The 69,887-nt window shown below is 56.4% G+C and overlaps 2 protein-coding genes across 6 annotated transcripts in view; both read right to left on the reverse strand.

Annotated features, from left to right (window-relative positions):
- Positions 1-1,519: 1,519 nt before the first annotated feature.
- TPPP (tubulin polymerization promoting protein) lies at positions 1,520-27,742 on the reverse strand. 2 transcript variants are annotated; one of them, XM_019951128.3, is made up of 4 exons: positions 27,641-27,742; positions 11,997-12,314; positions 5,703-5,856; positions 1,520-5,565 (listed from the first exon to the last, which is right to left on the reverse strand). In XM_019951128.3, exons 2-4 carry the CDS (start codon positions 12,311-12,313, stop codon positions 5,371-5,373), a joined length of 666 nt encoding a protein of 221 aa, XP_019806687.1. In that variant the 5' UTR covers position 12,314; positions 27,641-27,742; the 3' UTR covers positions 1,520-5,370. The 2 variants fall into 2 exon arrangements, with proteins under 2 accessions (XP_019806687.1, XP_019806686.2); XM_019951127.3 differs by having other exon boundaries at positions 11,997-12,317; positions 27,641-27,735.
- Positions 27,743-36,813: 9,071 nt separating this feature from the next.
- The window catches only part of LOC101325051 (uncharacterized), a 38,671-nt gene continuing 5,597 nt past the window's right edge, over positions 36,814-69,887 (reverse strand). The window contains exons 3-16 of one of the 4 annotated variants that reach the window (XR_012330601.1): positions 66,758-66,936; positions 66,267-66,368; positions 65,143-65,267; positions 64,173-64,328; positions 61,492-61,604; positions 60,582-60,613; positions 57,564-57,654; positions 51,389-51,423; positions 45,839-45,902; positions 43,893-43,927; positions 42,904-43,000; positions 39,693-39,765; positions 38,104-38,721; positions 37,561-37,698 (exon numbers count right to left, since the gene is read on the reverse strand). Coding sequence is in view for 3 of the 4 variants with exons in the window: in XM_073801980.1 (XP_073658081.1) it covers positions 37,259-37,698; positions 39,693-39,765; positions 42,904-43,000; positions 43,893-43,927; positions 45,839-45,902; positions 51,389-51,423; positions 57,564-57,654; positions 60,582-60,613; positions 61,492-61,604; positions 64,173-64,328; positions 65,143-65,267; positions 66,267-66,368; positions 66,758-66,936 (1,542 nt within the window). In the remaining variant the exon portion in view is untranslated. Of the gene's footprint in view, positions 37,699-38,103; positions 38,722-39,692; positions 39,766-42,903; positions 43,001-43,892; positions 43,928-45,838; positions 45,903-51,388; positions 51,424-57,563; positions 57,655-60,581; positions 60,614-61,491; positions 61,605-64,172; positions 64,329-65,142; positions 65,268-66,266; positions 66,369-66,757; positions 66,937-69,887 lie in introns of all 4 variants that reach the window. The other 3 variants (XM_073801982.1, XM_073801981.1, XM_073801980.1) reach the window with 3 other exon arrangements.

The following is a 69,887-nucleotide window of genomic DNA, read 5'->3' on the forward strand; positions in this document are numbered from 1 at the left end:
TATTCTCCATAGTGGCTGTACCAGTTCACATCTTGTGAGGAGATTTTTGACTTGATTCAGTTGAATTATGGTTCGGCAATGCAGCAGAGTGGGTTCTCAGGGGCCGTCCGTGTGCCTCCCCTATAGCTGGTTTGGGGCCTTGTGACCAACTCTGCAAGTGAAGGAGGCGTGTCTTCAGGGCCCAGCGGAGAAGAGCTGGTGGCCGCCCGAGTGGCACCCCTCCCCCCGGGCCCCAGCTGGCCTCCGTGTGAGTGAGATGCACACCTTGTTGCCCAGCCCCTGGACTTCCGGCTTCTCCATCGCCATTGGTACTCGCCTGGCCAGCACTGTGCGGGCTTCCCAGTTCTTAAGTTAGTTTTCATAAGTTACGTTATCTCTAGGAATTTGTTCTTATGGCCTAATTTTCAGGTTTTTTGGCATGACACTCAATCTTTTAATGACACTTTAATAGTTTCAGCATTTGAAGTTGTGTCCTTGTGGCAGAGATGTAGGGGCAGGTGTGTCCCTTCACGCAAGACCTTGCTGTTCAGGGGACGGGATGCAGCTGCCGTGGCGTCAGGCTCTGTCCCAACTCCTGAGCTCAGGACCCTCGTCCAGGCAGCCCCAGTCAGTGACCGAGTGACCCCAGCAGGGCCCGGGGATGCCTCCAACAGGCCGCTGACCGGGATCCTGGGCCAGCTTGGCGGTGGTCCGGAGGCCTCCGCTCCTGCGTCCTCCTGTGTGCCTCGGGGGTTGCACCCACCGTGGACTGCTGACCGCCTCCGAGCTGCTGCGCAGCCCCACTCATTCTCCTTGGTCATTCCTCATCCTGGCGGTTGAGCTGTTACCACTTCTGTGTTTCTCTTGCTTTATCGCCTAATGTAATTGATACATTTTAGTTTAAATCTGCCATCTCATTTTGTGCTATTTGTTCTACTTGGATGATTTCTTTTCCTGTCTAGTGTTGCCGTTTTTAGATAATTTTCTGTCATTCACATTTTCACCTCTACAAGTTTGGAGGCTGTGTGCCCTGTTCCTGGTGTGGTATCACAGCACATGTTTGTGTTTATTTGATCAGCACTCCTGACATCATACACGAGCCATGAGCACGCGACTCCCTGTGCACCCCTTCTGGCTTGCATGTCATGCTTTTCAGGTGCCTTAATGAAATATTTTGTTTAAATGAAACAGTCACTATTTACCTGTAGTTATTTATTGTTTGCCCACTTCTCTCTCACATCTCACTCTCTGTCTCTAATCACTCTCTGCGTTTACAATTTCCTTTCTCACCTGCTGGCACGAGTCTCCCCATCATGGTCTAAAAACGTCCTTATTTTATGTCAGTTTTGATGGCGTCATCCCCGTTTTCAGGGCTGATGTGGGCGTCCGTGATGTGGTTTGTGTCCAGATCCCACTCCCGGCCTCGCACCTGGAGGGCGGCTGGCGCTCCCGTAAGCTGCAGCCTCCCCTGGGTGTGTCCGTGTTACCGTAGTGCCCACGCGGCTGCCCGTGCACACAGCGCATTTAAGGACCACAGACCCACGATTCAACACCTTTATTTGTCACTTTACCAATCTGACACAGTGTTAACAACAGGGAACACACGAGGAGGTTTGCAGACAGACAGGGGCTGTTCCATCACAGGTTTGCAAGCCAGGCCTTGCCCCGCGACTGACAGGTGACACCACGCCTCGGCCCTACAGACGCCCCCAGAGTTCCTGGTGAGTGTGGTTCTGAGTCAGAGCACCCGTGACGCCCACACTGCTTGTCCCATCACACTGCAAAGTGATGCCCTCATCGCTCCCTAACAGTAAGAAAACAGTGCAAAAATAGATCGCATCTATATATACATTTATTTCCCTTTCCTGAAAAAAACTTAGTACAAACTAGTAGCATATGATCCCTTTCAAGTTTGAGTTATGTGCATCTCCTTTGTTGTTTGGCTTGGTTTGGGGAAGAAAGTTAACTAAAGCATCTCAAAGTGCAGGGCGACCACCTCCCAGGAGTGCCCGGGGCCACCACCGGCCACACTCTCCACTCCCACGGACAAAGGCCACACCCGAGCCACGGGATTTCACAGAGGGCTCAGTAGTCAGTCAGCGGAGGGAAGCTACTGAGGGTCCGAGTTCCAAGGACGTTCTAGCCTTGTGGCGACTTCACAGTACAGCTGAATTGTCAACCTGAGTGGACGGAACAGGTGACAGTGGTGTCCCCACCTGCGTGCACTGTGGGACGGGGTGTGCCAGCTCGCGCGGGAACACTCCCAGAGGAGGGAGCCTGCTGGGTCCTCAGGGGTGGGGACAGCAGCAGCAGCCTCCCCTAAAGGTCCAGGCAGTGGCTGTTGCAGGGTTCGTGGGCCGTGGCGTCTGTGACCGATCTCCCTGCCGCCGGCGTAGCCGCAGAAGCAGCCACGGGCGGTGCGCGGTGCGCGGCAGGGCCGTGTGCCCTTGAGGCTTGATCCGCGGCAGCCGGTGGCTGAGCAGGCCCAGGCTTCGGGTGTGTGAGCCTCTGTCCGCTGGGCGCTTCAGAGGGACGCCTCGGCCTGCCCTGAGCTCTCGGCCACTGGGGCGTGGACGTAGCGCAGCTTAGGCAATGCCGCTGGAGCTCCCCGTGCCTCTTCCTGACTGTAACTTTCATTGGCCTCAAACCTTAAGACTGAGGATACTCGAGGTGTAAAAATACTCCAGTATAAATATAGATCTCTTCCTATATTTTAAACGTACGTAATTTGAACTTCAATTCTGGTGAACTGACCACCGCCTAGGTGCTCATCCTACAGCATTAAATAGAAATAAATAAGTACTGTGGCACGATGTCCTCCAACGCTCGCTCTGCTGTCCCGGCACTCGGCGCTGTCAGCGTGGTGCACCCTGACCATGGGCCCCTGCTTCCTGCTGGGCTTGCTGTGCAGTTTCCTTCGTTCACAGAGAGACACGTAGTTTCTAGTTAACCACAGTTAGTAGAAGCGAATGGGTGTTGCATAGAACATGCAGCGAAGGCGCACACCTGCCTGTTTGTCCACAGCACTCAGAGCCTGAGGGAGGCACGTGTGTCTGTGCAGAGCTTGGAGCCCGAGCGCCGTGCTGTGTTTGGGCTACACACAGATGCCGTGACGGAGCCGACGGGGAGGGGGCCACCGCTTCCTCCTGCCCTGAGCGGGGAGATGTGTTTCCAGGGCTACCCTTTGGGAAGGAGGCCTCAGGCGGGCTGGGGACACCTGAGACCCAGCCAGACGCCTCGGCCTCCGCAGCTCGGGAGCCCGCGAGCGCGGGGCCGGCCACGGGGGCAGCTGTGTGCGCTAGACTTTCCTTAACCCAAGGGGGAGGTGCCGCCGTAGCCATCGGGAAGATGGGTTTCCTGCTGCGGGTAGTGTCGGCCCCGCAGCCCGGCCCCAGGGCGAGGAGGGCAGCGTGAGGAAGCGTCCCAGGACGCCACTGGTGTGGTTTCTTCTGCTCAGTCCGCCTCCCGTCTGCTCCTGGGCAGTCTGCTCCTGGGCAGGCCAGCCCCTGACTGGCTGGGAGGGCTGGACCCCAGAGTCCTGCCGCGGGACGGCTGTGCGGGGCGCTGGGCTGTCAGGCAGGCGGAGACCCGCGGCAGCTGGGCAGAGGATGGGTCTGGGGAGGAGTCCTGTCCCGAGTCCACGGAGAGGAACCGGCTGGCACTGGAACACGGGCTTTGCCATCTGTGATCAGCTTAGTGCCCACAAACACTCTGCACGTTCAGAGTTCTCTGCAGACGCAATTCCCCAGGTGACTCTTGCCTCTGGAGGGAGGAGAGGAGCCCGGGGCGGGGCCGGCCTCCTGCCTGCCTTCCCTCAGCCCTCGGGCCTGTTTCCTGGTGGCGGATTGGGGGCCTGGCCGGGCAGCTTCGGATCCCCAAGTTTTAGAAACTTCCTAGACGGCAGCGATTCACATCTTCGCAGTGAGCCCCGGATGCCTGTGCTCCGTCACTTCCTGGGTGATCGCGCGGTGAGGTGCCTCAAGACGGAGCTGCCCGCAGAGGCCACCGCCATCCCGGGGGAGCCCCCCGTGCGAGGGGCCGTGTCGGCTGGGAGCGCTGGCCTGAGCCCCTCTGTGTGGGTGGGCAGGTGTCCCAGGTCCAGCTGTGACCAACGTGCCTGCCGTGGCAGTGCTGGCCTTTCTCACGGCCACCTGTGCCGTGGGCCAGGCCGTGTGTCCATGGAGGGGTGCCCCTCACCGGCCTGCTGCGCTGGACACAGGACAGATAGTGGCAGGGCGGTTGGGTTCCCGGGAAGCAATCCCTGGGGGCTGCCATGGGCTTTCCCCGGGACCGAAACCAGGACCACAGGGTCCAGAGGGTTACACGCCGGGCTGTGGCCATGTCCATGCAAAGGGACACACCGCCAAAGGCCCACTGTGACAGCAGGAGCCCCACCCCCACCCCGGCGTCTCAGAGAAACCAAACCCCGCAGATGCTACCGGCCTCGGGCCCTCCCCTGGCCTGGTCCTGCCCTGCGGTTTCTGCACTCCTGAGCGGGGAGGACAGGGCAGGCCGCTCACGGAGGCTCCAGAGAGGCCAGAGGAACAAGGAGAGAGCCGTCGCACTACCCGCAGCCTCTAGCCCAGGGCCCCCGGGGTCTTCCCGGGTCGGGGCGGGGACACAGGGGCCGCTGGGAGGGAGTCACAGAGACGGGATATTCTAAGTCTTCCCTGAGCCGTTCTGAGAATAAACATGCATCACTGTTTCCTATTTCTTCTCAGAGAAGTGAAATGAACTGCCCTTAGTTTCCATTTTAAAATCTTGTGACGTCACACTTGGAGTCACTTTGGTCGACAGAGGCTTCTTCCTTTGCACGGCAGCCCTCAGCTCGGCGCCCGCCCTCAACGCAGACCTGGCGGTCGGTTTGTGCGTCTGAGCGCATGTGCGTGCGTGCGTGTGCGGTGTGTGCGCGCATGCGTGGGTGTGTTTGTGTGCTGGGTGTGCAAGTGTGCACTGCGATGCCCGCCTCCCACACCTCCGTGGCGCTCTCCGGGCCCCACGGTGCCCTGGCTGGGGCTCCCTCTGCTTTATCGGTGCTGCTGGTGGGTGCCTTGGCGCTTGCGGGTCAACACTGCCCCGACAGGGTCTGCCCACCAGCTCCTTTAAAACGCCCCCTTTGCTGCAAACCAGTGGCCAGTGTGGTCTGGCCCCGAGAGACACTTTGGAAAGGGCCATCTGCCCACTTCCTGGCGGGCACGAGGCAGGTGTGTTAGGAAAGGTGAGTCGGGGCCAAAGCTGGGGTGGAGGGGAGTGCGGGCCCGGGTGGGAGGGAGGCAGGCCTGGAGCCTCCGCGGCCGCCCAGCCCCGGGTCCGAGTCCTGCCTGCAAAGCACAGGAATGTAACGAAGTGTGAGGCGGTGGGGGACCGGACGACGGGAGAAGGCCCCGCCGGCTACTTGCCCCCCTGCACCTTCTGGTCGTAGGTGCCGGCGTGCTTGTAGCCCGGCACATAGCCCGACTCGTCCACCAGGTCCACGCGGCCCGCCCTGCCCTTGCCCCTGCCCGACGGGTCGAAGCGCTCCTTGTGGGAGCCCGTGAACTTGGTGGTGTCCGTGAGCCGCGACACGGTGGGCGAGGAGATGGCTTTCTGCAAGAGAGCGGGGAACGAGGTTAGGGAAGCCGCCAGGGCGAGTCCAGCCCAGGGGCCCAGACCGCGGACGGGGGCCGCCGGCGCCCGGGAACCACGCTTCTGCCTCCTTCCCGAGACCCGCCCGCCACACTCACCGTCACCCCCGAGATGATGGGGGCCTTGCCCTCGATGAGCCGGTGCACCTCTCGGACGGCCTCCTCGCTGCTCTTGTCTTTGAATCTCTTCTTGGCCAGCTCCTCCAGTGCCTCCTTGAACTGCTCGAATGAGATGGTCCTGCAGGACTTGCCCCTGCAGGGAGAGGGGGCTCAGGGGGCGCCCACCGGGCCCAGGCACGGGGAGGAGGCGCTGAGCAGTCACTGGGCTGGGACCCGCGCCCCACCCAGGGCCCCGCTGACATCGGGGGACCCCTCACCCCACCTCTTTGCCACAGCCCAGAGCGAGTCTGCCATTAAAACACAGAACGTGCCCCTGCCCCGCCCTGGTCTGCAGCGTTGCACCCAATAGTCGGTTGCCATCGGCAATGGCAGCAAATATAAATCGTCTTGGAACAAAGTTGAAAGGAAGCACATCCTTTATGAACGACTGACATCAAAACACATCCTGGTCTGGTTCTAAAGCGGGCGAGCGTGTGGCCTCCGTCAGAGGGAAAGTCAGGGTGAAAAGCACGTCAGATCCCATGGCACAGAGGCAGCCGCAGTCCTGGCTGCGGCCACCGGCCTGCGCGGGGTCGCCAGGGGGTGGGGGGCACGGTCCCCACTCGGGGACAGGACTGGGGGCCGCCTCCCTGGGGCACAGCCGGGACCCGGGAGCAGCTCCTCCCCCGGAGGCATCCCACGGCTGCCCGGGACCTGGTAGGTCATTCTCGCAATCTCTTTCTCCTCCCTCCCTCCCTCCCTGTCTGGCTGCGTTGCTTCACGCGGGCTTTCTCTAGTTGCGGTGGTGAGCGGGGGCTTCTCATTGCAGTGGCCTCCCCCATTGTGGAGCACGGGCTCCAGGCGCGTGGACTCAGTAGTTGTGGCGCACAGGCTCAGCTGCTCCGCGGCATGTGGGATCTTCCCGGACCATGGCTCGAACCCATGTCCCCTGCGTTAGCAGGCGGATTCCCAACCACTGTGCCACCAGGGAAGTCCATTCTCACAATTTCAAAATGGCTCTAGACTGGCTCTTGCTCTCCACGAATTTTAACTGAAAAACACTTCTGCCACTTTGGATCTTCCCCAGCTAATCCATCCGGTGAGGCTGTCAATGTTCTACAGTAAGAGGAGGTGGGGGGAGGTGCCCGGGGACCAACAGAAAGGCTGCCTGCAGAAGCCAAGGGGTCGAGACAGTGCAGCCGACGGCACCCAGGGGACCGGCTGGAGAGGCGAGGGCAGAGTGGGAGGGGGCTGCCCCCACGTCAGCACCGGCCGCAAAGCCACAGGGACGGCCGCAGAGCGGCCACAGGACAGTCAGAAACAGGCCACGTGTAAGGGTTTTTGACAAGGTTGCATAAGCCAATGAGTGCAGGTGGAACTGTCCTTTCAGCGGCCGGAGGCTCTGCACAGAGGAAAGGGCCTGGCCTGTGCCCCACGCCGTCTACGAGGTTAACTCAACTGGCCCACAGTCCTGCATTTCTCATAGACCCCGAACCATCCAACTTCTGGATCAGTATCCCAGTGAAACTCTTCGTGACCCTGGCTTAGGCAAAGATTTTCTCAGGAACGACCCCCCAGAAACAGCCAATAAAAGAAAAACAATGAACTGGACTTGACCAAAAATTTTAAAACCATGCTCTTCAAAAGATACTGTTAAGAGAAGTAAAAGGCAAGTCACAGATGGAGAAATCTGATAAAGGACTTGTATCGGAAATACACAAAGAACTCATACCTCAACAACAAGAAAAAAACCCAATGTAAAAAGTTGGGCAAGGGCTTCCCTGGTGGCGCAGTGGTTGAGAGTCCACCTGCCGATGCAGGGGACACAGGTTCGTGCCCCGGTCCAGGAAGATCCCACATGCCGCGGAGCGGCTGGGCCTGTGAGCCATGGCCGCTGAGCCTGCGCGTCCTGAGCCTGTGCTCGGCAACGGGAGAGGCCACAGCAGTGAGAGGCCCGCGTACTCCAAAAAAAACCCACAAAAGTTGGGCAAAATATTTGAACCGGACACTTTGTCAAAGATCTACAAGTGCAAACCAGCCCGTGAAGGACGCTCCACGTCACTGGGCACCGGGGAAATCAGGTTAAACCGGGATGTGGCCCTGCCGCACACCCACTGGGACAGTGGAAGTAAGCCAGATAAAAGGACACCACGGTGTGGAAGGGTGCAGGCGGCAGCATCCCCCAGAGGTGGGCTGGCAGCCCACGCACAACCCCGCGACCCCTCCTGGGTCTCACTCGCACGTAAACCTGTGCGTGTGTATTGCTCTCCTATTCGTGGGTTCTGTTCAGTCACCAGGACTCCAACAGCCCAGCGGTAAGCGATAAACATGCCTCAGGACGTCCCCTGTGCATGCCGGGACTCACAGGCACTTGACACGTGAGCCTGCGGACACGGGACGTGCTGACCAGCCAGCCCAGGGTCGGGAGACAGCGGAGGGAGGACACAGCCGCAGGGGCCATGGGGAGGACGACCGAGTCGTGCACCAGCGAGGCCACGTGGCGGGTGGTGAGCGGAGCCCGAGAGGCCTGGACGGCTGTCGGGAGGGGCACCTGCACCGCAGGCCTCATCAGAGCCCCCGTGTCCGGCGGTGGGTTCCACCCCTCAAAGCCTGCCTGCGACGCCACGGCGGCTCTGAGGTCCGTGGGCTGGGCCGGGGGGATCCCTTGGCCCAGCTGTCCCGGGCAGCGTGGTCCTGGCCTTGTCGGGGCGGGGAGCCTGGCATCCCTGCTGGTTGCTGACCCGCGACGGCCGCGGGGCCCCGCTTGTTTGTCCTGGGTTGTCCAAGGCGCTCCTGTCTCTATTCACGGACGCCAGGCCTGACTGCCAGCCTGGTGACCGGCTGCTGGGCCACCAGGCACCACCAGTGTGAGTCACTCGGGCTGGGGGCGGGGGCGTGGCCGACGGGGCCTCCATCAGAGGCCGCATTCACATGGAGTGGGCGTGCGGGCCCAGGGCGCTGACCTGCCTGCTCCACCTGGCGGGGCCGGGTGTCCCCGCGTGTCCCCACCGTGACCGCCAGGCAGGGTCTCAGAGCCCGGGCTGGGCTGGCAGGGAGCTTTCCCCAGGGGGCCCCGTGGCCCCCGCTGGAAGCAGTCCCTGGGGAGTTCTCGAATGACACTGCCAGCTTCTTCCCTGGAGACACGTGATCACTTTACACGGCTCCCCACACACAGGGAGCCTGTTCTCCAGAGCGCACAGAACTGGAGGGGGTCCCCCTACCAGACCCCCCCTCCTCCTGGCTCAGCGCTGGGGCCAACCAGTGCCCTGCTCAGAAGGCTGTTGTTCTGCTAGAAAGCTGGCCCAGCAGTAATGGGGTCACTGGTCACACACGAGGCCCCGTGGCTTGTGCTTCCCAGGCCCTGTGTCCCCAGACCTCCAGGCCCAACACAGGGCAGGCAGAGGGCTGAGCCCGGCCACTCCCGAAGTTCACCAGGGGCACTCGATGCCAGGGATCTGGGCGGGGTGGGGGGTAGGGTGGGCAGCGCAGCCCTCCGAGGACAGAGGTCTGTGTCTCCAGGGCCAGCGTCATGAAGGCAGCTGGACTTTGGCTAACATGTCCTAGGACGGAGCAAGGGGCCCCCTCTGGACCACAGATAACATGCCACTTGGGGGCTGGAGAAAGCTGACTCCCAGGCTCCCCTGAGCAGCAGAAGCTGGGACCTGGGTGACCTGTCCAGAGAGCAGGAAGTGGGATCTGGAGGGGGAGACTCAGGCACCAACGAGGGTCAGAGGAGGGAGCCTCTGGGATATTCCCATCAGACCCTGGGCCAGCGGGGCTGTGCGGGTTGCCACGGGAGCGCTGTCTGGAGGACCTGGATGCCGTGTGAGGATGCAGTGTGCTGTGGCAGCTGCCCACACGTCTGGTACCAGGCCTTGGGAGCGGGCAGACGCCAGCCCCCTGCTCCTGGGCCCCAGGGACCACGCTGCTGGCAACCTGGAAGGAGGCTGCTGACACCCATGTCTGGAGGCCTCCAGGCCGGCCGCCTGAAGGGCAGCTGTGACCCCAACAGTCAGCTACTCCCCAAGCAGGAAAGAGCGTCCTAAGTTCCTCCTGACTTCGCGAGGGCCTAACGCAGGCTGGAGGCTCAGGGATGGGTTCTGGGGACAGATGCACTTGAGGTCATTGAAACCACTTCTGGGTGTTTGGGGAAGGTCATCAAAAGGCCTGTGTGCACTGGCGTCCAACACCGATATCAGCGGTTTGAGGAGCCAGCATGGGCGGAATTGCCCGATTCCTGCCCCCCAAGCCTTGGCCCTCTGTAGACACGCCAGGCAGGCCCCAAGGAGGCCAGGGCAGAAGCCGCTGGATGCCCTGCACAGCTTCGGGTGGCCGGGAGAGGCCCCCACGGAGGACACTGTGAGACCCCCAACGCCACAGCTGGAAGCACGTGCTGGGACCAGGGCCCCGAATGCCGCAGCCTCACCCACCAGGCTGCGGGGAGGGGCAGGGCAGGGGCGGGCGTCAGGCCCTGAGCGGGCGCTGGGCCCCGCTGGCGTGCCCGGGACCGCACAGCGCACCCGGCTCTGCCCGCCGCTCCCGAGGCATCCCGCCCGGCCTGGGTCTCTGCACCGATGCGCCGAGCTCTGCGCTTCAGAAGGTTTCCTCCGCAGCCCGTGCGGCAAGAATGGGCCGCGTCCCCGCCCCGGCATGCGTGCTCCTAACCTGCAGCCCAGACAGGGCTCCAGAGTCACGGGAAACGCCACCATTGGCCAGGAAGCCGGCGAGTGGGGGCCAGGAAGGCCAGCAGAGCCCCCCTCCGCCTCTGGCCTTCCCGCCTGGGCACACACGCAGGGGACCCTGCGGCCCACAGACCCCCGGCGGGACTTATGGGAACGGGGTCCTGAGTTAATTCCTCCCGCCCTGGGGCCGGGGGCAGCCCTGGTCCCGGAGACAGCAGTCTTCAATCAAGGCCTGGGGAAGAGCTGCGAGAAGCCTGTTTAAAACTTAACACATAGTAACACGCAAACAAACAAGCGCTCCCATGACGACGGGCCTAAACAGAGGCTGCAGATACCGCGCTGGCGGCAGGGCTGCGGCGCCATGGCAACCGCCCCAAACAGAAACAGCCGTCGCCGTCGGCGACCCGTGCGCTTCCGCGCCCACGGCTCCCGGAGCTGAGGCGCTTCTGCCGCGGCTGCCACCTGCAGCGGCCGCGGTCCCACGGCCCGCGCGCCCCACGCTCCTCAGACCTGGTCCCCCAGCGGTGGCTCCCAGCCTGTCCTGCAGGACCCCACGACCCGACTCAGGGCACCACCCCCCCAGGCCCCTCCAGGGAGCACTGTCTCCCTCTCCGTTCCCAAGGGAAAGGTCCCCCGCTGCACAGCTGGGAGGTCCGGGGGACCCTCCCCCAGAACAGGCTCTCCCAAGTGGGACACAGGTCACAGGGACCCCACAGGGAGTTCAGGTCCAGGAGGGCAGAGGGGGAGTAGCCACAGGCTGGTCTTCACTCTGTCTTGACCACGACCCCTGGCCGGGCCGGGGCCGCAGCCGCCCACTTTCCGCGCCGGCCCGCGCCCAGCGAGCCGAGGCAGAGACCCTGGGGCCCAGAGCAGCCGGGCCCTGAGGTGGGGCCCCCGTAGTGCCTGGGCGCCAGGGGCCAAGCCTCCTCCCTGAGTGTCTGAGGAGCGTCCTGCCCTCCAGAGCGGGACCGGGACCGGGACCAGACGGGGCTCCCTCTCCCGGGGCGCAGGAGGGCCCGTGTGCCTCCACACACGGGGTCTCCAGGGCCTGTCCAGGGCGTCTGTCCTCCGGGTGAGCCGCGACCAGCAGAGTGGAGCCCTGAGTTCTACCTGTGTGTGCATGCACGTGCACGTGTGTGCGAGTCTGCGTGATGCCTCGGGGACGCTGTTGCTGTCCTCAAGGTGTGGTCACAGGGTGTGAAGGGCAGGAGAAGGGGGAGGGGGCGCGTCGATGCCCGGACCACACGCCCGAGCCCGTGTGCACACGCGTGCAGACACACACGGACAAGCACACGGTGCCCACCGTTCGTCACCCCCGCTCTTCACACGCGAACGTCCCCCAGAGCTGAGGGGAGCGGCGCCACAGACGCCCACCTCCCGGCCCGTGCCCTGCCCCCAGCAGCCCCCCACGGGCCAGGCCCTGCCACCTGAGACCCCTCAGGCTGCGGCAGCGTCCCTGACCTGGGCTCCCGGCCCCACTGGGGCGTGTTCTGGTTCAAACTCCCGGGCATCTTCTTCCGGGCGGGGACGGCGTCCTGAAGCGTCGCCTCCTGGCCGCCCGAGAGAACGCGGGGCCCCGCTCCCACCCCCCTGGTCCCAGGCGCACACGTACTTGATCTTGCTGAAGACGATGTCCACGTCGGTGATGGTCACGTTCCTGCCGTCGATCACCTGGCAGTCCCTGCACAGCTTGGACCAGTTCTTGCCATGCATCTCCTTCCCGGTGGCCCTGGTGTCCCCGTGCACCGCAAACCTCCGGAAGGCCTCCTCCAGGGCGCTGAGCTCTGGGCCCGCGGCGGCTGCCCCCTCACTGGCACCCTCCGACTCCAGTGACAGCCTCTTGGCTGCCTTGTCCTTCGCGGGGTCCCCTGGGGACTTGGGGGGCGTCTTGTTGGCGGGCTTGGGGGGCTTGGGCCTGCTGTCAGCCATGCTACTGGGAGGAAGCAGCGAGAGGTCACCTGCTTTTGCGGGCGGCTGCCCAAGGCCCCCGCTGCCCGCGGACAGGGGCTGTGGCCTGCCAGGGACAAAGCGTCCATCTGCTGCAGGACACGGCGAGGCCCCTCCAGCCCCGGCGCCCTGGCCGCCAAGTCCCCGACAGTCAAAGCCTCCAGCACAGGGAGGCATGAGCCAGCCTCCTGGGGGCTCCCCGAGTGACACATTCCCGGGCATCGGTGGGGTGACACCATCCTCGGGGAAGGGATCCAGAACGGTCACACTGCTGCGCCCACCTCAGGGCCCGGCCTGCTGACCAGGGTGCCCCCCACCCAGGGGGCCGAACAGACGTCTAGTAGGAGAGGGAAGCCCCAGGCGAGAGCAGGGGTCTGCAGAGACTCCGAGGGCCGGGGGGCTGCGGCCCGGGCCCAGGGTAGGGGGGCTCATGGTGGGGGGGTGGCTGATGGCGTCAGGAGCCCAGTGAATGCCCAAAGCTGGGCCCGGGTCCCCACGGGGCTGAGAAGACCCCTCCACCTCCAGCAGCTCTGGGGAGCCGGGAGCTGAGCACCAACACCCACCCCCAGAGTCATGGCTAGTGGTCAGCGGGGGGAAGTGGGCAACCTGGCATTGTGGGGGTCCCGAGCAGGGCCCTGCTGAACTCAGGACCTACAAGTTCCCCAAACAGAAAAGGCAGTGCAGCTCAAGAGGCTCAGTGGCTGGTGAGGACGGTCCAGGACCCCGGGGCTCAGGGCAGGGGGACACGACTGGGGATGTGGTGATGAGCTCCAGGAGCCAGCTCTCCATCCTGGGCTCCACGTTTGTAGCTTAATAAAGTAACTTGAAAATTACTTTAACAAAAACAACAGGAGTGAGACCCTACACGCAGATGGGAAGCTCTCCAAGGTGACTTCCTGTTGTGGGGAGAAGCAGGACGGTGGGGGGAGCAGCCGATGTTGGAGCCATCGAGGACGAACAGTACCCACGTGTGGGCCTGCACCTCGTGACCAGGCGTCGCTGTGGCTGGCTGTGGACGCGGCAAGCCGGAGGCCCCGCGGGATCCGGCCCTGCTCCCTCCACGTGACGCTTGTCAGCAGCTGGTCCCCGGGGTGGGACCTGGGCCAGGGGTAGGAGGAACAGGTGGGTGGGCAGGTGAGGTGGAGGAACAGTGTGAGTGTCACCTGGCCAGGCCCTGCTGAGGCACGGCTGACCCCGCGGGCTCCGGAGTTGGGAACTGATGAGGGATTCACGGCGGGTGTGGGGATGGACTGCATTACCGATTTGCATTTTCAAATGAGGGTTTGGAGAGAGCAGGGCAGCTGCAAGGTGGGCTCACAGACCAGAGTGGAAGGAGATGCAGGACGGGCGGACCTGGGGATGCCTGCCCCAGAGTGTCCACCAGGCTCCAGGGACCATCCCACCACGGGGGCCCAGCTATCTTCAGACACCACGTGATCCCCTGGCCCACCAGCCCCTCACAGGCTGTCCGCACCCCAAAAAGGCGCCACGAGGCCTGTGTCTCCAGAATGATTCTCCCTGGCAAGGCCCTTAAGACGCGACTGTCTGAAGAAAAGCCTATAGAAAAGGTGACCCAGGACAGACCCTATCTGCCACAGTCACAGCTTCTGCGTGCCATCAGCACACAGTGCCCCCAGCCAGGAGAGCTGGGAATCCATGTTAGCAATGTGCCTGCAACAGGGCCAGGTGTGCCTGTGAGCTGGGCCAGGTGTGCCTGTGAGCAGGGCCAGGTGTGCATGTGAGCTGGGCCGGGTGTGCCTGTGAGCTGGGCCGGGTGTGCCTGTGAGCTGGGCCGGGTGTGCCTGTGAGCTGGGTAAGGTGTGCATGTGAGCAGGGCGAGGTGTGCATGTGAGCTGAGCCAGGCGTGCATGTGTGCTGGGCCGGGTGTATCTGTGAGCTGGGCCCGGTGTGCCTGCAACAGGGCCAGGTGTGCCTGTGAGCTGGGCCAGGTGTGCCTGTGAGATGGGCCGGGTGTGCCTGTGAGCAGGGCCAGGTGTGCCTGCAACAGGGCCAGGTGTGCCTGTGAGCTGGGCCAGGTGTGCCTGTGAGATGGGCCGGGTGTGCCTGTGAGATGGGCCAGGTGTGCCTGCAACAGGGCCAGGTGTGCCTGTGAGCTGGGCCGGGTGTGCCTGTGAGCTGGGCCGGGTGTGCCTGTGAGATGGGCCAGGTGTGCCTGTGAGATGGCCTGGGTGTGTCTGTGAGCTGGGCCGGGTGTGCCTGTGAGATGGCCTGGGTGTGCCCGTGAGCTGGGCCGGGTGTGCCTGTGAGCTGGGCCAGGTGTATCTGTGAGCTGGGCCAGGTGTGCCTGTGAGCTGGGCCGGGTGTGTCTGTGAGCTGGGCCGGGTGTGCCTGTGAGATGGCCTGGGTGTGCCCGTGAGCTGGGCCGGGTGTGCCTGTGAGCTGGGCCGGGTGTATCTGTGAGCTGGGCCAGGTGTGCCCGTGAGCTGGGCCGGGTGTGCCTGTGAGCTGGGCCAGGTGTATCTGTGAGCTGGGCCAGGTGTGCCTGTGAGCTGGGCCGGGTGTGACTGTGAGCTGGGCCGGGTGTGCCTGTGAGATGGCCTGGGTGTGCCCGTGAGCTGGGCCGGGTGTGCCTGTGAGCTGGGCCGGGTGTATCTGTGAGCTGGGCCAGGTGTGCCCGTGAGCTGGGCCGGGTGTGCCTGTGAGCTGAGCCAGGCGTGCATGTGTGCTGGGCCGGGTGTGCCTGTGAGATGGGCCCGGTGTGCCTGTGAGATGGGCCAGGTGTGCCTGCAACAGGGCCAGGTGTGCCTGTGAGCTGGGCCGGGTGTGCCTGTGAGCTGGGCCGGGTGTGCCTGTGAGATGGGCCAGGTGTGCCTGTGAGATGGCCTGGGTGTGCCTGTGAGCTGGGCCGGGTGTATCTGTGAGCTGGGCCGGGTGTGCCCGTGAGATGGCCTGGGTGTGCCCGTGAGCTGGGCCGGGTGTGCCCGTGAGCTGGGCCGGGTGTGCCCGTGAGCTGGGCCGGGTGTGCCCGTGAGCTGGCCCGAGTGTGCCTGTGAGCTGGGCCGGGTGTATCTGTGAGCTGGGCCGGGTGTGCCCGTGAGCTGGGCCGGGTGTGCCTGTGAGCTGGCCCGAGTGTGCCTGTGAGCTGGGCCGGGTGTATCTGTGAGCTGGGCCGGGTGTGCCTGTGAGCTGGGCCGGGTGTGTCTGTGAGATGGGCCAGGTGGGTCTGTGAGCTGGGCCAGGTGTGCCTGTGAGCTGGGCCGGGTGTGCCTGTGAGCTGGGCCGGGTGGGTCTGTGAGCTGGGCCAGGTGTGCCTGTGAGCTGGGCCGGGTGTGCCTGTGAGATGGGCCGGGTGTGCCTGTGAGATGGCCCGGGTGTGCCTGTGAGATGGCCCGGGTGTGTCTGTGAGCTGGGCCGGGTGTGCCTGTGAGCTGGCCCGGGTGTGCCTGTGAGCTGGGCCGGGTGTGCCTGTGAGATGGGCCCGGTGTACCTGTGAGATGGGCCCGGTGTATCTGTGAGCTGGGCCGGGAGTATCTGTGAGCTGGGCCAGGTGTGCCTGTGAGCTGGGCCAGGTGTGCCTGTGAGCTGGGCCGGGTGTGCCTGTGAGCTAGGCCGGGTGTGCCTGTGAGCTGGGCCAGGTGTGCCTGTGAGCTGGGCCGGGTGGGCCTGTGAGCTAGGCCGGGTGTGCCTGTGAGATGGGCCCGGTGTATCTGTGAGCTGGGCTGGGAGTATCTGTGAGCTGGGCCAGGTGTGCATGTGAGCTGGGCCAGGTGTGCCCGTGAGATGGCCAGGTGTGCCTGTGAGCTGGGCCGGGTGTGCCTGTGAGATGGGCCCGGTGTATCTGTGAGCTGGGCCGGGTGTGCCTGTGAGCTGGGCCGGGTGTGCCTGTGAGCTGGGCCGGGTGGGTCTGTGAGCTGGGCCAGGTGTGCCTGTGAGCTGGGCCGGGTGTGCCTGTGAGATGGGCCAGGTGGGTCTGTGAGCTGGGCCAGGTGTGCCTGTGAGCTGGGCCAGGTGTGCCTGCAACAGGGCCAAGTGCCTGTGAGCTGGGCCAGGTGTGCCTGTGAGCTGGGCCAGGTGTGCCTGTGAGCTGGGCCGGGTGGGTCTGTGAGCTGGGCCAGGTGTGCCTGTGAGCTGGGCCGGGTGTGCCTGTGAGATGGGCCAGGTGGGTCTGTGAGCTGGGCCAGGTGTGCCTGTGAGCTGGGCCAGGTGTGCCTGTGAGCTGGGCCGGGTGTGCCTGTGAGATGGCCTGGGTGTGCCTGTGAGCTGGGCCAGGTGTGCCTGTGAGCTGGGCCGGGTGGGTCTGTGAGCTGGGCCGGGTGTGCCTGTGAGCTGGGCCAGGTGTGCCTGTGAGCTGGGCCGGGTGTGCCTGTGAGCTGGGCCAGGTGTGCCTGTGTGCTGGGCCAGGTGTGCCTGTGTGCTGGGCCTGGGTGTGCCTGTGAGCTGGGCCAGGTGTGCCTGTGTGCTGGGCCTGGGTGTGCCTGTGTGCTGGGCCGGGTGTGCCTGCAACAGGGCCAGGTGGGTCTGTGAGCTGGGCCGGGTGTGCCTGTGAGCTGGGCCAGGTGTGCCTGTGAGATGGTCCGGGTGTGCCTGTGAGATGGCCCGGGTGTGCCTGTGTGCTGGGCCTGGGTGTGCCTGTGAGCTGGGCCAGGTGTGCCTGTGAGATGGCCAGGTGTGCCTGTGAGATGGCCAGGTGTGTCTGTGAGCTGGGCCGGGTGTGCATGTGGGCAGGGCCAGGTGTGTATGTGCGCTGAGCCAGGTGTGCATGTGAGCTGGCCCACGTGTGCATGTGAGCTGGGCCAGGTGTAAATGTAAGCTGGGCCCGGTGTTGTTTTAAAGGCAACAGCAAGTCTGCCTCTCCTGGTTCCCCTTCCTTGAGCAGAACACAGGTCTGCACTGAGACTAGAGGTGGAGTGTGTGTTCCTGCTTCCGTAGGTGTGAACGCACCTCCAACCCCTGCTCCCCCAAACCAGCTCTCAGCCCCTCGTTCCCAATGCCCCTCCTCATACTGCCCATAATCTACACCCTACCTGCAGACACTTCCTGCGATCGGACCAGGCCTCAAGCATCTTGCCCCTTGGGATCCAGGTGCCTTCCAGCCCCCGGGGCCCCTTCCACCTCCTGGGTCCTCTGGGCCCGAAGCCCCGGGCGGGTGTTGAGTGCACCAGGATGGCCAAGGCTCGCTGGAGGGCGGCCTGGGGTGGGGGCTCGGGGGTGGCGTGCTTCTGGGGGGCAGGATGTGGGCCACAGGATGCGCATGTCGGGGAGCTGGGACCCGCACAGGGGACTCCCCACCTCCCAGGCCCTGAGGGGGCGCTGCTCAGGCCTCAGGCCCCATCCTGCCGGCCTCCTTGACGCCAAACCTCCCGGAACTCAGAACCCTGCTCCACCTCACGCCGAGCGAGCTGGGCCGGCGGCACGGGGGAAACGCGGGACACGGCCCGGCCACGGCGCCCGGACCCCACCACGGGCTCTGCCGGGTCACCGGGCATCGCACCCCAAGTCTGGGACCTCCCCGCAACACAGCCGCCCCACTGGCGAGCCCCCTACTTGAAGGGTCGGGGAGCCAGGGGGTCCAGAGGCCTCAGCGCGCTGTGGCTGCCGGGGCGCCCTGGGGGTGTCGCTGATGATGCGCTAGAGCTCGACTGGGGTTCTTGTCACCGACCTCGTCCTAGAGGCTGCTCAGGACCAGGAGACCGGCCCGCAGGTGGGAAACGGCTCCCGGGACAGCGGACGCCGCAAGGAATCTTCTGGAGCCGCGAGCCGCGGTGGGAGCCCTGGGCTCTCGAGCTCCTCAGGCGTCCCTGGCCCTCGGCCCCGTCGGCCCGCCCCACGTGCCGCCCTCCTGCGCTCTCAGGGCCGGCGTGATGCCAGCGCCCTCCAGATGTCTACACCAAGCTGGGCCCAGGGGCGGCACCCTCCACCAGGGCCGAGAGCCCAAGTCCCTGAGCCGTGGCTGCGCCCGCTGATGTGATACCGAGGCCTGGGGTCCAGCTGAGACCCTGCTTCCGCGCAAGAACCACACGGGCCCTGGAAATGCCAGGTTCCCGAGCATCTGACAAACTAGCCCTCCTTGGACCTCGACGGAGCGCCTGACGCTGACCGGGCTGACAGTCTGCTGAGCGCACCTGACCTCGGCTGTGCAGGGGCCTGGCCACAGAACGCCGCTCGCCTGATGCCGCCGGACGCGCGGAGGCAGCCCAGAGGCTCTGCGCCAAGTGCGGGAAGGAGAGGAGGAGAGAGTGCAGGGGAAGCAGGTGCCTCCCAGGGCAGCCCAGCCCCTTCGGACGGCTCAGCCCACCAGGCCCGGTCCCAGGACTGATGCGGACGGAAGGGGCGAGGGCATAACTGCAGCAGCCCCCAGCTAAGTCCCAGGCACAGCTGCTCCGGGGCCGCACAGGAGGCCAGGGCGCCTGGTCAGCCGGTCCCGGGGAGAACCTCCTTGACCCCTGCCGGGTGGGCGCGCTGTACCCGCGCAACCAAGATGAGGTGGGCGGGTGAGGGTTAGGACAGAAGATGCAAAAGACCAAGCGGCCAGAAGCCGGGGGGGGATGGATGCCGTCGCCTCCCCCTCCTCCCCTCCGTCCACCAGGGCTCAGGCCCCCAGGTCGGGGTCCAGCTTCGCCCTCGGTGCAGCCCCTGGAAGAGGCACAGCCGCCGAGTGAAGAGCGCGAGCGGGAACAGAGGCGTCGGGCCTGCACACCCCTGGGCCGCCGGCCCGCAGCTCTGCCTCTTTATTCCAGAGTCCCTTCGAACACAACACAGCCCTTTGGCAACTGTTCACATTTTAATCATAATACGGCCACCGCTCCTCGGCTGCCCAGCACTCGATGTGAATGACCACTCGTCCCAGGCAGCGGGAGCCTCCCAGGCGGGCACAAAGCGGTCTCTGAGTGCCTGCCCCGCAGAGCAGACGGCCCAGGAGTCTCAGGCGTGGATGCAGCCCTGCCGCCTCGGCGCTGCCTTTCACGGTCCCTGCAGGGGCCCCGACAGGACGGGACGAGCGGCCACACCGTCCAAGCAGGATGCCACTCAGGTCCCGGGTCACACGCTTCAGGCCGTAGGCCCGGAAAGGCCCGCGGGGTTGGGACCTCCTGCACTGAGGCTAGGCCATCCCTCGGGGCAGCCTGGGAACCACAGTCACAGCCACACTGTCCCCTGCGCCCAAGTCAAACGCGGTTTCTCTGGGACGAGAGGGAAGAAGGTGGGTAGCTGAGCGGGTGCCTTCCTGGGGGCCGTGGCCATCCTGTGTCCCGCACCGTCCTGCAGTGAGATCACCGTGGGAGCCGCACCCTCGGGCCTGGGGGCTCCTGCTGGTCGGGCTGGCGGGGGAGGGGACGGGGATGGGGGGAGTAAGGGGCCAGGACAGGTTTGCCACCCCAGCCCCTCAGAAGAACCGATGCGGACAGCAGGAACTTCTCTGGGTCACCACGAAGCTGGGGCTTCTCGGGGGACTCACTCCGTTGGGGCCCTTGGCCTCCCAGGAACCATATCATGGGCCCCCCGGTCCCCCGGTCCCAGGGCCGGTCTCTACTGTTGGTCAGAATGTTTCTCACAAAATCCAAGAACACGGCATCTGCAGCCAACCTGGGGTCAGGCGGGCCCTGTGCAGGGCACGTGTAGTGGGTGAATGGTGGCCCCGAGCCAGGTGTGTCCACGTCCTCGCAAGGTGGAGGAACTTGTTTGGAAGAAGGGTCTCTGCAGACACCATCAAACTAAGGATCTCGAGATGGGTCCACTCTGGACCAGGGTGGCCCTAAGTCCATTGACAGGTGTCCTTACAAGGGAAGGAAGAGGAGACACACAGACACAGAGAAGCCACGTGAAGACGGAGGCCAAGACGGGAGGGGCGTCGCCACAAGCCCAGGGATGCCCGGAGCCCCGGGAGCTGGAAGAGGCAGGAGGGACCCTCCCTGGTGCCTCTGGAGGGAGCGCGGCCCCGCGACACCTCAATCTCGGACTGGGAGTCTGGACTCAGAACTGGAAGAGGACACATTTCTGTAGTTTTCATTGAAAAGTCTGTGGTCCTTTGTCACAGCAGCCCCAGGACCCGCACACAGCAGGGACACCAGAAGGGGGTCCCTGCCCCGGAGAAAAACGCCTGCAAAGGCCCAGAGGCGCGAAGCCTGGGCGGCGGCACAGAACCCAGAGGCGAGAGCGGGCAGAGGGCCCTCCCCTTAGACAGGGTCTGGCCTCGAGCTGGCGTGCACGTGAGAAGTCTGTTAGCTCCAGGAACGTGGAGCTGCCCGCGGATGGCCTGGCCTCTCCCCGACGGCAGGCGCCCTGCGGTCACCACGTGCCCGCACGGCAGGTCCTGGCGCCAGGCCTCTCAGGAGCCCACAGCGTGGAGGGCAGGCCGGGGCCCGGGGAAGCCAACCGCAGGGCCAGGAAGAGCAGAGGGGCCTGCGGGGAAGGGCCGCTGCCTGGGTCTGACGGCTGGCAGGTGGGGGACAGCGTCGCCTGCGGGCCGCGAAGCCTCTCCTACCCCCAAGCAGCCGAAGAGGACAGCAGCCGGCACAGGTGTGAGGCGCAAAGCCAGAGGCAGCCCGAGGGTCTCCGAAGTGGTCTGCAGCCCAGCCCTCACTCCCCGCCCCCGCCAGACAGCTGGGAGGCTTCCCACCAACCACGGGGACTGAAAAGCCCCAGGCCCCCCACCCAGGAGGGCAGGGTACCCTGAACAGACCAGCCCTGCCCTGGGGGTGGACGGACGGGCGCCCGGGAGTCAGGGGCGGTCAGGCCGGCTCCTCTCAAGCCCCAGCGTGGATGCGGGGATCTGGATCGCTGGTGCCCCAAACACCGGCAGGACACACACAAGCACTCCTGAGGAGGAGACGGCCACTGGAGACGGAAAAACACAATACACACATGATAAAAAAAAACACCAGGCCCAAGAGGGGGAACAAGTGCCAAGAACTTGCAGAAACAACAGGAAGCAGAAACAACGAGAGGTTCCAGTTACTGGAGCTCGATCAGACATTGAGCCCAAAGTAACTACGTGCACCGTGTGCAAAGAAGAAGTGGGCAGTGCGCGCCGTGTGCAAAGAAGAAAAGGACAAGATGAGGAATTCCCGCAAAGAACGGGAGCTGTAAGGATGCAGGAGGCAGATCTGAAAAAAGAACACCTTAGAAATTCTAGCCCTAGAAAGCACAGTAACTAGAATTCAGAACTCAGTGGAGGGGTTTCACAGCAGAGCAGATGAAAGAACTCGTGGATCAGAAGTACCCAAAAGAAAACAGCCAGACGTGGTGGAAATGTGTGTGTGCGCACAGGTACATACCTACGTGCGTGTGCACGGTGTACACACGGGAAAATCGTATGTGGGTTACACCATCACATGTGAGGTAAGCTGACATCTAAGAAGTTAGGAAAAAACCTCAGCAAATCAGGGACAAAGGCGTTAGAAACAATGAAGATAAGAGTAAAAATTAATAAAAAAGAAAACGAATCTATAATACAGAGGACCAACGACATCGAAAGTTAATGCCTTGCAAACACTGATAAAATTGATAAATACTGGGGACGTTAATCAAGTAAAAAAAAAGGGAAAGTCAAAAGTATCCAATATCAGAATGGAAAATGAGGACATCCCTACAAGCTCTACAGATATTAAGGGATTAAAATATAATAAGAGAATATTATAAACAATTTTAGACCAACATGTTTGATAATTTAAATGAAACAAATTCCTAAAAAGAAAACAAAAGCCATTTTACCAAACAGTAACAAGAAGAAATATGTTCTTATCATTGCTCTTGTATTTATTACTAATTCTTATAATTATTGAGGGTTTGAATTCTTATTTAAAACCCTTCTCACAAAGAAAACCCCAGGCCTGGATGACTTCACCAGCAGATTCTTCCTTACATTGAAAGAAGAAACAGTGTCAGTCTTACACGAATTCTTCCAGAGAAGAGTAAAGATGAAACACACCACCCCGACTCATTCTGGCTAAAATAATCCTGGTACCAAAACCTGACAAGGGCGTTACGAGAAAAGAAAAATCTATGCCAATCTCACTTACAAACACAGATACAAAAACCCTAAACAACATATCAACAAACTGAATCCAGTAATAGATAAAAAGGATCAATACCTTATAATCAGGTTTGGTTTACGCCAGGAGTGCAAGGTTCGTTTAACAGTAACTTAATAGAATTCATCACATAACACAATACAAAGCGAAAATCATATTATCCGCTTAATAAATGCAGCCAAAGCATCTGATGGATTTCAGCATTTATTCACCGTAAAAATTCTTAGCAAGTTAGAAAAGGAAATAAATGCCTTAATTTGATAATGGGCACCTACGGAAAGCTACAGAGTCATCACACTTTGAATATTGAAAAGTTTTCTTTTCAAACTGGAGTAAGAGAGAGACGCTTGCCTGCTATCACCACTTCTACTCACTGCGTCAGTGTGGTAAGATAAGGAAAGGAAATAAATATGATATAAACATAGGAAGGAAGAAACAAACTGGCATTATTTGCATTGCTATGACTGCGTACATACGAAATCCAAAGGGATCCCAGGAAAACTATTAGAATCAACACGAGTTTAGCAAGGGTTCTGGATACGTGGTCAACATGCAAAAATGTAGCAGCAAAACCAGACGATAAAAGGTATTTAGAAATATACCATTTAAAAAAAAGTGAGGAAGTATGAATTACCTAGGAATAAATTTAACAAAAGATGTGCAAGACCGTTGACACAGAGACCATGAAGCGTTATTCAAAGAACAGTGATATTATGAACATGGATTAAGTCTGAAATACAAAGATGTCCATTACCCCTAAATTCATGCACAGTTTTAATTTAATCCAAATAAAAATTCTAACACTGTTCATGTCTGGGTAGCGAGACAAGCTGAATGTAAAATACACACGAAAAGGCGAAGAACCATGAATTAACCAGCGATCTTGAAGGGAGAACAGGTGGAGGATTTGCCCAGCGGTTTCGAGACTCGATGGAAAGTTCTGGAAAGGAAGCCAGTGTGGCGTGTGGTCCTGGTACAAGGACAGAAAATAAACCACCGGGCAGAAGAGAGCCTCCAGTCCACCCGCACAGGTGCAGAGACAGTGTGGACAACATAGGTGGTCCTGCAGCAAAAGCGGGGAAGAAAACTTTTTCAACAAAAGAAGACGGGCTGACTGAACAGACACACGGAGAAAAATGGAAATTAATTCAGGTACAGATTGAAGCAGGAATGGCAAAATCATGAAGCCTCAGGAAGGGGATGCTTGAGAGCATCTGATGTCCTGGGTGGGAAAGACTCTCTACACAGGACACAAAACCCACTACCCCTAAAGGAAAAGACTCTTAAATGGTACCAGATTAAAACTCAGAACTTCCATTCATCAGAAGATACAGCACTAAGGAGTGAAAAGACAGCTGTGGGCAGAGAAGGTGTCTCTTACATTGCCGTCTCCAGAGTCTAGAAGGAGCCCTGCGGATCCACCAGAAAGAGACAGCTCTAGAGAAACGGGCGAGGGACTCGAGCAGGCCCGGCACATCCAGACACCCAGTCACCGGCGGGGACGCCCGGCTTCGTTACCTTGGCCTGAAACGCAGGCGCTGGCACGCACCCTCCAGACGGCCACCCACCAGGAGGCCACTGCGCCCTGCCCGCTGCCGGCGGCTGTGGAGCGCGGCCGCCAAGGGGCTTCAACTCCGGGGAGCCGCCGGTCCCATCGGCTAAGACGGGGCGCCGAGGGCCCAGCAGAAACATTCGCGCGTGTTCTCCGAGGAACACGCAGGGGGGCTCCAGGCAGCCACGCCAGAGGATGGAAATAACCCCAAGGCCCGTGGCCCACACAAGAGATCAGCGGACGGTGACGGGTTCACGGAACGGAGCGTGCGCCGGCTCCACGCGGTACTGCCCGAAACGCGCCAGCATGGCAGATCACGTGCTCTGAGGTAGGAAGACTAAACACCAAACCGGAGGCGGGGGGAACAGGGTCAGGTAGGAAACCACAGCAAAAGCAGAGCCCCTCCCCAGGAACGGGCGGGGGGGCAGCCACAACCCCTGGCAGGAGGAAGAAGGCGCGGCCTCGGGACCTCCGGAGGCCTGGGGGCCGAGCAGCCAGCAGGGCCAGGGCGGGGGAGGCGAGGCCCAGATGAGCTGCGGCAACCGCCTTCCCAGGCTCCGAGGCCCACGGCCCCCCGCACCCAGAGGCAGTGGGAGTGTGAGGCCTGAACGAGGCCCCCGGAGGATGCTGGCTTTTGTGACATTCCCGCTGGAGCGAGAGCTTCCTGGGGCTGACCTGGCCGGGCTCACCTGGCACCTGATGCCTGTTGAACAAATGGGTGCAACAGGGTTACAGGATGAGACCTTGGGAATGTGGCCCAAAGAGGGGAGACGGTGCTGGGACAACTGGACACGGCACATGCTGGGGACACAGGGGGACACTGTGCCGTGGGACACAAGGCGATGGGCAGGAAAGGGGTCCAGGTGTTCTTAACTTTTAGGCTTGAGAAAAGGTAAGGACCAGTCCTTCCTTTTCACAAATCTGATTAAGAAAAGGAAAAGTGGGCACGAACGTGCTCTTCGGAGGGTGAGCTCACGCTCCCCCTGCTAATGGGGGGGTCGCAGGACACACTTGGGCTTGGTCCCGAAGTCAGAACACCATCATTTCCTCACACCCCGTGAAAGACTTTCTACATTTCTTCACCAAAGAAGGTCCTACCTTTGGACATTTAGACATTACATTACAATTGAGCTTCACTGCATGTCACTGCACGTCCCGTACAGTTAAAGGGGAAATCTGCAAGCTCAAAACAGCCTTGCTTCCCTGTCAGCAAACGAGATTTGGAGACAGCGTGCCCGTCCCTGTGGGGAGCTGCCCCTCCCCCATGTGCCCTTCTCGGGGGGCTGCAGATCACAGAAGCCGCACCCTCCCCTGTCACCCCAGCAGGGCCAATCAAAGCCGTTTCCAGGAGCTGCCATGTGGATGCGGCTGAGGACGCTCCCCCTCCGAAGAGGCTCTGCTGAGCTGGGGCTCGTGGTGGGTCGCTGTGGGCTCTGGGGGTGCCGGCTTTGGGGACTCCATGGGTTGTGACACCGTGGTTACCTCCCCACCCAGAGAGGAGGCTGGTCTCCCCAGGAGGGGCTGAAGAGTGCGGCAAGCCCACACGGGGCGCTGGAGACCACGTCTGAGCCCCAGATGCCGCTGGGCGCCCCCCAGGCAGCTCCCCACCTTCCTGCCCAGGAAACACCTGCTGCTGAAGCAGTAGGAGTTGGGCGCGTGTCAATTCTCCTGCCTAATCCCAGCATCTGTCTGGTCCAGGGTTTTGGGCTCAGGTGGCCTCTGCACGGTGCCCAGCACCCACGGTCTGGGGTGGTTTCCAGACGGTGCCAGGCTGGGCCCAGAACACGGACCTCCTGACCCAGGGAGGCCCTGATACTTCAAGGTGCAGTGGGGGCTGTGCCTCATGGCCCCAGTAGCCCCAGATGGCGTCTCCCGTACGTGCTCCTCTGGCCTCACAGCAACATCACCAGCTATAAATAGCCCTGGCGCTAAGCCAGCAGGCCTCTCCCTGAGGAAGCTTCTAATTCTCAGCCTCTTCTGCAGGGAGCGGCTCCACTGCCCACCAGGGAGGGAAGCCACGAGGACGCGGCCCCGGAGGACAGTTTGGCTGCTCAAAGGTTTTCTCTTAATCCTCAACCAGTGACGAGTGATTTTAATTTTCTTTACGAAATTCTCCTGTGATGTGCACATTCCCCACAATGAGCATCTATAACCTTGTATATCCTTAAGACAGCTTATTTATTGCAGCTTCAAAGGGTTCACGAAGATCTCAGCCAAACAACGCCGAGGAGATAAGAATTCGGCCAACACAGCTTCCTCTAATCTCCACCACTTCGTCATTCCAAAAAGATGGAGAAGAATTTTTTAATGTAGTACATACATTAGGGCGCCTTTCTGAGTCACAGATCCTTCCGGAAGTCGTGGAGGCCCTTTCCCCAGGAAAACGCACGAACCCTTGCGTGGCACACATTCTGCAGATGCCCCCAGGAAATTCACCAGCACCCCCTTCCCCCATCGCTCATCACTGAGCCCTGGGATTCCAACCATGTGGTGGGAACAGGGGCTGGTGCCAGAGGAGGCATCATGGAGTCCAGTTTAAGGCACTCGCAAGGCGCCTGTCCCAAGGCCCCGCCCCTCCCCCCTTTCCTGCCCGCTCCAAGCTCTCCCTCCCCAGCCCCATCGCTCCATCCCGGATGTGGTCCTAGTGCACTTGGAGCTCGGGTCAGGGTTTTCTGATCACCTCCTAGGCGGCAGGGGCTGGCCCAGGCCCTGGGGAGGCCACCCCCAGCACACCCTCCCTGAGAGACTGGCCACAGGGAGTCCTGGGAGGTGGTGGTGGGGGCCATGGGAGCTAGGTCTTTTATCGTTTATAAACGTCAGATGAATTAGCCAGTAAATACACAGACGGATGACAGCATAGCCAGCTTAGCCTAAAAAGTGTCCCATCATCAGAGAGCACAAAACGCCTATCAACACAGCAGTCACAGAGAAGGTTTTCTTCCCACCTCATTTCAAGGCTTCATTTACATAACTGAAACCGCAGAATAAAGGGCTTCTCTGGATCCTCCTTCAAGGGCGGGGCACTGGTCCCCAGGGGCGTGTGGAAAAAATACACTGGCAGCCAACCTCTTTATCTTGATTGCCGGGTTATGTGCCCACATGCGATAAGAAAACAGAACACCCCTCCGGGGATGCTTCTGGATTTGCAAAGTGTAGGCCTGACCCTCTCACCTGCACCGATATGGCGACGTTAATGCCGGACCGAGAGGGGCGGCCGAGTTCTCGCCAGAGGATCACGTACATTCTCGGCCCGTGGACACAAACGGCCCTTTCTGTGGCCCTGGGTCTCCTAAAATTCGTGCTGTATGACAGTGGCTTCATTTCAAACCCTCTAAGCCCTAATGTCCCGCCGTCTCGCTGGCAGCCGCCACCCCAGGCCTGGGCATGTGAACGGTGTTTATGTAGCAGGACACGGAGAGGGAAGGGGCTGCAAGGGGCTTCCACTGTCGCGTTACGCACCGACGCGAAGAAAGGCCAAAGCGCCTCATTTAGGGCCCAATTATAAACCTGTCCTTTTCATCTCCGGTCGCTCCAGCCCGCGCCCCCGCGTCCCCAAACCCGCGCCCGGACGCAACCACGGGGGCCCGAGCGCCGCGCGGATAGCCGGCAGCTCCGGGGCGCGGGGCGCACGGACGCACTGGGCCTCGGGGAAGGGGCGCGGGCGGGCGCCGGGAATGGGTAGCGCGCCCCGGCCTGCGGGCGCAGGTGGCAGGAGGAGCAGGGAGGCCTGCGCGCCGCGCCCCGGGACGGAGCCCCGCGGCCCCTTACCTCGGAGATGCGGCGACTGCAGCGGCGGCGCCTCCGCAACTCGCGCGCGAGCGACCCGGTACCCTGCCTGCGCTCGCGCCGCAGCTCCCAGCCCGCCGGCTCCGCCCCCGGCCTCAGACCCGCCCCCAGACCCGCCGGCGCGCCCCCTGGCTCCCAGTTTCCGCGCCCGGTCCGCCCCACGCCCTGCCCTCCCCGCGCTCCCATTGGAGAACCCGGCCCAGGACCCGCCCCCAAGCCCCCACTGGCCCCCTCTCGGACCCGCCCCCCCAGGCCCGCCCCGCACTCTCTTGGCGGCTCCGCCCCGCCCCCTCCCTCCCGGGCTGCCTGGCGCACTGAGGCCGTCAGAGAGCGGACCCTGCCTTACAAGGCGGGTCGGCGCTGGCCCCAGGGCCACACGGCTCCGCGGGGCGGGGTGTCGCCCGTGCGGTCCCACCTGGCCCTCCGGGACCCCGGACGCGGGTCGACGGATGGGCGCGAGGACGGGCCTCCCGGCTGGGGCGGCCGGGCGCTGGCCTCTCTGCGGAGACGCTCGGGCCAACGCTGGGGTCCGGGGTGGCCGGGCTCGGGCCCCACGGAGGGGAGCAGGGTGGGGCGGGGAGTGGGGCCGCCCCGCGAGAGTTTGGGGGACAGTGGGAGGGTGAGGCGAGCGCCTGGCTTGGGTGGGTCAGAGGCGGGGAGGCGGGTCCGTGCCGGGCCCTGGGCGCGGTGCGCAGCTGGGACGCCTTCCCGGGGGCAAGCGGCGGCGCCCCAACCCGGGCCCCCACTCCAGCTGGAGGCGGGCCATCTTCCTGCGTCCGACCGGGGCCTCCGCGGGTTACCTGGGTGAAAGCAGCAGACCTCAGAGCCTCTTCCAGGGTCTCTTCCTCTCTCTTCTCGGTACACCTGCTGCCTCCTCTCCACCAGGCAGGCTCTGCGACAGGAGGGGTGGGTTCGGAGACAGGGCGCGTCCCCGCCTTCACCAGGAGGTTGCTCAGCCGAAGGTTCTGGGGCCGGGGTGACAGGGAGGTTCTAGTACTGAGACTTGGGGTGCAGGGGCCTCCCTCTCTATCCTCCAGGACCCCCTCCAGTGGAGTGAGCTGCCCCAAGCTGTCCAGATGCCCGGGCTCCGGGGGGAAGTGTGGCCTCTAGCGTCACTGCTGTAGTACCTGGAGCTGGCCAAGGAGCCCACCGCAGGCCCTGTCCTCCCCTCTTGGCTGCAAAGTCCCCCACCCTGAGCCTTATACATACACACCTCCATGGCCCATCTGGCCACAGACCTCACTCCTCCCCCCCCACCCCAGGCTCTGTCCTCCGTCCTGGCTGCAGAGACCCCACACCTGACCCCAGGCTCTGCCCAGCTCTCAGGTCTCTTCTGAATCGGAATTGCGGGGAGCAGCTTCCAACTTCACCTGGGATTCCGGCCGGGCCAGGCAGCAGAGGAAGCCGGGGTGCTGAGCCAGAGAAGGGGTGACAGGTGCTGCTGTCCAACAGATCGCCCGCCCCTGGGAGAGAGGATGCGGTTTTCTCGACCCTTCGGGAACGAGGGACAGGCAGGCTGAGCCCGCCCGTCCCCACCGTGGTCCTGGGCTGAGGTGTCTTCCTCTCAACCCCTCTGGTTTCTGCTCCTGCTGAAAACCGGCCGAACATGGGCTTCTATTTCTCGTTTCTCTGAAAACTTTCACGCTCTGGACACCAGATAAGTCCAGAATCTTAGAGTCGGAAGAACAGGGAAAGCAGGACAGGGTGCCCCCGAGGCGCCCCCCGTGACCTGCGGTCCTGATCTTTAGGTTGAAGCTGGGCTGCACCTTCTCTGTCCCCCACAGCCCCGAGCACCGCTGAAGTTACTGTTAACGGTGCAAATGAAAGAACGAAAAGCACTCCTCATTATCATGTTCCCAGCGTCGCATCAGCCAAAAGGCGAGCATTCAGTCCACTTTTCAAAACCCGTGCGAGGGCTGTGGCATAAATGTGTGGGTTTGCCGGTGGCGGAGCTGCTCTGGGAGGCGAGCGCCAGACTCCGGGGGCAGAGATGTGTGAGGGACAGTCATCGCAGAGGCGGGCCTGGGGGACGGGGCGGGCGCCCAGCACTGCCGCCCCCACGAAGGGGTGGCTAGAGCCACGGCCCACGTAGGCACGCCCCACGGCGCGGGCGGCCAGAAGTCAGCCAGCGGGGTTGCCGGCGGTACCATTCCTGGAGGCTACCACTGGTCGTCTGTGAATGAGATTGTGTTTTGAGTTCACAGCATAGAGTCAGTCCTGGCCACACTCAAAAGATGGCCTGAAATAGTGACATGGGCTCTTACCAAGCTGGGGGAGTCCCCTTCGCGATAGGATGGGACGGCAGGTTCCATCCTGGTGTGGGAGTCGGAGGAGCCTTCTTCCAGCGCTGGCTGCTGGACCAGCGCACCCTTTGTGGGGGATGACGCTGCCCCTGGCCCTTGGTCCACTGACGGGACCTGGACAACCTCCGTCTACACTCCAGTTATCGAAACCCAACTCGGGTTGGCACATGCACGTCTGCACGGTGGCCACACGGAGGCTGCCCGTGAGCGGGATCGTCTGTACTTGTAAGACACTGTGCTGGTTTTTCAGGGCCACAGGGCAAAGGACCGCATGCTGGCGGCTTAACCCACAGAAGCCTTCACAGTCCAAGGTCAAGGTGTCGGCAGCCGTGCTCCCTGCAGGGGCCTGGGGACCCTCCCTGCCTCTCCAGCTTCGGGGCCCTCCAGGCATCCCTGGGCTTGTGGCCCCATCACCCTGACCTCGGCCTGTGTCTTCACGTGGCCTCCTCCCCCGTGTCTGTTTCCTCCCTGTGTCTCCTAAGGACAATCTCGTGGATTTAGGGCCCACGAGGGTAATCCGAGGTGCCCTCCTGTAGAGGCCCCTAGTTGTATCTACAGAGACCACCTTCTGTGCTCCCCCCAGGACGGTGCTCAGCTCACTGGCCTGGCTTCCTGGCGCGTTCTCTTTCCCATGCCTCGTCCACCCTAGCTCCCACTGGCTACCTCAGGCTCTAGTGTCTGGACCCCCGCCCCGAGGACCACCCAGACGGGAGGCAGAGGGCGTCTGTGGGCGGGAAGGGGCTGGAGCCCCAGGCTATACCTAACTCCACATACTAGGCACGAGAGCTTTCCTTATTTTACAGCCCGAAGTCCGTCCTCTTGGCTGTCCTCAGCCGTGCAGTGCCCCCCACGTGGGGAGCTGCTCGTGGGCCGCGGGCACGTGCAGGCTCTCACCAGGCGGCAGGGCGACACCGGCGGGCACAAGGCGGCCCGTCCATCTCACCGGGGGACAGAGCTGTGGCGACTCCCGCTGCGCGCTGCTCAACCAGGGAAGAGTCGCCCCTCGTTGAAGCCTAGACCCAATGGAGCCAAAATACCCGGGCAGCCAAGGAAGGAGGGACGGCCTCCAGCCAGCTCTGCCCGGGGTGGGGCGCCTCAGCCCGCTGGGGACCGCTCTGTCCGCTCGCTGCTGGTCGGTGCCCAGCAGGGCCCCCTCCTCGGGGTGAGGTGCATGGGGTGGACGGACAGACGGCTCCTGGGGAGGAATGTCCTCACCACCGCCCAGCGCGGTGACCGTGGACGCCCAGTGCCCGCTCTGTGGCCCACGCTGGCCCTGCCCTGCCGCGCATCCCGCCTGGAGTGGATGTCCGATCGGGGCCGCCGACGTCAGGTGCGGGATCCAGTCAAAATGAAAACGTGGGGCCCTCGTTCCAGATTGTGAAGAACCTCTCAGTGCTGGCGGCCGAGCCCTGGACCAGCATGGGATCCTCCTGGGGGTCCTAGGCGTGCACAGCCCTGATCGCTCTCCCGATTTTCAGGCGATGCCCCTGGGACTCAGAGAAGCTGACCCGGGACACACAGCAGGCTTGGGGCAGGGCTGGTGCCCACCACCAGCACGTGCTTGATACTCACCTTGGAAACCTGCTTTTGTGGCTCATAGACTTACCCTTGCTGTCATAAACCTGGGCATTTAAGAAAGCCGTATGAATTTCTGATGGTTTAAGGTGATTCCCTAATTTTTATTCTAATAAGACTTTCAGGACCTGGGGTCTGTTATTAACATTGCTTCTAAGACAGTCTCGAGAGGCATCAGCTCACCAGCTCGGGGTGGAGGCCTGGTGCTTCCCCTTGGCTCTGGGGACCCCTCCTGCCCACGCATCCTTCCCCACCTCTGGTCATGCCAAACCTGCGGTGCTAACCCTGGCAACATGGAGCGTGGGCTCTGAGCACAGCGACGGACTCTGAGTTCTTCCCCGGGGCTGTTGGTCATGGGTGCTGTGATCACAGTGGCCGAGGTGGTGCCCCTGTGTCCATCCGAGGCAGCCAACCTTGACTTTTCCTTTTTCCCAACGTTGCACGAGGCTGAGGGCATATGGTGCCGGCACAGGCGTGCACACGGTTTCCTGAATGTACCATCAAGTTCGTTTAACGCCTGTGCACTCCGGGCGCGAGGGCCAGAGGACGGTAGGACAGTCGGACACCCCAAAGTCACGGCAGACAGCGTTATAAACTGCAGGGCTTGAGGTGGGTGTGTGAACAAGGCGGCTTTCTGTGGTCCCTTCAAGAGGACGTGGACGTGCATCCACGTCGTAGAGGTTATAAAAATAGAAACAGTTTAACAGAAATCAAAGCCATTTTGATAAGCTTGTTCTTCCAGCGTCTGTGGAAATCCACCATAAGACGTCCACTGCAGGGGAGTTCCTGGCTCTGCCTGACACCGCGTCTCGTCGTCTGGAAAGGATCCCGGGACAGAGGCACCACGCCTCCCCGGAAACCACGCCGGGGTCAGCTGCCCCGTGGGAGCAGAATCTGCCCTTCAGCCCAGTGCTAGCCTTTGCCACTTATTTAAACTAATAATCTGTTCTTCTGTGCTGCCTTCTTAGCACGTGGAGATCTCAGCACGATTCCTAACCTGTTAAGGTAGTAGCTACCGGGTCAGCTACCCTCTCCCTGCGTTCTCTGAACACACGCCCTTGAGCAGCGCCGGCCCCATTTCCTGCTGTTCAGGGGGCGCGTCACTGCTGGGCGTTAGGGTCTGCGACCCCTCGGCCCTGGCGCGTCTTCACCAGTGACGACAGCAGCTGTCTGAGCCTGTGTGGGTTCAGTCGGCTCTGCTCCCGTGACTGCATTTCCTGAGTGTGCAGAGGAAAATGGGTGTGTGTGCAGCAGTAACCAATATGCAACAGATTATCACTGAACACACTTCTGCTTCCAGGCAAGATGGAGTAACAGGAACTAGATTTACCTTCTCACATGAAACAACCCCAAACTGGATGAAATATATGAAGCAATGGTTTGCAAGGCACTGGACAGCAGGTGACAAAGGACAGTGACCCCGAGTGACAGGAGCCCCAGCTGACGTCCTACATAGCGTCCAGGTGCAGGGAGAGGACCCAGGTGGAGCCGGCAGCCTCCCCAGGTGAGGGGACAAAGCAGAGAGACTGGGGGGTCCAAAGTGGACAGAGTAGCACAGAGAGAGCTGCACAGCCCCCTAGAGTGTGCAGCTGAGCGCTGATCCCCTCACATAGGTGAGGACACCGGCAGGGCTGGGAGTGGACCACTGCAAATGTCAGAGGGCGCAGAGCCTGACACCCACACAAGGTCATGAGTGACGCGTGTACCGGCCAACAAGAAGACTTCACAGTTCTCGGGCGTTTGGGGTGCCTGGAAAGAAGGAGATCGCTCTGGAGAGGGGATGGTAGACCATAGCCTGAGCTCTGCCCTGGTCTTGCCTACAAATCTTAGCAGCAAGGCAGAGAGACCAAACTGCATCTCAGACCAAACTTCAAGCAAATTTGCTGTATAAGAATACAGAAATATCTAGCCCCCAAAAGGTACACTTACCAACCTCTGGCATTCAATGAAAACGATTAGGTGTGCAAAGAAGCAAAAAAAAAAATAAGACCCATAATGAGAAGATAGATGAATCCATTGAAATGGACCTAGAACTGACACAGGGCAATAAAACAGTATTATAACTTATTCCATGTGTTCTAAGACTATAGCAACACTACCGATTAAATTCATGGAGGTAAAAACTACGATGCATGAGATAAAATACACAAGGGGTGTTACTGGCAGGTTAGACCATGGAGAAGTGTAGCGATGCCAACTACCCAAAATGAAACAGAGATAAAAGAAAATTAAAAAATAAACCATCCCAGGGACTTCCCTGGCCGTCTACTAGTTAGGACTCTGTGCGTCCGTTGCAGGGGGCACGGGTTTGATCCCTGGTTGGGGAGTTAAGATCCCACATGCTGCGTGGCACGGCCACCAAAAAATAAAAAATCATCAGTGGCCTGTGGGACAGCTTGACGCAGCCTCATGTATGTTTAGTTGAAGCTCTTGAAAAAGGGGAGAAAATATTGGGGTTGGAGTGCAGAAAAGATGTGAGAGAAAAAATGAATGCCAAAATGTTTCCAGATTTGATGTAAACTAAACCCAAAGGTGCAAGAAGCTCGATGAAGACCAAGAGGGAGGCTCGGCGTGTCCAGCGCTCCCACTGCTCAACTCCGTGGCCACGGGGAACCCTTAAGGCAGCAGGAGACGGCACTACACAGGGTGGGGGTGGGGACAGAGGCGAGGACGCTCGCCCACCCACGCCCGTGACCAGAGGGTTGCTCGGGCTTTGTTTTGGGAACTAATCCCTGTGTGCCTGAGCAGAACCCACATGTTCCAGAAAACGAGTCCAGGGTCCTGAAGATGCCCCCTAAATCGGGCTTGTTCATCATGTTGTCCTATCTGTATTTTTACTTCCTTTCCAGTGTGGTGGCCTGACACAGCCGAGAGGGGTGTGTTGGAAGCACTTCTCCATTTTTCCCGTGGCTTCTGCCAATGTTTGCATTACGTGTTTTTCTTTGATGGTGGTAAACTCAGCTTTTATTTATCTAAGAATGTGTTTTTGCTCTTTTTCCTAAGTACACATTGTTGGGTACATGCTTCTAGGTTGATGCCCATTTCTGTCACACTTTGTGGACATCACTTCCCTCCTTTTGTTGTTACTGTCCAGAAGTCTCCTGTTCTCTGTAGGTGATCCGTCCTCTTTCTGGTTGCTTTCAAGGTCAGAATGTCTGGTGTTCTGCCTTTCTCTCCAAGATGCCTACATGTGGGTTTCTTTTTTATTTATGCAGCTTGTTATACATTATGCCTCCTGTACCTGTACTTTCACGTCCTTTGTTAGTTCAGGGGAACCCTAATATCATTCCTTATAACACTTCCCTCCCTGAGTTCTTGTCTTCCTGTCCTCTAGCATCTGAGACCCCATCTTTCCTCTGTCTCTGCCAACCTTCTCTTCTTTCTGTCCATCTCTCATCCTCTCTGCTGCGTCTGCATTCTGAGTAATTTCTTCAGATGATTTTCCTGTTTAATAACTCTTTCTTCAACTATGTTTAATCTGATCTTTCATTTACCTGTTACGTTTATTTTAACATGTATATTTATTTCTAAAAAGTCTATTTGCATCTTTTACATATCTTCCTGATCATGAAGAAAATTTTCTTTTTGCTTATTTCTGTGATTTTCATATATTTAAATATTTCATGCACCCTACTGAATATTCCATCTTTCTAATTCCAAATCTCAAGTTTCTGGGGCCTAAATCCACTTTTACTGTTTCTGTTGACTTCCACTCACAATGGTGTGTTTTCTCTGATCTTTGATTGTGAGCTGATTTTGATTGATCTTAAACCCTGAAATCTAGAAATCTAAGAAATCTAGGATCTCAACTTCGGCCGCCTTATTTCAGTTTATTTCTGCTGGAGTCCCTGATTTAGTCCTGGAATCTTGCACCCAGCCCTGCTCTTGGTTCAAGGCCTAGTTTCAAAGAAGCCCACCCTTCTGTGTGCTCACTACTTATCTCCCAGCTCCCTTTCTCTAGTTTCTTGAGCGTTTTCTCACTTTCTTCAATGCAGGATGCAATAAAAATGCATTTTTAAGCAAGTGCTTACTGTTCTGTAGTAAAAACGTCCCCATACAGCCTGGGAGCCCTTTCTTCATGTCTCGTGTCCTAGGTCCTCAGTCCATATTCATGACTCAGAGGGCCACAGCCCTAACGCCTATCATGTAGTCCCTGCATGCTTCTGGTCAGTACTTTCTAGCCACCCAGCTTCTGAACCTGTTCTCTATTTGGGGGATCTTCTGGGTCTTCTTGGTGAGCTTGGGTGGGAGGCAGAGACCACCTCCCCTCTGGAAGCCAGAGGCTCATCTTTCCTTAAGGTTGAGGTCAGATGAGCGGCTGGATTCCCTCAGTCCCATGAGCCCATGTGGACTTGGAGAGCCCCGTGCCATGGGGCCAGGGCAGCTGCCACCTGGTGCTATAATCCAATTGCAAGTGATCGGGGTGACAGCAGTGCCACTAGCAGGTCCTGCAGACTTTGGGGGCTGGGGGCAGGAGCCCAGAGGGACACCCAAGCCCTGTGGAGGAGGGCAGAGAGGGCTGGAGGTGGCAGGGAAACAGGGACAGGGAGGGGCCGCTCCAGGTTTCCCGCAGGTGGGAGGGCGCAGCAGCCTTCAGCTTGGAGGCAGGGCCCCCTGACTGTGTTGATGGGGATGAGAAGTGTGTGCGGGCGGTGGGGGGGGCTGTAGGCCCACCCTGGAGAGGCCCGAGGGCGTGTGGGGGTCTTCTAGGTGGTCCCCAAGGGAGAACACGTTCCGTCAGGAGGAAGGGGCTGGAAACGGACTCTGTGGCTGAAGAACATGGGCATGTGAGCAGGTGAGGCCAAGGGGCTCCTTGCGTCACGTGCGACACACGCGTGTGCTCTCCTGATGGGGGACCACACAGGCGGCCTGGAGGCTATCCCTCTAGGAGGGGACCTCCTCACCGTGTGGCTCACGCAGAGGAAATGGGAGTTCAGTAGCCTGCCCAGGGCCTCTGGCCGTGTTGGCGGGGATGAGCACGGCCAGCACAGGTGTGACCACGGCCGTGCGGGTGAGGCAGGCTGTGCCCTGGACGGTCACCGCCTGCCGTGGGCCCGATTCAGGGGAGTGACAGAGACAAGGCTGGGGCGGCTGCCCCCGGGCCTGGGCTTGGGAGCCAGTTCTGGAGGCCCAGACCAGGCCTGGTTCACACCGGACTTCAGACCTCGGCACTAGTGTGGCAGGCAGGCCAGGGATCGGCTGCCAGCCCTCCACACAAGCAGCCACGTGAAACCCAGGGACTTGAAATTTACCAAGACTGATTTCAAGGTTGTTGCCATTAAAATTAACTTTTATTTTTTCTTATAAAACTTACTAAGGAATTCTGAAGAATTTTCTTAAAAGCTACTTAAATTCATACAGTTAAAAACATTAATAGTCAACAGAGTAAAAACGCGGGACCTGCGCCATCCTGAATCCTCTTCCTTCCTGGAGTAACACTTAGACGTGCTTAGAAGAGTATGCGAGTCTTCAGAATATGGCTTCTAGAGCGAGTGAAGGGCAGAGATCACAAAGCCCTGCCCACGCAGCCAGCAGCAGAGGGGCTCCTGTGCTCCCTCTTCCCTCCCGACTCTCACGGAGGGTGTGGGGTCTGACGGCGGACGGCGGGGTCTGACGGTGGACCACAGGGCCCAGGTCTCCTCCTAGAATTGGAAATGAGGCCAGGCTGTGTGAGCAGCTCTGGAGGGAGGGGCGTCCTGGGGCCCTGGGGGACACGCTTGCTCTATTCAGGCTGAGCAGCCCGGTCCTCGGGCTCCGGGTCCTCAGACACTATGATCATGGTGACCTTGGCGGAGCTGCCGGGCTCAGTGGCCTCCTCGGGGCTGCAGCCCTCCTCCACGCTGACGACAGGGGTCACCTTCATCCCATACTCTTCTTCCTCGATGACGGGCAGGCCCTTGGGCACCTGGGTGTACGGCGCCATTGCCCACACGTGGGGCATCTCCTGGCAACTCCCGGAGATGTTGATGACCGTGGACTCCAAGCTCCAGGGCTTCTGGCTACTGGGGAGGACGTCCCAGTGCTTCTGGAACCACGTGTCCTTCCTTTGGCCACGCAGAGAGGACAGGAGATCATGGGTTTCCGGGACCGACTCCACAGGCAGCCTACTGGCAGAGAAGGAGCCCTGCAAGGGGCTCTCAGTCGGCGCAGGTCCCTGGGCTCCTGCAGAAAAAGGAGACATTCCCGTGAGCACCTCGGAGGGGTGTGTGCAGGGGTGGGGGGCTCCGAGCCCAGGCACACGGCCCCGCACACGGCACACGGCGCCCCACACGGCGCAGAGCCGGCCGCTGCAGCAAAGACCAGGCTCGGCTCTGTGCACCTCCTGTCCTGCCCTTTTGCATTTCTGTAAGTTTTATTTCATTCTTCCTCAAATGTGTTTGGTAATTAAAGAACAGTTTTCTGTTCTCTTCAGATATTTTAAACTTTGCCTTTTATTTCTCTAAACAAAATAAATCCTCATAGTTATTTGGTGTTTTCGTCTGATGAGTCCCGAGGCCTCTCTTTCTGCTAGTTTCTGTGCATTCTCACGCCAGTGCTTTGTCCCCACGTGAAGTCGGTCACTCTTACCGAGAGCTGCTCACTTTCCCTGCAGTCCTCTTCGTGATTCTCTGATGAAGGAGCAGCAAGCAATGAAGGGCGAGCCTCAGAGGGTCTCCGCCTGGCGCCCAGGATGACCCTGACCCTCTATGTCACTTCTCAGCTTGGGGGTTCCGGGGACCAGCCCCCTTTTGCAAAGTTAGGGACAGCCTGGCGTTCCGAATAGTCAGCAATGATTTTTCTCTTTTCCTCACACCCCCAGGGTTTGAGGCTGATTATTCCTGTGTCCTTTGGGGCTAGAAAGTTGGGGTCCTCTGGCTCACCTCCACATTTTGGGGTCTCAGTTTTTTTTTGTTGTTGTTGTTTTTTTTGCGGTACGTGGGTCTCTCACTGTTGTGGCCTCTCCCGTTGAGGAGCACAGGCTCCGGATGCGCAGGCTCAGCGGCCACGGCTTACGGGCCCAGCTGCTCCGCGGAATGTGGGATCTTCCCGGACCGGGGCACGAACCCGTGTCCGTTGTATCGGCAGGCGGACTCTCAACCACTGCGCCACCAGGGAAGCCCATGGGGTCCCAGTTTTATGGGACAACTTAACCCATAAAGTGAAGTTGGCTCTGAACTTGGCCTTCTGTTTCTACCTCCTGTACGTCTGTGAAGACAAGGTCACCAGGGTTGGCAGGTGCCCTGGGCTTCTCTCTGGGGGTCTCCCTGCCTCAGTCCCAGCCGAGAGCCCCTCACCGCCCGGCTGGTTCATCACCACCTTTAGGAGGACCTCCACGCGTGGGCGCACCTCACACCTACGGTGCTTGCTGTGGGGAGCGCCGTCCTCAGAATCAACCTGCACACCCGGGCTCATGGAACAGCCTCTCTCTTCCCCCCTCCCTGCTTCACTGATGCCACGTTTGTGTTTGCGAGCCTTCAAATCCAGCTTACGTGGAATGACGTAACATCAGTTAACCCTCCAGCCTCCGTCTCCCCTCCAGGAGTCGGAGTCTCCGAGTCCTACATCGGGTGCTGAAGAGTTTACGGCTCAAGGAGGTGTCCCGTGTGCTCTACCGGGACGCACACTCATGAGACCACATCGTCATGAACGTTAGCTGGTGAAAGGCTGAGTGGTGAATATTTTTTTAAACTCTGGAAGGATGAAGACTCACAAACAGTGAAGACGCTGCGTGAAATCACTCGAGACCCCGGCGGGTGGGATGTGGCGGAGCACATTGGACCTTCTGTTCCCGTCGCCATCCAGACTCTCTGGTGGGACCTTGCCCCGTGTGGCCACCACAAGGTCGGCCACCAGCACCGTTCGGGGTGCACAGCTCGGATTGGTGGCCACAGACGGATGCCCAGAGCCAGGCCTCAGTCGGGGCAGACGTTCGCTGCTGGTGCTGCGGCCGGTGTCCAGCCCCACCCCTTGGACTACTCTTTGGCACAGAGGGGAGCAGGGCAAACACACGGGACGTCGGGGGCTGTCTGCGGACACGCCACAGAGACAAGCGTCCCAGCCCTGAGTTTCCATGCTGATTTCTCTCTCCTTTTTTTTTTTCCTTAGAAAATATTTAACTCTGTAGAAAATCACACTTGGGTAGAGCTCAGCATGACCCAAATTGCCCAATAGCTTACCTGAAGCTGAGCCTTGGTTTTCAGCCACGTCTCCCTCCATGTGCTGCCTTACGTCTCGTCGATCCTTTGCATCCTACAGAAAGAGAAGTAATACGGAATACACGACGCAGTATTTGTTAAACTGCCAAAGGGGACAAAATGTAGCGACAAGAGGATGTTTTAGAGACAGACAAGCCTGCCTCTCCCCTGGATGAGCTCTGAGACGTGGGCCGTCGGTCACCTCTAGAGCCTCAGAGCATTCATCTCTCTGTGTGGCTACAAGCACCACTGCTTCTGGTGGAGAATGTTGGCTTTTCCTCCGGCATGTACATCAGGATAAAGACAAGTGTGCTTTGCCTAATGTGTGTGAGGGTCTCATGGAAGCCAAGGAGACCTGTGTGGGCTCCCAGCACGACAAACGGGGGGGGGGGGCCTGGGGCACACACAGGTCACCGCAAACCTGGCAACTTCTCCATATAACTCGCTGCTCCGTGGTGCTGGGGCCTGGCTACCAGGGAGCCCCTAGTGTTTCACACCCACATCTGAATACAGGCATTTTTCCCTGGCCCGGTGCTAACCTGGCCCAGCAGACTGATGACTTTACTGTCCCACGTCTGCCAGCTAGCCAACAGGAAAGGTGACCACAGTTCTTGCCAGACTTGCTAAAGGGTCAGGGATGGTGATCATTTCAACTTTCAGCGCTGAATGCGGCATGAACCAGACACTGGGATTATGCAAAATTGTTCTTTGAAAATTTGGAAAGACTTACAAGTAAACATGTCACTAGGAGACTTCTAAACCAAAACAGCATATCTAAAATATGCTGGAGTCTCCCTTCCCTGATCCAATACTTTAAAATTACAGTCAATAGATAAACAGATACATAAAGGGGTAAAGACATAACTTCAGGGGAAAACAAGAAGGGAAACCCTTGCTGGGCCAGAAAAGACAACTCCCAAAGAGGTGGAAGCAAATGGACACAGAAGGACATGGTCAGAGGAGTGTGCTGTGGAAGGTGGGAGAGACCCTCATGGAACCCACCGTGAGGCGGGCAGGGCGCTGCTATGGTTGTGGGGGGACTACCCCCAAGGGATAACTTGCTGGGGCCACTGAAGGCCGAGCAGCCAGGCGAACGATCGCTGCTACAAACCTTCCTGAGTCCACAGGCAACAACGGGGTGTCTGCCCCCAGACGAAAGCACTGGAGCAGTGATCTTGGTAGAGACGGGGCAGCGTGAGAAAAAATACGCAGAGGAAGTGCTACCCAGGAAGCAAAGGTGAGGTGAGGTGTTGCCAAACTGTCTAAAAATTACTGGAACTAAGGGGAAACAGAATATTACTTTGGAATGAAAATAAAAACCGGACAAAGCAGGTAGGTGAGACAGTGGACGACCGTGGAACGGAGATTTGTGGGGAAGGATGTGGCTGATGACTGTGTTGAAGAAGGTTGTGTATCAAAAGTGCAGCAATGGTTTGCCAGGGAAAAGGGCTGCAGTCGCAAGTTTAGAGGTTCGTCCTCCACTGAGGTAACCCTCATGCTGAAAGGAGCTGTCAGTCGCCCATCTCACACTTGGAGACCGATCAGATGCTGTAACATCTGTGGGGGAGGGGGGACTGCCAGCCCCTGTCCTTTAGTCCTGCTGCGGCTTCGGGCAGAACAACCTTCATCCCAGAGCAGCTGGCTGATGCGCTCCACAAGTTTGGGGTTGTGTGCTCTGCTCGGTCTGGCCTTGCCCTGAGGGGCAAGCACAGGTGCCTGCCTTGGTTTTGGCCCCCTTGGCAGCAAGAGCTTCCGTCAGTGCCACCTTCTGGAAGACTTAAAGAGACAGAACCTTTCCCCTCTATTTGCAGCCAGACATTTAAGGAAGTCTTTGTCAGGTCACTAGCTGACCACAGAGATAACGCAAGAGAAATTTCAGTGACAAGAAGTACACACTTGGCAAAAATAGTTTGGAAAAGTCACAAACACATAGTTCCAGCCTTCAACAGGCAAAAATCTATAATCCCTGAGGAGCAAATCTGACTTCCAGAGTTACCACATTATAATACTCAGAATATCCAGTTCTCAACAAAAAATTATAAAACATACAAAGAAACAGGAAGCCTAGACTTTCAAATTAATAGTCAAGGATATTAAATCAGCTGTCTCAAAAATGCTCAGTGAGGCATAGGACATCGTGGACAAAGAATTAAAGGAGATCAGGAAAATGGTGTATGAACAGATAAGAATATCAATAGAGAGGTAGAAATTAGAAAAAGAAACTAAACGAATTCTGGAGATGAAAAATATGAAAACCGAAATAAAAAATTCACTGGAGGAGATCAGCATATTTGAGCAGGCAGGAAAAAGGATCAGAAAACTTGATGAAACTGAAATTATCCAGTCTGAGGACCATAAAGAAAAAAGAATGAAGGAAAGTGGACAGAGGCTGGTGGACCATCAAAGGTATCAACATACTGGGGAGTCCCAGGAGGAGGGGAGAAGGGAAGAGAACAGAAAAATACCTGAAGAAATAACGACTGAAAGCTTCCCAAAGATGAAAAACATGCATCTACAAATCCAAGAAGCTTAACAAACTTCAAGCAAGATAAGCCAAAACAATCCGCACTGAGACATTACAGCCAAATTCTCAGAAGCTAAAGAGAGAATTTTGAAAGCAGCAAGAGAGACGCAACTGACCACAGACAAGGGATCCTCAGGGTGATAAACAGTGATTTCTCATCAGAGTCCATGGAGGCCAGGAGTCATTGAGGTGACATAATGTCACGAAGGAAAAAAAACCCTGCCAACCAAGAATTCTATACACAACGGAAGCATCTTTTAAGAATGATGGAGAAATTAAGACATTTTCAGGTAAACAAATGCTGAGGGAATCTATCACCAATAGACTTAACACAGTTTACACAGCCGCTCCAAATTCTTCAGGCTAAAATGAAAAGATACTAGACAGTCTTTCAAAGCTGCTTGTGGACATCAGGACTCCCACAAGGGCTGCTGGTGGTGCCTCCGTTTTGGGGTCCGTCTGCTTCTATCACACACACACCGTCCCGCGGCCAGGAACAGCCTTGGTCCCCCTTTCTCTGCTGCTCTGCACTCAGCTGGGCTGCCCTGAGCAGCCGGCACTCCCGGGTCACAGGCAAAGCCGCCATCCTAACCTCAGTCTGGGGAGCCTGACTTCTACACAGAGCCTCACTCTGCACTTGGGGCTCAGAGGTCGGCCCCCCGGGCTCACCTCGAGTTTCAGGGAGCTCTCTGGGCGGATGGTCCTGAGGGAGGTCACACTTGGGCACCTGGACAGTGGCGGCAGGAACTTCCTCCACTTCACTCTGCTGGGGTCGTGGGAAACAGAATCAATGGGGAGGCGGGGGGTGGCATGTGGGGGACACGGAAGGCGGCCACATGCAGTGGCCTGGAGAGGGCTGGAGAGGTGCGTGAGCATGTGTGTGCGTGCGTGCGTGTGTGTGTGTGTTTGGTGGGTGAGATTCAAGTAAATGACTTGTTCCTTTTAATTTTTATTTTAAATGGTATTAAATGACACCAGATGAAAGTGATTGAGCTTGGAGGGTAAGGGTGCCATCTCCAAATGCTTACAACATAGGAAATGTTCTATAAAAGTCGCTTTTTACTTAAAGCTCTCCCTGTTGCTGAGGAAGTGAATGAGAGTGAGTAATTTACTTACCGTCAAGTTGTGAGTGTGTTCATTGTTACACGCTATTCTAAGATATAAGACTCTCGTGGCCACACACAGTTTTGCCAGGGGACAGAGCATACGCCTTAACACGTGTGCTTGAAACTGGGTCAGGGCCTTTGTAAAGGGCCACTTCCTGCCCTTGAGGCAGGAAGGTGGGCAGTGGGCTGGCCCGTGCTCCTGGAAGGCGAACAGACTCAGCGCCCACTGGACTCAGGCCTGCGTCAGGAGGACACTGTTGGAAACCATCGGAAGGGCGTCCTACGTGTTCACAGAGAGAGAAATCAAACGAGCGTGACTCGTATGTGTCCACTAGCTCAGGTGTCAGTTGTAAAGAAGGTGACAGGGAGAACTCAGGACTTTCCAGGCTGGGGGACAGCCGTGAGTGACAGTGTCAGAGAGTTACCTGAATAATTGTATTTTCTGTTATGTCTTCCCCCAAACACCCCATCACAGATGCACCACTCTCCTCAGGAATCTGCGTAACGAGGAGTGTACAGCCCTTTGACAGGTAGAAAAGCTCACGGACTCACCCCACTGTGGATGAACTCAGGTTGGCATCCAGTTCCTGTGGGGGGAAAGGAGTAAATGATGATTCCTCAAGTTAAGAAAGAAGCCCTCGACATGGAACTTATCTTACACAAAATCAAGCCCATCATAAGTGGACTTTGAGTAAGGCTACCTCAGGGGCTCCCAGGTCCAGGGAAGGATCCCTGGTGGGCGGTACCCTACCCCCAGTCCTCGGGTTCTGGCCTGAATTGCATCCCCTCCATTTCTATGTTGAAGTCCTAGCCCCTCGTGACTTTGTGACTGTATTTGGAAACAGGGCCTTTAGAGCGGCAATTAATGTGGCATGAGGTCATTGGGGTGCGTCGTATAGTCCACTGTGCCTGGTTTCCTCACGTGAGGAGGAGATTAGGAAGAAGGCCGTGTGATGGCCAAGGAGAGATGCTCAGAAGAGCCAACCTTGACTACGGCCTGACTGCAGACTTCTAGCCTCCAGAATTGTAAGAAAACAAACGTGTAGTTTGGGCTGCCTGGCCTCTGCAGCCAAAGCAGAGAAATACACTGTCCATGTGCATGTGTTTTCACTCCTGTTTGGTGAGGACAGGAGTGGGGCGGCTGGGTCACGTGAAAGCATGTATTTGACCCCAGGTGCTGCCGGCCTGGCCTGTCTTCCACATCTCACCCGCAGGGCACAGACCTCCACCTCCCCTGCCTCTTCACCACGCTTGGTATCGGTAAACTTTTTGCTTATAGCCACGCTGGCGGGTATGTGGTGATCCCTTACTGCAGTTCTAATTTGCATTTCCTCAGTGCCCAGTGATACTGAGCCTCTTTTCACGGGCTTATTTGCTGTCCATAGATCCCTTTTGGTAAAGAGTTTGTTCAAATCTAACCCTGACCCTAACCCTAAACTTTGGTGATGTCCAATGTATCATTTTTCTTCTTTTTGTTCCTTTTTTAACCTAAAAAAAATAAATATTTCATGTATTTTTACTCAAAAATCATGCAACCACAGATAACACTTTGGAAAATAGAAAAAGAAAACTAAAAGTTACCCAGAGTTCAATCATTCTAATGCATTTTCTGTCAATCTTTTCTTCCCCATTTATAGGATTTGGTTTTTGCTTTATACAGTCGCAAACATGCCACATATGTAATTTTATATGCTGCTTCCCCCACTTGTTACATCAGAAGCATTTAACTTCATTATTTCATCTTCAAAGCCAGAATTTTCAATTGGCCCATCATCTGTCAGGACTGGGTATCCAGCCCATTTTTCTTAATCATTCACCTGAATTTGGATTTTTAGATTATTTCAGATTTTTCATCATTATAAACAATGCTATGGTGAACATCTTTGCAATAGAGCTTTGTCCACGTTTATGATTGGATCTTCAAGTTAATGGTAAGAAACAGTTGCATGCTCCCACGTGCTGGGTGCTGTGCTAGTGGAGCATCTCTGCAATCATCACCAATAAACTTAGACGTTTGCACAGGAGTAGACATGCACAGGGCTCCCTGCCCAGGTAACCGGCAGAACTGGGTTGAACCCAGGAAGCCTTAGAGTCTATTTTCATTCTCAGGAGTGCAATTCCTGGGACCAAAAGTTTATTAATAGGTTTACCCAAAGGGAAGACCTTCTAAAATAAACCTTATGATCTAACGTGCATCCTGGTGACTGTACTTGGAATTTGCTGAGAGAGTAGATCTCAAGGTTCTCTCTCACACACACAAGGTGACGACATGAGATGGGATCATCTCACGATGTACACACATGCCATTGTTCTCTTTCATAGACAGTGATTTTGGCATCGTATAAAAGAAAACTTGGCCTAACACAAGATCTGGATGCCCGTCTGGATGTAAGAATGGACGTAGGAACATACCGTTAGAGTAGCAGCCCCGGAAACACTACAAATGTTTAAAACAATCGAGTCCCTGAGTCCGGTCCCTGGCCCCGCGCCGCGCTTACCTGCAGCCCCGAGGAGCTCTCGCCTGGGATGTTGATGGTGGAGTCCTGTTCTGTGAGCTTCACGCTGGCGGGACATACAGAAGGAAGAAAGGACACGTATCAGCAGATGTGGACTTCTGGGGGCTCAGAATGGGCTGTGAGAGGCTGCGCGATCATACAAGGCTCAGAGAGGGAGCAGCTCTGCTGAGCCCTGGAGTCTGGCCTCTGACACCGAGAGAGAACAAACGCCTCCTCTTTAAGCCCCTTAGTTTGTGAGGATTTGTTGCACTAGACCTAAAACGAACACAGAGGTATCGTGCTGAATTCTCCACGTGGGCCCAGGGTAATCATCTGAGCCTCTAAAACCGGAGAAGCCAGGAAGCATAATTCAGAGAGATTTGAACGTAAGAAGGACGTAAACTGCCGTTGCCGACTTGCTATTCGGGGGAGGAGAAAAGGTGAGAAGTGAATTCTGTCACTGTCCCCAGTGGGCTTGGAAGGGGCTTCTCCCCCAGGACCTCCAGGGATGAACGAAACCTGGGGACACACGGTTGCTGTCTGTGGGGTGCAGAGAAGAGACCCAGTTTCATTCGACCAGGTTTCTGCCCCAAGGAAACCATGAGATAGTAAGTGTCGATGCGTGTCTTCACGTGTAAGATCTGATTCCTTGCTCATATTCTCATCCCATCCATTTAACGTTCCAGAACAGATAAACAGTCCAGAAGAAATACTCTTTAGAAAATGGTACGATAACCACTGCTAGAGCAAGAGACACTGTAAGGTCCTCCGTGAGGTTTCCCGTTACAACTTGCCCACAGAACACCGTCACATCCACGGGCACGTATGGGGCGCACTTCTTCCTCTGGCAGGTGTCACATGACTTAGATATTTCCCCTGGTCTCTGTGAACCGAGGTCCGACCTGCTCTAACAGGGTCAGCCGCAGGAGTGAGGCTGGGAACGGCCATCACAAGTGCCGATTTCCTCAACTGGATCCAAACTACTGTTACCCTAGAAACATTTTCTGCCACAAAAAAGACTACTGGGAATGTATTTCCCATCGCATCTAGAGGATTTGTACCTTACATTGTACTTGTATTGCATTTTATCCATCATTAACCCTTTCATTAAATAATGCTAGCTCCTTTTCCAGTTGGAGGAGTAGAGGCTGGATTGGAAAAGAAAAGAATTCGGTAAAGACGGTAAAGACGAATATGATACATGCCCAAAAGGTAGAAGAAAATGTCTCGATTTTTTTCTTTTAACAGAAGAAACTTCACAATACGTGAGGCGCCTAAGGAATTATATATGATCATTATTTTATAAAATAAAACATTATGGATACAATGCACAGAAAAATTATTAGAAGGGAAGACTTAAAAGGTACAAACCGAAATTCCAGCAGGAGCTACTGGCGGGTGGGGGACTCTGAGTGTCTTTTGTTTTTATACTGGGGATTCTGTATTTCCAAATTTTCTATAATAAATATGCATTGATTTGGAAATCTGAAAAAAATTTTGTTTGAGGTGAAAGTTTACCATCCTGGCTCCAGTTAAGTTGCTATCATTCTTACCAGAAAAGGATAAAAGAGAAACGTTCTCCGATTTTACTTAAAGGGTCCTGGTTAGATGATGCTGTGAAGTGAAATTCATAATGACTTGGATTTACACGAGAGTCTCGCCAGTCAGATTTCTCAGGAAGTCAATTTAGAAGAAAACTTATTGGGTTGTTTGAAAGCGAACGATCTTTTTACACTAAATCATATTTACTGGCTGACTGTTAGACTAAGCAAAAATCTAAGTAACTCTCAGCATGTGAGAAACTGCCTAGTGGTGCATTTCTTCTAAGCTCCCCTTTCCTGGTCCAGGGAACCTCTCTGCCCTGCTGGATGCAGGATGGAGAGAGAGTCCCCGTCCGCAGCTCCCAGCACGTCCCTCCGGAAGGGCGGGGGCTGCACTTCTGGCCCCTTTTCCACTGAGGAGAGATGAATCTAGGCTTCCCTGCACTGCCACATGGAGCAGTGATGCTGGGAAGAAGCAATGGTCCCTCCCAAGTGAAGCCATATTGAAGGCAACACCAACCCCAAACCCAGGTGTCTTGGAACGGGACAAAATCCTTTCAAAGTTTACCTGGAAAAATAAATGTGTAAGAATTGTCAAAAATTTTGAAAAATGAAAACACCTTGATAGGAATTTGTCTAACCGGGAATAATGGGATGCTGCAGTAGAAGGAGATAAATGAGGCAGAAGCAGGCGTCCAGGATGAGTGCAGATGGGTCCAGACACTAAAGAGAGAGCTTCTCACTTCCACGGGGAAGGTGGACTACTTAATAAATGAGGTGGCAACCAACAGGTGTATCGTTGGGATAAAATGACTTTGTTACCTGTCTCACTGTTTCCAAAAATCAAGATGGCCTGAGAATCAAAATGTAAAGAAAGCAAATAAAAACTATGAAAATATTAGAAAGACTATTGGAGGATATCTGTAGAAACTGAGAGTAAGGAAGGCTTTTCAAAGCAAGACAAAAGAAAATTTTGACAAATTCAGCTTCAGAAAAATTTGTGACCTCTACATTGCAAAAGACACAATAAAGAAATTTTTTTAAATGACAGACTGGATGAAATATATTTGAAACACACAGAACAAAGAATTAATCAATATCTTCAGTAGGCAAAGAGCTCTTAAAATTGCTAAGAAATATACAAATACCCCAGTATAAAAATGGGGAAAATATGTGAAAACCTAACGCAATGCACACAAGAGAAATTATATAATGGTCAAAACAGATGAAATGATGTACATTCCCACTGGTAGTAAGAGGAATGCACTTAGAAACAATTACTTGTTTTATTTGGATAAAACTAAATATACTGTTAGTACCTGGTATTGAAACCTTCGAGGAAATTGATGCAAGTGTGAATTACTCTAACTTTGGGGAAAGTAATCATGAAGATCTATGAAGACTGAAAGTGCACAGCCAAGCCCTTTGCCCTACGGATGTCCTACAGAAATAAAACCGACTGTACCTAACAACACTGGCACAAAGAGGCTTCCGGTAAACTGTCCGAAAAAGCCAAGGCTGGACATAACCTCCGGGTCTGCCGGGGGGCAGCTGACGAACTCACGGTCTATCCATGGAAGAGGATGACTTTCCTGACGAGAAGGAATCACGTCCATGTGCAGCGTCACAGAAGCCATCCACGATCCACCACTGGGGGTGTAAAATAGGGGGCTGCAGACTGACAGGCATGGCGTGATCTGATCTTTCCCTGTAAGCTTTTGTGTACGGATAGAAAGCAAAGGTGGCGGCTGCTCAGATATCAGCCTTGAGGCGGTGCTGGGGGTTTTCCATGGTCCCTATGTTGATGCAAGAGCATGTGTTACAGATATAATAATGCAGAAGCAGTGAGGTATTAATCTCAACCGACTCTCAACTTTACATAGATAACAAGCCCAGCCCCCTGGCATGAAGCAGGGCGTGGTGGGCCGTCACCTGGTGGGCCTGGCGACAGCACAGATGACCAAGCCAAAGGGGATTTTTCTCAACACTTGAAATCTAAGGAATTTGCCCTGCTGGGTTTCAGATTTGCTCGGGACTGGTGACCCTTTTTTCCTTCTGATTTCTTCCTGCTGGAATGGGTATGTCTCGCCTATGCCTGTCCCGTCAATGTATTTTGGAAGCAAATAACTTGCCTGGTTTCACAGGTTCACAGATGGAGTGGAATTTTGTCCAGGGTGAATCAGTCATACCCTGAGTCTCAGCCGTCTCTGATTTGGATGATTTAGGTGGTGAGATTTGGGACTTAGAGCTGATGCTTGAACTGGGGGACGTTGTGATGTGGTGACAGAGGAGCGTGGATTTTGGAGGGCTAGAAGGCAGACTGTTGTGGGTTAAATTGTGTCCCTTCAAAAAAGATGAGCAGTTGACCCTTGAACAACATGGCTTTGCACAGTACGGGTTCACTTATACGTGCGTTTTCTCCAATATACAGTTGGCCCTCCGGATCTGTGGGTCTCACATCCGAGAATTCACCCCAACTTGGACTGAAATTTCTATCAGTGGTTTGTTGAATCCTCGGATCCAGAGCCCACAGATGTGGATGGCTACCTAGGGGACTTGAGCATCCACGGATTTTGGTAAACGGAGGGGTTCCTGGAGCAAATCCCGCACGGACACTGAGGGATGACTGCATTGGAGCCGTAATTCCCAGGACGTCAGAATGTGACCTTATTTGGAGACAGGGTGTTTCAGAAGCCATCAACTTAAAGTGAGGTCATGGGGGCTTCCCTGGTGGCACAGTGGTTAAGAATCCGCCTGCCAATGCAAGGAATACGGGTTCGAGCCCTGGTCCGGGAAGATCCCACCTGCCGCAGAGCAACTAAGCCCGTGTGCTGCAACCAGTGAGCCTGTGCTCTAGATCCTGTGAGCCACAACTACAGAAGCCCAAGTGCCACAACTACTGAAGCCTGAGCACCTAGAGCCCGTGCTCCACAACAAGAGAAGCCACCACAATGAGAAGCCCACGCACAGCAATGAAGAGTAGCCCCCGCTCACCACAACTAGAGAAAGCCAGTGCGCGGCAACAAAGACCCAACGCAGCCAAAAATAAATTAAAAAATAAAATAAAAAATTTTGGATTAGGGTGGGTACTAATCCAATACCCGTGGTGGCCTTGTAGAAAGGGGAAATTTGTGCACAGAGACAGGCACAGAGGGAAGATGATGTGAAGAGACACAGGGAGAAGATCACCACCTAAAGCCAAGGAGCCAGGCCTGGAACAGACCCCACCACCCTCAGATCCCAGCCCACCCTGCCAACACTTGATTTCAGACTTCCAGCCTCCAGAACGGCGAGACATGCTTCTAATTCTTAAGCCGCTTGTTCTGTGGTACTTTGCTGTGGCAGCCGTAGTAAGTGAAAACACCCACCATAACACTGCAAGTAAATTCCCCGTTTCTCCACCTTCAGTGAGAAGACGACTTTTCATGGCTGCATACAATTTCATCACGGAGACAGAGTGTACTCTTAAAGTGTGTTCTTACCCTGGGTGATGACCTGTATAATGGGCCATGTTCTGCTTTTGTGATTTTGAGGTGAAAATGTCATGTGCGTGTGTGCAGTGCTCCTGGGGCAGAGTGTCACCTACCTTAGCATCTAACTGACTCAACACCGACTCAACATGAGTCAGCCTGACTTTCGGGAGCTTAATTGAAACCTGATGTTAGGAGAGGCTGTCAAAAGGACATTCAGACTCAACGGAGCCCATGTGCTCCAGCTGGCACAGAAAATAAAGAGACTTGTCTTATTTTTGTGTATTAGTTCAGATGTTAGTTGTAAAGAAGGGCGAGAAGAATTATTGTAGTTTTTGCAAGTAAGATAAGTAAAAATGAGATACGTGAATGGCTATAATTGTTAGTAATCTTAAGTGAAACAATTTTAGTTTACATTGTGTTACACATTATTTAAAAATATTCCATCACAGATGAGTTATTTTTCAAAGTAATTTGAGTTAAGAAGAGAATACAGCTATTTTTCAGATAGATACAACAAGTCTAGTAAGCATCTAACCTACCTCTGTACAGATGAACTCAGGCTGGCAACTGGTTGCTGTGAGAATAAATAAAAATCAATAAAATTGTGAAGGAAGAAATTGTCGATGTTGAGGTTACTTGTTCAGAAAATTCAAGTCTGTCAGAGTTGATTTCAAGCAATGGTGTCTCAGGGGCTTCTGAGGCCTGGGAAAGGATCTCATTGGTGGGATAGTATCTTTCCTCCCAACCCATGTTACATGTACAGAGGTGGCTTCATTTCTCCTAGTCAGGAATGGGACTGCTGGGTCAAATGATAAGAATATATTTAAGTTTTAAAGAAACTTCCAAACTACTTTCCAAAGTGGTGTCACTTTAAATTCCCATGTATTAAGACATCCAACTCCTCTACAGGTTCACCAACACTTGGTATTGTCAGCCTTTTTAATTTTAGCCACTCTGATGCATGTGTAGTGGGGTCTTATTTTAATTTTCATTCCCCTAATGCCTAACGATGTTGACCATCTTTTCATGTGCATATTTGCCACCCATATATCTTCTTTTGGGCGGTTTGTTCAAGTCTTTTGCCCATTTAAAAAACTGGGTCATTTTTCTTATAATTGAGTTTGGAAAATTCTTTATATATTCTGGATACAAGTATATGGTTTGGAAGTATTTATTCCAGTCTGTGGCTTAGATCTTTATTTTTGTAGTAGTGACTTCTGAAGGGCAAATATTTTAAATTTTGATGATGTCCAATTTTTCATATTTTTCTTTAATAGTGCTTTGGTGTCATATTAAAGAAAACTTTGCCTAACTCAAGATCACAAAGATTTTATTCTGTTTGCTTCCTAAAGTGTTGTAGTTTAGCCCTGAAATTTAGGTCCAAGATTGATTTTCAGTTATTTTTTTGTATGCTGTGAAGTAGGACATTAAGTTCTTTTTTTTTTCCCTTGTGGTTATCCAACTGTTCCAGTATCATTTACTGAAAACACATTTCTCCCCATTGAATTGCCTTGGCACGTTTGCTTAAAATCCATCTACCATAAATGTAAAGGTTTTATTTCTGGAGTTTCTATTCTGTTTCATTGATCTCTGTGTCTATCCTTATGCTGGCAACCATACAGTAGCTTTGTGGTGAAATTTGAAGTCAGATTGTCTAAATCCTCCAATTTGGTTCTTCTTTTTCTAAATGATTTTGGCCACTCTAAGTCCTCCGAATTTCCACATACAGCGTGCTATTTCCTTAAAGAAAAAATCTTGCTGGGAATTCAATGGGGATCATGTATGTTTGTAGATCAATTGGGGGGAAATTTTCTATCATGACAATATTGAGTGTTCCAATCCATAAATATTGTAAATCTTTCCATTTATTTGGATTGTGTCTAATTTCTCTCAGCAATAGTTTGTAGCTTCACATATACAGATTTTTGTGCTTGTTTTGTTATTTTATTAGTTTTTGATTCTACCGTGAATGGAATAGTTTTCTTAAGACCATTTTCAGAATTTTCACTGCTAGTACACGGAAATGGAATTCAGTTTTTAACACTGATTTTATATCCTACCACCTTGCTAAGCTATCTTATTATTTCTACTAGCGTTTCTGCAGATTAGTTAACATCATGTTTCCGGCAAATAAACACCGTTTCATTTTCAAATCTATACGCCTTTAACTTATATTTCTTGCTTTACTGCACTGGCTGGAACCTCAGTAAGATGTCAAATAGAAGTTTGGAATGGACATTCTTGTCTTGGTCCCAGTCTTCAGGGGAAAGCCTTCAGTATATTAAGTATGAATTAGTTGTAAGTTTCACCAGTGTTCTTTATCAGATTTAGGGTGTTTTCCCCCCTCGGTTGGGAAATTGTTTTATCATAACTGGATGTGTTACTAGCAAATGCTTTTTCTGATTGATTGATGTGCTTGTATGTTTATTGTATTTTATTTTACTAATATGTTTACTACATTAATACGATTTCAGATGTTAAACCAACCTTGCATTCCTGGACTAAACCTCACTTAGTCACAGTTCTGTATATATGTGACTGCATTTGGTTTGCTAATATTTTGTTAATGATTTTTGCTCTGTATTCACGAGTGATATTGGCTTATGATACTCTTTTTTTTTAATGATACTCTTTTTTGATGACATTATCTGGCTTTAGTATTATGTACTAGCCTCACAGAAATGAGTTGGGAAGTATTTCTTCCTCCTCTATTTTCCGAAAGTTTGTGCATAATTGATTTGGGTTTTTTTTCCCCTTAAAATAACAGAATTCACCAATGAGGCTATTAGGACCTAGGATTTTCTTTGTGGAGAATTTAAAATTACTAGTTCAGTGTCTTTTTTGTCTTTCTTTCTTTCTTTTTTTTTAAACGTTGAGCCTTCTTTTAATTTATTTATTTTTATTTTTGGCTGTGTTGGGTCTTCGTTTCTGTGCAAGGGCTTTCTCTAGTTGTGGCAAGCGGGGGCCACTCTTCATCGCGGTGCGCGGGCCTCTCACTGTCGTGGCCTCTCTTGTTGTGGAGCACAGGCTCCAGATGCGCAGGCTCAGTAGTTGTGGCTCACGGGCCTAGTTGCTCCACGGCATGTGGGATCTTCCCGGATCAGGGCTTGAACCCATGTCCCCTGCATTGGCAGGCAGACTCTCAACCATTGCGCCACCAGGGAAGCCCCCTAGTTCAGTGTCTTTACTTGTTATATGACCATCTGAATGTTCCATTTCTTCTTGAATCGGTTTTGGTAATTTGTACCAACTAAGTAGAATGGTAAATCCCTTTCTTAAATAATAAAGCATATTTCAACCTTAGAACACTTACAATTAAGTATGGAAAAGTGTAAGAGACCCAAACCCATAATGTTATATTTCTGCATTAGAAAGTCACCTGTGCATTGGTAATTTGGTATTTCATGTTCTTAAATGCCAAAGATAATGTGTTCTCCAGTGCAGGGGAGAGAAAGGTTTCAAATCTCAGAGTCTTAGAAGATCTGCCTGCTCTTACGCGTTGAGCTTGGCCTCGTTCTCTCCTGTTGGCCACCAAATGGATATAATAATGTGTCCAGGAGACTCTTAGTGAGATTTAACATAACGATCAATGACAAGTGTCCGTCAGAGTGGTGACCACATGGTCAGGACTGGCAGCAGGTGTCAAATGGGACTGTCACAGGCAAACTGGAACATAGGGTCACCCTGGCTTCAATGACAGCAAAGAAAAACCCACGGACGCCTGCTCCTGGCTTGCAGTGAAGTTCACCTTTGGTGGTTGAGTCTGGGGAGGTGGGCAGGATGACAGTTTCCACGAAACGTGCTTCCGAACTTCTACAGAAGTTGCTAGCGCAAGTGCAAGCAAGGAAAAGGACTGATGACAACCTCACTGCTGCTAAAGGTGGGTGCTGACCCTCTTGCTATTTCTAAATTATTACAAGGATCCCCCATCTCTGACGCCCTTCAGAGTTTGTGGTGAGATGAAGCTCCTCCACAGAGAAAATAAAGTCACCAGCAACCTTCAGAAACTGGCAGAGTAGCAATGCCTGCTCACAAGTAGCCCACCAGACACCCCCAGAGCATCCGACCTCTGGGGGGGCCTACAATGAGCCAGCCCTGCAGGCTTGATCCCGTGAAGTTATGGAAATGATATAGCACACTCACACATCACACACACGTCACACACACGCATCACACATGCGTCACACTCACACATCACACACACACATCACACACACACCACACACATCACACACACACATAACACACACATCACACACACACATCACACATAACCCAAACACATCACACACACATCACACACACACATCACACTCACACACACACACATCACACACACGTCACACACACGCATCACACATGCGTCACACTCACATCACACACACACATCACACACACCACACACATCACACACACACATCACACACACATCACACACACATCACACACACACATCACACATAACCCAAACACATCACACACACATCACACACACACATCACACTCACACACACACACATCACACACACATCACACACACGCATCACACACGCATCACACACATCACACACACACATCACACACACACATCACACATGCATCACACTCACACATCACACACACATCACACACGCGTCACACACACACCACACACACACATCACACACACATCACACACATCACACTCACACATCACACACACACATCACACACACACACCACACACACACACACACACCACACACACACATCACACACACGCATCACACTCACACATCACACACATAACCCAAACACATCACACTCACACATCACACGCACACATCACACACACACATCACACACACACATCACACACACATAACCCAAACACATCACACACATCACACACACACATCATACACACACATAACACAAACATCACACACATCACACACACACACATCACACACATCACACATCACACACACATCACACACATCACACACACACATCATACACACACATAACACAAACATCACACACATCACACACACATCACACACACACACATCACACACACACATCACATCACACTCATCACACACACATCACACACATCACACATCATACACACACATAACACAAACATCACACACATCACACACACATCACACACACACACATCACACACATCACACGTGCATCATACTCACACATCACACACACACATCATACACACATAACACAAACACATCACACACACATCACACACATCACACTCACACACACACATCATACACACAATCATACACACACATCACACACACATCACACATGCATCATACTCACACATCACACACACACATCATACACACACATAACCCAAACATCACACACATCACACACACGCATCACACATGCGTCACACACACATCATACACACACATCACACATATCACACTCACATCACACACACACATCACACACACATCACACACACACATCATACACATAACACACACATCACACACACACATCACACACACATCACACACACACATCACACACATCACACTCACACACACACACATCATACACACAATCATACACACACATAACACACACATCACACATGCATCATACACATCACACACACACATCATACACACATAACACAAACACATCACACACACATCACACACATCACACTCACACACACACATCATACACACAATCATACACACACATCACACACACATCACACATGCATCATACTCACACATCACACACACACATCATACACACACATAACCCAAACATCACACACATCACACACACGTCACACACATGCATCACACATGCGTCACACACACATCACACACACATCACACACACACATCACACACACACATCATACACATCACACACACATCACACACACATCACACACACATCACACACACATCACACACACACATCATACACATCACACTCACACACATCACACTCACACACACACACATCATACACACAATCATACACACACATAACACACATCACACATGCATCATACTCACACATCACACACACACATCATACACACACATAACCCAAACATCACACACATCACACACACACATCACACGTGCATCATACTCACACATCACACACACATCACACACACACATCACACATGCATCACACACACATCACACATGCGTCATACTCACACATCACACACACATCATACACACACATAACCCAAACATCACACACATCACACACACACATCACACATGCATCACACTCACACATCACACACACATAACACAAACATCACACACATCACACGTGCATCATACTCACACATCACACACACACATCACACGTGCATCATACTCACACATCACACACACACATCATACACACACATAACCCAAACACATCACACTCACACATCACAAACACACATCACACACATCACACACGCATCACACACACAGACTCACACACACAATGCGAGCCCCACAGTTAGTCTGTCCCCCACTTTCTCTTCTATTCCTCACCTACCTTTGTCCCCATGTGAGGGGCACCCCTGGGAACCACATCAATGCTTCAATTCATCAAACAAGCAATTCCAAATACTGCTCTGCCCTCACTCTTGGAGGGCCTTAGACCCACCTTCGGCTCTGACCCCCGTGGTGAGTCTCACGCTGGTGGCCGTGGGCTTACCGTTGATGACGACGTGTCCTCTGGCTTTACGGTGGCGGAGCACAGACTCAGGTGCATGGAAGTTGGCAGGAACTCCTTGGGCTTCTTGCTGCTAGGATGGGGCAGGGGGAGGGAAGACGGAGGAGGTCAGCGAGGAGGGAGCTGGCTGGGGGCAGGAGCGCATGCGGGCGGGTAAGGCTGCAAAGCCTCACACCAGCGTCAACGCCGCCGTTTCCTCCTTAGAGCAGCAGCCCTGGGAGGCCGTGGGAACGCTCGATGTAAAACAGCCCGCAGGGGCTGTGCGTGTAAAGGAGCATGACTGCTTGCCGGTGGGATGCCAGGAAGGCGGGCTTCGCCCCACTGAGCCCCCCGGACAGCTACACTTGCCAGTTTGTGAGCAGCAGCGGTGCAGGAGCTCTTTACTAGCGCACAGTGACGCGCTTCGAGGCCACAACATTGCCACTCTGTGGCACTTTCCCGCAGAGGCTCCAGGGAACGAATAGGGAGGCTCGTCTTTGATGCCCAGGTAGGTCAGTGTCATCACACGGACCTCCACAAACTGAGGAACATGGAAGAGGGAAGTCGGGGAGGTTTGAAGCACGAGGAGGACTCGGCCCTCCGCTACCGACTTAGAGATGGAGCGTGAGGACGGGACGGGCTCTGTCAACATTCCAGACCCACCGTCTGCAGAGGACGCTGCCCCAGGAGCCCTGGCGGCTCCGTGTGAAATGCCAAGCAGAGCCCGATGCGCCCGCAGGCGTGTGACTGCGGGAACCGAGAGTTCACGCGTCGTCTTTGCCACTAAGCCTGTGGGGATTTGCTGTGTAGCAATGGGAACTGGCACAGGCCACGCCTCTAAAATCAGACAGGAAGGGTCTGCCTGTGTGTGGTCCTGCCCCCACTTGTATGTTCATCCTAGCTGGGCAATTTCTATCGCTATAATCCATTCTATGTACTGTTCCACGGCAGGCAAACAGTCCAGAAGAGAAGCAGCACTCCCAGTAAACGTCTGGTAACTGCTACTAGAGACACGCTTTACAAAGTCCCACAGTGTTTTCCACCAAAACACGCCTGTGAGACACTTCAGTGTCTTGTGATTTAAACATATTCCCGGGTTTCTAGGACCTACTCCAGCAAACTTTCCCCCAAATTGGGCTGTGTCTACTCGTCAACTGTTAGGTTGACTCCCAGGTCACCCCAGGAACATTTCTGCAGCAAAAAATGGTCATTGGTGTTTTATTGCCCATTGGGTCTGGAGGGCTTGTAAACTTGTATTTTGTTGTATCACACTTCTCGCACAATCAACCCTTTCAATAAAGGGATGCAGAAGTAAAGATTAGATTGAAAATAAAGAATAGTAGATTCCAAAATGAGGAAGACGGCACATTCCAAAGATGGCATGATTTATATTCATAAAATCATTATTTTTTCTGTTAACAGTGTTCACAATATATGGAGTTTTTTAAAAAGACTTCTAAAGAGTTCTACAATATGATTATAATTTTAGAAAAAAAACCCATCATGGGCTTCCCTGGTGGCGCAGTGGTTGAGAGTCCGCCTGCCGATGCAGGGGACACGCGTTCATGCCCCAGTCCGGGAAGATCCCACATGCCGCGGAGCGGCTGGGCCCGTGAGCCATGGCCGCTGAGCCCGCGCGTCCGGAGCCTGTGCTCCGCAACGAAAGAGGGCACAACAGTGAGAGGCCCGCGTACCGCAAAAAAAAAAGAAAAAGAAAAAACCCATCATGTATATAATGCACTCAAAAAATATTTAAAAGGAAGAACCTAAAAGATACTAATCAAACGCCAACAGTGGCGCTTGGCGGAGGGGGCAAGAAGGGATGTTCGTATTTACACTGGGAAGTTTTGCAGTTTCCAAATTTTCTATAATGAATATGCATTGATAAGGCAATCTGAAAAAAAACTAGGCTTTTGTCTTGTTTAGGTTTGGTTTTAGAGTTAAGCTTACCATGCTGATTCCAGTTAGGTTTCTACCATTCTTGCCAGAAAGCAATAAAAGAAAAAATATTCTTAGATTTTATTTAAAGGACCATAGACACTTGAAAACGAAATTCAAAATGACTTAGATTTTCACAATACTAGTGCCAATCAGGTTTCTAATAAATTTAGAAGAAAAAAAAATAGTGGGCTATTTGAAAAGGAATGTTCTTTCACACTAAACTATAATGCCCTGATTATTAAACTAAGAAAAGTCTGCAGCAATTCTCAGCTTTGGGGGAATTGACTAATGGTGCACTTCTCCTTTTCTGAGTCTCTCTGCCAGTTGAGCTGCGGCAAGGGAGACGTGAAGCCCTCCAGGACCCCGGGGCCAGTCTTCCCTGCCAGGGACACTGGAGCTTCCCCTGCAGGTTTCCGGGAAGAAGGAGCCTACTAGGGTGTGCCCGGCACTACCAGCCCACCTCCCCACCCGCAGACTGGCTTCCTGGTTTGTTCCCCACACAGACGCTGAGCTGTGAAGGTGGGGAGGCAGCCTTTGTGCACACCTAACGCAACTCCAGTTCAAACTCCAGGTTTCTTGGAACTGCACAAATGATCTTCAAGTTTATATGGAAAAATAAATACAGGAAAGAATTGTCAAAATAATGAAAAACAAAAATCTTAAGAGAGGCATTCACCTGCTAGATATCAAAAGGCAGCTAAATGAAGTCCTATCGTTAAAACAGCACAGTGTCCTGAGTACACTCAGCAGAGGGACAGACTGGTGTCCAGAAGCAGACAAGCCCAGAGTCTGCAGAAGCTCGGGGTATCAGGAAAACGGCCTTTCGATTTGATGAGGAAAAGTGGACCATTTCATTAATGAGGTGGCAACCAACAGCTATGCTGTAATAAAATACCTTGGCTATTTCAGTAAATACAAAAATAAATAGAAGATGGTTTCAAAACCAAGTGTAAAGAAAGCAAGTAAAAACCACGAAAATATTAGGAAAGCATATGGAGGACGTTCCTTGGGCTAAGAAAGACATTTTAAAGCAAGCCGTTAAGAGGAGAATATAGCTGCTCTAGGCAGATGACGACTTACCCCTGCGCGGGTGATCTCAGGTAGTTATCCAGCTGTTGCGGGACATAGAGGAAAGTCATAAAATGAAAGCAAGTTGTTGGCACTTTCAGTTGATGTGGAGCAGTGGTACCTCAGAGTCTCCTGGGTCCTGGGAAGGGACCTCACAGGAGGGGAGGGGGGCACCCTTCCCCGCACCCTTACACACGTGTGCGCGTTTCCACTTCTCTTTGGCAAGAGACAGGGAGTGGGGTGACCGGGTCACTGAGACGTATGTATTTCACTTTTTAAGAAAACGCCAAACCTCTTCACAAAGTGCTGTAGTCTCACATCCCCACCGGCAGTGTGTGAGCCCGCCACCCACAGCCTCGCCGACGCCTGCGGCTGGGCTCTCTGATTACGGCCGCTCTAATGGACATGTGTGATGTCTCACTGCGGTTTTGTGTTTCCTTAACGATGAATTATGTGGACCCTCTTTTCATCTGCCACCCATAGATCCCCTTTGGTGCAGTGTGTTCAAATCTTTTGCCCATTTAAAAATCTGGGTCGATTTTCTTATAATTGAGTTTTGAAAGTTCTATACATTTTCTGGGTGCAAGTATATGATTTGCAAATAATTATTTGTGTCTGTGGCTTATATTTTCATTTTCTTAATGGTGTCCTTTGAAGAGTGAATGTTAACTTTGATGAGCAGCAGCTGCAGAAACGGGCGGCCTGAAAGGAGTCGCCTCACTTGTGGAGAGTGAGTTCGGAAATGATACAACACACACACGCACACTACATGCCAAACTCACTCACACGCACATACAGCCCCCCACACATGCCAGCACAGAAGCGAAGGACTGTGGCTAAGTGGTCCTAGCTGCAAGGTGACCTTGGGTCTTGCCCCAGCCCTGCATGAACCTGGATGGTGAAGCAGAGAGACGTCCAGTACCTGTAACAACCCTTTTCTTGGTGGGGTCACATCTCTCTTCACTGCCAGGGGCTTCGAGCGCTGCAGTTTGTTGTTTTGCATTATGTACTCAAATGTGCTCAACTTCTTGGCCCCTAGAAAGGAGGAAGGAGGCAAGGGGCAGAGTCACCCTCCATCAGCTGCAGAGCAGCCCGCCCTCCGTGGTCCGGGGTGTTGTGGGCTGGTTCCCAGGCCACTCCAAGCCCGGCTGGCCTTGGGCCGCAGCAGCAGTGGCCCACCAGCCCTGTCCCAGGCAGGGGAGCCATGGCCCTGCGTCCCTCACAGGCCCGTAAAGCCAAGGTGGACGGGGGAGTGCTGAGCCCAGCTCCGTTTTAATTAAGGTGAGACACCAGCTCTCACACGTGGCAGAAGGACCCCAGGTTGTTAGAAGAAACTCTCAAACATGTTTGTCAATAGAAAAGCACTATTAACGAAAGCATGCTCTGTGCCCGCTTCACTCGTGTGCCTTCGCGGAGGGGCCAAACGTTCCCTGAAAACTAACAAACGTGAGAACAGAGGGTTGACCATCATTTCTGAAAAGCGAAAAGGGCCACCCACAGAAGCCTATTTGCCGCTCAAGGAGCAGACGGAGGGCCGCCTGCCCTCACAAGGCCCCACGAGGGCCCACTAGGGCCCACGAGGCCCCACAAGGGCCCCGCAAGGGCCCACAAGGGCCCCACGAGGCCCCACAAGGGCCCCGCAAGGGCCCCACGAGGCCCCACAAGGGCCCACAAGGGCCCTGCAAGGCCCCGCAATGCCCCGCAAGGGCCCTGCAAGGGCCCACGAGGCCCCACGAGGCCCCACTAGGGCCCACGAGGCCCCACGAGGGCCCACGAGGGCCCACGAGGCCTCACGAGGCCCCACGAGGCCCCACGAGGCCCCACGAGGGCCCACGAGGCCCCACGAGGCCCCACGAGGGCCCACGAGGCCCCACGAGGCCCCACGAGGGCCCACGAGGCCCCACGAGGCCCCACGAGGGCCCACTAGGCCCCACGAGGCCCCACGAGGGCCCACGAGGCCTCACGAGGCCCCACGAGGCCCCACGAGGCCCCACGAGGGCCCACGAGGCCCGCTCGGCTGCTGCCCCGCGGGGGCCGAGGCTCAGGACGCCTTCCCCGCCCCCCTCCCTGGGGGCTCCTACGAGGGCTTTCGCTTCGTTTGCCTTATCTTTCTTGATTAACTGCACACGTTCCCTCAGAACCTGTGTCACACTTTGAGGATGTAAACTTGACCCTGTTTGTGTTCTCATGAAAATATTCATTCTTCTGTGTGGGTTTGCACAAACACCACCAAATCCAGACTGTGAGATGCCCCTGCGTGCCTCCGACGCCCTCCCTCTTCTGACTGCACTTGGCGTGAGGTGTGGTGATCGGACCGCAGTGATGAAGCGGAGGAGGGGACACGGACGCAGAGCCCCACGCACCCCGCGGCCTGGGAGCTGCGGCCGGAGCCCAGCCGCGCTGGGGAAGGTCCACCTGTGTCCACCGCCTTGCAGTGCCCACCCGCCGGCTCGGGCAGCCGGAGGATCCTCTTCCTCAGCACCTTCCACGGCGCTTTCTCTCCCACTTGCGGCGCCCGGCTCTTCCTTGAGCCTCCAGCCTGAGGGTTTCACTCGATCGCATGCTGAGCGCTCGCCACTGCGCTGAGCCTGGACTGAATCCTGACTCGCCACTGCGCTGAGTCTGACCCCGCAGAAACTGAGAGGTCGCAAGAGTGTTAAGTAGATACGTTCTAGGATACTTTTACTGTAACTAACAATAGCTAAATCCCAACGTTTTCCTGGAAATCCATTCTTGGAGGTTCAAAGACCCTAAAATAAACCCACTCGGTCCTGAGTCCAGCATGTCTCCCCCTGTACAGGCCTCCTGTGTGTCCTCACCCTCGGTGACGGTGGCATCACTAGCCCCTGGACACTCCTGTCCTTACATGTCTAGCCGGCCACCAAGTCCTGTGGGCTTGACTTCTCCAGGCCCCTCCTCGCTCCTGCGGACTCACCGCACCCCCAACAGCTGCAGAAGCGCACAGAGCAGCGCTTGGGCGCGCTCCGCCTGGACAGACGCAGCGGCCCCCGACACGCACCCCGGCCCCGAGCCCAGGGCCCTGCGGGCCCCGCCGTGCACGCGGGAGCTGGGGGAGCCCTCTGGGGTTTGCCCCTCGCCTTCCCTTCGGGGCCGCAGAGGTTGGTGATGCTTGTGACTTCCAAACAAAGGCTTCACAGGGTGCAGGACAGGCCTCCTCCCCTCATTTTAAAGGCAGATGGAGCCTGCCCCGGGCAGCTGCCGTGTGGACACGAGAAAACCACCCGTTCTCTCTCAAGCGAGTTTGGTGAGTGGAGACCCCATCGCCGAGTTCAATGCTCTTCATTGTTAGGATTTCTGGTTTTTGCTTTTCTAAATCTCCCTGTTCTTTCCCACAGTGTCCTGTTCCTGCCTCATAGATTCTATTCCTTTCTATCTCTGAACACCTTAACTGACCACTTTTTGAACCTCCTTTATCTTTTCCGCAGGCCTTGGAATAGGACTCAGCCCTCTGCCCCTCGTGGGGTGTTTCTTCTCTTCCTGTCCCTTGTCCTTTGTGCTCTGAGCTTGTTTCTGGCGGAGGCTGCCTGCCCGGGGACCCACGTGAACACAGGGCAGAGGCTGGCCAACACGGGGGGCACGCACTCAAGTAGAGGTGTAAAAGGAGCAGGTGACCGAGCAACAGCAGGCTGACGAGCTCAAGCAGCAGCGTCAGCGCCCCGATGCCCAGGAAGACCGGCGTGCTCGTCCTCACGGGGAAAAGCGGAAGGAGCAGGAGCCACGTGTTCTGGTCGGAGATACCTGTGGAGAGGGGGAGAGGCACACGCGTCCAGCTCCTGCGGACAAGGTAGCACCTCTCATCAGGTGAGTACCTGGTGACAGAGCTTGGCAGTGGGGGAGGGAACACCAGCCTGAGGGAGTGACTCCCTGCCCAGGTGAGCCCTTCCTTGCCCAGGTGAGCCCCTCCCCCGCCCAGGTGAGCCCCTCCCCCGCCCAGGTGAGCACCTCCCCCACCCAGGTGAGCCCCTCCCTGCCCAGGTGAGCACCTCCCCCGCCCAGGTGAGCCCCTCCCTGCCCAGGTGAGCCCCTCCCTGCCCAGGTGAGCACCTCCCCCGCCCAGGTGAGCCCCTCCCTGCCCAGGTGAGCCCTTCCTCCTTGCCCAGGTGAGCTCTGCCTGAGCTAAGTACCCTTGCAGGCCCTCCTGACTGCGGTGGGTATCACGACCCACTTTATGGATCTGAAAGGTAAGGCTGGGAGAGGGTAACTAGGTGCCCAGGTCACAGAGCCTGACCCCAGCGTCCACTGCGCTGCCCCGCTGGGCCCTCCCCACTCTAACTAGAGCTGGAAGGTCAGAGCCACCACCTGGGGCATTTCCAGGATACAGTCCTCTGTGACCCAAGGGGACCTGACACCACAGCCATGCAGCTTCCAACAATTAAGTGAAGAAAAACAGCGAAGGGTCGTGTGCCGGCCAGTGAAGACCGAATTCCAGCTCAAGGGTCTTCACCCCACAACTCAGCCTGGACAGGTGCTCGACCCCGGGCTGCCCTACGTGGCCCCCCAAAGGGAAGGTGGCGGGAGGGGAGGCCCAGCCCGGGCGCAGGGCAGCGCATACTCCTGTAGTGTGGGTCGGTGCGCAGCCCGGCGGGGTTGATGAAGTACTGGGTGAAGATGTACAGCAGCGTGGCGACCATGCACAGCAGTCCGGCCGCAGCTGAGGCCACGGAGGCGAAGAAGTACCTGTGGGAGGAGAGCCTGCTCGGGCGGCTGCACAGCCCGGGCCCGGGAGCCAGGCGGCACGCGTGCCGGGGCCCAGGGCAGCGTGCGCGACCCGGGGTCGCCCCTGCTGAGGCTGTGCCCGGCCACCGTCCCGCGGCCCTTCCCCCTCTGGCTCCCGGCCTTTGGGCTGCTCTCTCCTGCTCTCGGGGTGACCGCACAGACCCACGGCTCCACAACACGCACCTGAGATCTCACTCGGTCCTACAGGAGGCCTGAGGAGGGCCCTAACCCTAACGCTAAGCACCCCAGCTCGCAAGAGGGAGACGGAGGCTCAGACACAGGGTGCGACTGGTCCAAGCCGGCCCCTCCCGGGCCCCCTGGTTCAGCCCCGGCTCCCTCCCAGCCACCACCAAGGGCATGGCGGCCGGGGTACTGATGCCAGCGCCGAGGGGCGGGGCCACACTGCCTTCGAAAGGCACACCCGTCAGGGCCGCGTGCTTCGGTTTTAGACCCAAATCACTGCTGCGCTCTGCGCACAAAAGACACGGAGAACAGTCTTCCCGTCAGAACAAATAAAGCCTGGGTGGCAATTCCTGGAATACGGTTCCACTAAAACGCCTTCCTTCAGTCTTTCCGCTGTTATACCTTTAACATTTTCAGTGTTAAACAGTGTCTGTAGTTCACCTGAAGTCCCCTTACGCCTGCCCTGAGGTCCTCCCCCAACGCCCCGGATAACCCCGCACAGGCCCCCCCACCCCCCGTCCTGCCGACCCTGCCCGGTGGACAGGGGGAGGCGCCCGCCAGGAGAGCCTCTCAGCCAGCTCTGCGCGCTCGGAGCCGTCGTCGGGACCTGCGGCCCGCCCTGTGCTCTGCACGGCATGGGCCACACCTCTCACCCATCCCCATGGCAGGTGGACCTTGAGGTGCTCGGCCAGTTAGGAGGCCCCTTAAGGGGGCACATCGCGGAGGAGGGGGGAGCGCCGCCCCAGGCCCGACGTCCCGGGTGGGGAGAACCCTCACCAGTAATTCCTGCTCCCCACGCAGTTGTTAAGCCACTTGCAGTGATGGTCGAAGCCTGAGACACACTTGTTGCAGGTGCTACAATGCTTGGCTTTCACAGTCCTGGAAGGAAGGTTGGGAGGGGCAGCCTGTCAGAGCCCCTGTCTGCCTACAGGGCCAACCCCACACGGTGGGTGCCTGCCCGGCCGGGCGCGGCGGCCACAAGGCGCCAGGGCCTGAGGCCCGGAGGCTGAGTCAGATCCCTCCTGGCCGCCTACTGACACCCCTGGGGCCCTGAGCAGCCCCGGGCTGTGATCCGGTCGGGGGCAGAGGCCTGTGTGAGACCCAAGGCTACAGCGCTCCTGCCCCGGCCTGGCGGGGGCTGTGTGTCGGGGCCCCTGCTTCTCTGCAAAAGGGGCGGCGCCCGTCGGCTGCTGGGGACCAGGTGCGCCTGAGCCCAGCCCACCCCCGCGGAACGGCGAGGGGGGCCCCTCACACGGCCGGGCACTCACACGGCGACCTCGCACAGGTAACAATACTGCCTCTGGATGACATGTGCGTGTTTGGACCGGTCGAAGGTCGGCACCGTCCGTGAGTAGTTCTTCTTGAGGCGGACGTTGGCGTCGGCCGGATCGATGGAAAGAACAATCAGGTGGACCAAGAGGTGGAAGAGGCAAATCCCGCCGGTCACCTGGGGTGAGTCAAGGGACAGCTCGGCCTGCGCGGCACGCGTGAGGGGCCTCTGCTCCGGGCGGCCAGGTGTCCAGGCCCCAGGCAGCCACGGGAGCCTGTGCCTGGCCGGGAACGGGAGCGGCCCCTCTGGCACCGGCGTGCCCAGCATAACCCACCCGAGTCCTTTGTCCTTGAGGGACAGAGCAGGGCCCGCTGGAGGCCGTGGCCCCGCAACCCCAGCGGAGCTTCACTGGGACGGCGGGAGAGGCCTGTGTGCGTCCGCGGGCACCAAGCCTGGGGCCGAAGCCGGGTGGTGGAGCTCCTTGGGGCAGGGAGGCCACACTGAGCACGTGCGCCACCAGGAGAAGGAGGGAGGGCTCCAATACCCCCAGGGAGCCTTTGTGGTGAGTGGGCCGGGGCCGTCTGTCTGTCTGTCTCTGTCTCGTTCTCTCCCCCAGCCAGGAACCCCCAGGCCCACGCCCTCCAGGGCTCGCAGGGTAAAATCAGTTCCTCACATCCCACCCTCTCCACCTCCTCTTCAGGGACTGACACACTGTCCCCATGGAAACCAAACAGAGGGGAGGAAGTGTCGGCCTGGCCTCCCCATCAGCCCTGCCCTGCTTCCCAGAAGGTTCTGAGCCGGGAGGGTTCGGGTTCACAGGTCCAGCTCCTGCGAGGCGGCCTGGGCGTGGTGGGGAGATGCCTCTCTCCGCCCACCCACAGGGTCTCCTGGCAAGGCCACATGGGCACAGGGTCTACGGTGCCTGTGCGGAGGCCCACCGGCAGTGCAGACTCTGAGCAAGGAGGCCCCTCTTCTGGGGTCCTTCCCAGGCTGCACCGCCGTCGGGGTCCACGGTCTGCTGGCCCTGCCTGTAATGCTCAGCCTCAGTGGAGCCGCCCTGGGGCTCTGCGGCGTGTGCTCACAGGCGCGCTCCTGCCTGGACCAAGCATCCCCGCTGCACGGCGAGCCTCAGTGGGGGGCTGGTCTGGCCAAAGCTGCTTGGTCTCCCTTGTCCTCCAGCCTCCAGTGCACACCCAGGGCCCTGGGTGCCAGGCGTGGGGCAACAGAGGCCCGGCCCAGCCGGGGGCGCAGAGACCACGGTGAGGGCGAGAGCGCCGAGGACCAGCCAGGCCGGGGGACCTACACAGGGAACGGGACTGACCGGATCCCTCAGTGCCACACAGGGACGCCCTTCCTGTGGCCTGGACCTCCCTGCCCCTGCCGTCCAGCAGACTGAGCCACGCTCCTGTGCAGGGTGTGGGGCAGTGGGCAGGTGGTCAGCGGCCAGCCTGCACGGTCCCGTCTGGAGATGCCAGCATGGTCCGGGCTCGCTGGTGCCCCTACGCCCGCTTCCCGAGGCCTGAGGCACAGCTGACGCAGGACTGTGTGTGTGGCTGCTGAGGCGACGGGAGCGTGTCCTGAGCGCAGGACACAGGCGGGGGCACGGCCCGGGACAGGAGATGTGGCAGGAAGTCGCACTGCGGCCCAGGTGCGGCCCTGCTCTGCGGAGCTAGAGTAGGACTGTCCCCATCAGACGCCGGGGGGCGGGGGCCAGGAGGGCAGCTGGGAGGCTGGAGCCCAGTGTGGCCCGTGGGTTCTGTCTGCACGTCCACACTCGGCTCCACACGAGACCGCCGCCAGGGAGAGCGGGGGGACGGCAGCCCACGCTCATACCCTCAGCCTCAGTGTGGAGGTGCCCGGGGGCCCAACCCAAGCCTGACAGGCAGCCCTGTGGAGCCCCTAAACCTGCAGGTGCCCGGGGGATCCCGAGACCCAGACGCGGTGGGCCAAGCTGCCACGGCCCCTCAGACGTCACGCGTCTGCCACAGGTACACGCGTGGGCCCACCTGCCTGCCCGCGTCTGGTTTGCCAGAGACGACCCGGCCATTCCCGCTGCCGTTCACACACTCAGTGGCCGTCACTGAGCCCCCAGAAGAGAAGGTGCTACAGGCGGGGTGGCGCGCCCTCAAGCTGCCAGCTTTCACTTTCGATGTAATTTTATCTCAGGAGCGTCTTAGGTTCAAGTAAATAATAAAAAGAACCCGGTCTGCCTTCTCACTTCCCCTGCAGAGCAGGGCCCCGAGCTGTTCTGAGGACGCAGCGGTCCCCTAGCAACTATCTTTGTTCAGTAAACAAACAGCACCGGGCGGCAGCCCAGGATGCCCGCCCTGTCACACGGCTGCCTCGCCGGTCCTGCAGCGGGAGGGCGGGGCCCCCGCGGAGCTGCCCCACCGCTGCCTGGGTCCCAGAGGAGCCCCACCCCGCCCAGTGCTTTCCGCACGCCGAGGGCGGCCAGGATCCTGCGCGGTGACCCCCACGCTGCTCCTGCAGCCTTGCTGACGCTTCCCTGTCTCCACCGGGCCCACGGAATGCCACACGGCTTCCTGAAATCGCGCGGCCCTGACCCGGGACCCTGCCCTCCCTGCTCCTGGGTCCCTGCAGGCGCCGAGTGACGCTGGCGCTCCCTAGTGGCCAGAGCATGGCGCCCAAGTGCTGCTGCCGTGGCCTGAGGAACATCGCTGGGGCAGTGGCGGGTCTGGGGGGCAGGAAACTGGACCAGAAAACATGTCCTGAAGGTCGTCTGAGCTCTGAACAGACTGGGACGCCATCCTGCATCCACCGCTTGGGACAGGCAGGAGGGGGCCACACAGACTCGGTGCTGAGCACCCAGAGGCAAGGGGTGCTTGCCTGGGAAGCTCTGGGAAGAAATGGCGTCCATGTGGGACGGGGTGCACTCGACCCCGGGGCTCCTTGCTGTGCGCAAAGCAGCTAAGCGCTCACAGTGGCTACTGGACAAAGCACCCGGGGACACTCGAAAAGCCTCCAAGGGCCAAGACTCAGCTAAGTTTTGGGTCAAAAGAGAATGAAGACACAGCATCATAGCCAGCACATAAGCAAAGACCCACAGGTGAGGCTGAACTGTGTCCCCAAAAGATGGTGAAGTCCTAACCCCAGGAACTGTGGCTGAT

The sequence above is a fragment of the Tursiops truncatus genome, chromosome 3 (assembly GCF_011762595.2).
Source record: "Tursiops truncatus isolate mTurTru1 chromosome 3, mTurTru1.mat.Y, whole genome shotgun sequence".
Lineage (NCBI taxonomy): Eukaryota > Metazoa > Chordata > Mammalia > Artiodactyla > Delphinidae > Tursiops > Tursiops truncatus.

What these genes read in the sequence shown, in the direction of transcription:
- TPPP (XM_019951128.3), bottom strand. Translation starts at nt 12,313, where the DNA reads ATGGCTGACAGCAGGCCCAAGCCCCCCAAGCCCGCCAACAAGACGCCC. An exon ending in ATCGTCTTCAGCAAGATCAA is followed by an intron (nt 5,857 to 11,996) that starts GTACGTGTGCGC and finishes CTCTCCCTGCAG; the next exon opens with GGGCAAGTCCTGCAGGACCA. An exon ending in CCATCATCTCGGGGGTGACG is followed by an intron (nt 5,566 to 5,702) that starts GTGAGTGTGGCG and finishes GCTCTCTTGCAG; the next exon opens with AAAGCCATCTCCTCGCCCAC.